Genomic DNA, 61,179 nt, shown 5'->3' with positions numbered 1-61,179 from the left:
GGAATGACTGTCAAATCTGCAAAATAATCTTAAGACTGAATCAAGGCCAAATTCCATAAATGCCTGCACCAGCTACATTGACACGTGGCACGCTACCCAGAAGTCAGCCTTGCTCTCTATGTTGTTTCTGTAAGAGACAACCCTGAGTGGATGATGCCAAAATGACACTGATAAAGCTCATGACGGGAAAGTCAATGGATCCTACCATGAGTTGCTTAGGGTCGGAGGGCAGCCTACACAGAGACTTGCTTGGGGGATGGGTGAGGCAAAGCCCCTCCCAGGCTATGCCACCACTGATTAATGGATTCATTTACTGTTCCTTTGGTTGTCTACTTTAACAAAGTAGATCATTATTTCGGCCACTTCTCTGTTGTTGGTTCTTTTCCGTTATTTGTTTCACCACCGACTGCCTCTTTTATCCCAAAGAAAAAAAAAACGTCAAGGCCTTGGGCTGGTTCACTTCCTGCACGCCACATATGCGTAGTGGCGCCACACATGGTAGTTGCCTCAGCCACTAGCGTCAGCGACTCTCCTTGTCACTGGTCATTTTACCCTCACTCTCCTATAGTAATTCATCACGGGCGTCGTGAATGAGACTCTCACCTGATCCATTGGGTGACTCTCTTTTCATCTTGTATTTTTTTATCGTAGATCCGTTGACTCGTGAGTGAAGAGAGGGTGACCAAGAAGAAGAGAGGCCATTGCGATGAGTCGATGTATAACTAAAAGAAAGAAAACGCAAAGTACTTCAGTTAACTGGATCATTGTGGATGAACACACACACACACACACACACACACACACACACACAACTTCAACTCCACCATCGGCCCGCCAAAAACTGAGAAAGAAAATGCAAAGTAATCAGCTGCTGTATTGTTCTGTATGGATGGTGGGGACACACATACAACCTGGGCCTGGGCGAACAGTCGGACTCCAAGCCACGCCACTCGTCTGTCACCTCCTGCGGGGCGAAGACGACAAAATAAACAAATGAATAAAATCAAATAAAAAAAATAGAAAGAAAGTGTAACTATCATTGCCAGACAATGTGTGTGTGTGTGTGTGTGTGTGTGTGTGTGTGTGTGTGTATTTACCTAGTTGTGATATACAGCAAGTGAGCTACGCTCGTATGATCCCGTCTCTGAGTCTCAATTGGTCAAACTTCACTTTAAACTCGTTTATGTTTCTGGATTGAACAGCATCTCTGTTTAGGCTGTTCCACTGGTTGATGCATCTATTGGGGAAGCTGTATTTATTTACATATTTCAAGCATCTTGTCTTTCTCTGCTTCCTTTTGTGTCCTCTGGTTGCTCTCCCATACCATACAAACAGCTCCTCTCTATTGATTTTACCTATTCCTTTCATGACCCTGAAAACTGCAATCATATCACTTCTCTCTCTCTTCTTTCTTTTAGGAATGGTAATACCAACTTTTCCAATCATTCTTGGTACGTTAAGCCCGCCAAGCTAGGGACCATCTTGGTGGCTGCTTTCTGGATTCTTTCGATCTTGTGTATGTGCTTCTTTGTGTGTGGGGACCATCTTACTGCTGCATATTCCGGTCTTGGACGAATCATAGCTACTATCAGTTTCGTCATCATCTTTTCATCCATAAAGTGAAATGCCATTCTTATATTCGTCAACAACTTATGTTTCTCCAACAATCATGTTAATGTATTTTTCTGGTGACAGATTGCCCTGGATCAACACTCCCAGGTGTTTTTCCCCTTTTGCCTTTTGAATATTTTCCCTTCCCATCGAATAGTCCCATGTCGGCCTTTTAGTACTGGTGCCCACTTCTAATACCTTGCATTTCTTTGCATTAAATTTAATTTCCCACTCTTAGCTCCATTCATAAATTCTGTCGAGATCATCCTGCAGCCTTTTGCAGTCCTCCTCTGTTTTCATTTCTTTCATAATTTTTTGCATCATCTGCAAACAGGCTGCCATGACTGTTTGTCCCTTCCACCACCCCGTTGATGTAAATCAGAAACATTCATGGTGCCAGTACTCAGCCCTGTGGAACTCCACTTGTTACCGCCCTCCACGCTGACATGCTGGCTTTTATTACAGTCGTCAGCTGTCGGTCTTTTAGGAAGTTTCTCGCCCACTACAGGAGTTCCCCTTATAGGCCTCCTATCCTATATGACCTAACTTCCAAAACAGCCGCTTGTGAGGTACCTTGTCGAAGACTTTCTCTAGAACAGCGATTCTTAACCTGGGGGTCGTGACCCCCTGGGGTGTCGTTTGGGGTTTCTCGAGGGGTCCGGCCGGTTTGAGAGAAAATAATTTATTTCATGTATGTGAAGTTGTCAGCTGCTGAAAACATCAACCACAATCAGTCAGTCGGCCAGATCATATCTACGGGGGGGGGGGGGTAATGTGGTTCCCTCCTGCTGTGATTCCCAAGGCGCTTTGCGTTCCAGTTCCATACAACGAGGGGAAGAAGTAAGTTGTTTCGAGGGATATTGGATTTTATTCGTATGGTGTAAGCTTTTCTGCATGCCATGCCGTATCTACAACTTCTTTAATGAACTGTAAGTGTGTTTGTAAGTGTAAAGACCTTTACAATCTGTAATAAGCTGCTACGCTGCCCACAACTCGAACTCTTTCACGAGGAGGGTATCAGTAGGCTACATCTCTCCTACCGAAATTGACCTCTCTTTCGGCCACTCCTCTGAGTTTCTGTTGGAGCAGCGAATAGCGTTTTTTTTTTTTTTTTCCATTAGTTTCCTTTTTCTTATTTGTATTACCCTTATGCTGTCTCCTCTGCTTTAAAAAAAAGAATAAAAAATAAAATAAATTAGCCAACGAAGTAGTCAAGTGAAATACTTTACAATTTTACTGCATACACTAGCTTATAATTTTGAAGTTAGGAAGACCAAGTTATTATTTTGCACTTGAGGATACTAGGCTATTATTTAGCATTTAGGAACAGTGGGCTATTGTTTTGCATTTAGGAATACTAGGCTATTATTATACATTTCGGAACGCTAGGGTGTTATTTTGCATTTAGAAATACTTGACTATTATTTTGCATGTAGGAAAACTAGGAAATTATTTTGTAGTGACTTTGTTTTCTTAAGAGATAATAATATACCTCGTGAACAATTTTATTTATCAACGATGCGTTTTTAATTGATACTGTGTTATATTGGCTATCATCTGGCTCAATTTATAAGTTTTTATAAGTGGAAAAAGCTTGATGGTCTGTACTACGCTACTAATAAACCAATGAAGTGGTAAAGTGAAATACGTTACAACATTGATATTGTATAATACGATATTGTTTTGTATTTAGGGATGTTCAGCTAATAATATTTTCTAGTGACAAATTAAGGATCCATCCACAGCCTCTCCCACTTCTATTTCCTTCCCATCTTCCTGTTTTGCTTGCTGGTTTCTTATATTCTCCTCGTATCCACGAGTTTCAGAAATGATTTTTTTTTTCTTTGCATATACACTGCTGTTTCTTGTTCGCAGTATGTCTACCAAGAAGCGTACATACAATGAAGCATTTCTCCAGCTGGGTTTCACAAGTCTCGTTCAGAACTCTGTGATCAAGCCACAATGCGTTGTTTGCACCAAGGATTTGAGTCATGAAAGTATGAAGCCAAGCAAACTGAAGGTTCATTTTGAGTCTTGCCATAGTCAACTGGTGGACAAAAACTTGGACTACTTCAAGTGAAATGAAGCTGCTCTGGAGGCCAGTCGCATCGATCCCACTGGTCGCTTCGCTCATCAGAATAAAGCAGCGCTGGAGGCTTCATACAGAATTGCTCTAAAAATCGCGCAGACCAAGAAGCCTCATACCATTGGTGAAAATCTGATTAAGCCTTGCATTCTGGAATCAACGAAGGTGATTTTTGGAGAACAGCAGGCACACAAGTTGAGGGCAATTTCCCTTTCGAATGATACAATCAAAAGTGGGATCTTGGACATGAGTGAGGATATTCTCCTGCAAGTGGTGAGTGCTGTGAAGAGTAATCTTGTTTATTCCTTGCAGCTGGATGAGTCGACAGATGTTGCCTCATGTTCCCAACTTATTGTTTATGTTCGCTACCTTGAAAAGGAAGTTATGAAAGAGGAGTACTTGTTCTCTGAGCCAGTGCCCACAACAACTTGTGGAGAGGATATTTTCAAAATCCTAGAAGCCTTTCTCCTTAAACATGGGCTGAGTTGGGAAACACTTGTCAGTCTGTGTACAGATGGGGCTCCTTCCATGATTGGTTACAAATCCGGCTTCAAAGCCTTCGTGAAGAATGTCGCTCCGCATGTCTCCTTCACTCATTGCATGATTCATCTTTATGCTTTGGCGATGAAGACTCTCCCACCAGGAGTTCAAGAAGTGCTCACAGACGTTGTGAAGATTGTCAACCATATCCGAGGGAGCGCAACAACTTCAAGGATTTTTAAAGTGCTTTGTGAAGAAATTGCCTCTGACTTCTCTGTTCTCCTGTTTCACACGGAGGTACGTTTGCTCTCACGTGGCAAAGTTCTGAATCGCGTGCTGCAACTTCGAGAGGAAATAACGATGCTGTTGCAACAAGGTCGTACCTCTAAAGAAAATCTTCTTCATGAGATGATGCAAGATGACTGTGCGGTGGTGGTAAAACTGGCAGTATTGAATACCGAGGAAAAATAAAGTTGTTAATTAGATCGCAACGCACTGGTTTTCAGTTACTAATTTATCATCGCTGTCAGTTAAGGGTCCAATCTCTCTCTCTCTCTCTCTCTCTCTCTCTCTCTCTCTCTCTCTCTCTCTCTCTCTCTCTCTCTCTCTCTCTCTCTCTCTCTCACACACACACACACACACTCACTCTTCTCTCTCTCTCTCTCTCTCTCTCTCTCTCTCTCTCTCTCTCTCTCTCTCTCTCTCTCTCTCTCTCCTCTCTCTCTCTCTCTCTCTCTCTCTCTCTCTCTCTCTCTCTCTCTCTCTCACACACACACACACACACCACTTCTCTCTCTCTCTCTCTCTATCTCTCTCTCTCTCTCTCTCTCTCTCTCTCTCTCTCTCTCTCTCCCGGCACCTCCACACGGCACCCCCCCCCTCCACCTCAAGCACCGTTCACCAACCCTTCCATAGATATGTCAGACTCCCGCTCTCCACTCGCCTTTATGTACTTTTATTTTTCTTTAATGAATTTGCTTTCAAATGTATCTGTTGTATGTTTTCAGCCTTACCGCTGCCAAACCTTAATGCGTAAACAGTATATTATTATAAATATTATTATTATAATTATTAAACACACACACACACACACACACACACACACACACACACACACACACACACACACAGCCTGAAGTCTGGCAGTACAGAGCTTTAACCGACTAAACTATTGGTTTGTCTTTTTTTGTTTTTGTTTTTTTTACAGCAGAGGAGTCAGCTCAAGGCCATAAGAAAGGAAACAAACGTGAAAAAAAAGCCCGCTACTCACTGCTCCTAAAAAGAGTTAGAGGAGTGGCCGAAAGATAGGTCAATTTCGGGAGGAGAGGTGTCCTGATACATTCCTCTTGAAAGAGTTCAAGTCGTAGGCAGGAGGAAATACAGATGAAGGAAGATTGCTCCAGAGTTTACCAGTGTGAGGGATGAAAAAGTGAAGATGCTGGTTAACTCTTGGGTAAGGATTTGAACAGCAAAGAGGTGAGCTTGAGTAGAAAGTCGTGTGTGGCGATGTCGCGGGAGGGGGGTGGGGGGGCAGGCATGCAGTTAGCAAGTTGAGAAGAGCAGTCAGCATGAACATATCGATAGAAGATAGAAAGAGAGGCAACGTGGCGGTGAAATTTAAGAGGTAGAAGACTATCAGTAAGAAGAGAAGTGCTGATGAGATGAAGAGCCTTAGACTCCACTCTATCCAAGAGAGCTGTGTGAGTGGAGGCCCCCCCACACATGAGATGCATACTCCATACGAGGGCGGACAAGGCCCCTGTAAATGGATAGCAACTGTGCGGGGGAGAAGAACTGGCGGAGACGGTACAGAACGCCCAGCCTCGAGGAAGCTGATTTAGTAAGAAAAGAGATATGAAGTTTCCAGTTGAGATTTTGAGTTAAGGATAGACCGGGGATGTTTAATGTTGAAGAAGGTGATAGCTGAGTGTTGTCAAAGAGTAGAAGATAGTTGTTTAGAAACTGTGTCGAGTGGATAGGTGGAGAAACTGTTTTTTTGAGGCACTGAAGGACACGAGGTTCTTCTTGCCCCAATCGGAAATAATAGTAAGGTCTAAGGCTAAGCGTTCTGCCGCCTCCAGCCTGGAATCATTTAGTTCCTGTTGGGTGGGTCTTCTATTAAAATAATTTGAGTAATGCAGAGTAGAGTCATCGGCGTAGGAACGGATCGGACAGTTCGTTTTGGAAAGAAGATCATCAATGAACAACAGAAAGAGTGATAGAGAGGACAGAACACTGCGGAACACCACTAATAATAGATTTAGGGGAAGAACAGTGACCGTCTACCACAGCAGAAATAGAACGGTCAAAGAGGAAACTTGGGATAAAGGTAGAGAGAGAAGGATAGAAACCGTAGGAGGGTAGTTTGGAAAGCAAAGATATGTGCCAGACTCTATCAAAAGGCTTTTGATATGTCCAGCGCAATAGTAAAGGTCTCACCGAAACGGCTAAGAGAGGATGACCAAGAGTCAGTTAGGAAGTCAAGGAGATCACCAGTAGAACGCCCCCTGCGGAACCCATACTGGCGATCAGATAGAAGATCAGAAGTGGAAAGGTGCTTTTGAATCTTCCGGTTAAAGATTGATTCAAAACCTTTAGATAGACAAGAAAGCAAAGCTACAGGACGGTAGATTGAGGGATTGGAACGGTCACCCTTCTTAGGCACACGCTGTATGAAGGCATACTTCCAGCAGGAAGGAAAGGTAGATGTTGACAGGCAGAGGCGAAAGAGTTTGACCAGGCAGGGTGTCAGCACGGAAGCACAGTTTTTAAGGACAATAGGAGACACTCCATCAGGTCCATAAGCCTTCTGAGGATTGAGGCCAGAGAGGGCATAGAAAACATCATTCTTAAGAATCTTAATAACAGGCATAAAGAAGTCAGAGGGGGGATGAGTAAGAGGAATATGCGCAGAATCGCCCAGAGTGGAGTTTTTAGAGAAAGTTTGAGAGAATAGCTCAGCCTTAGAGATAGATGAGACGGCGGTGCTGCCGTCAGGACTAAGAAGAGGAGGGGAAGATGAAAAAGTGAAGTTGGAGGAGATGTTTTTGGCTAGATGCCAGAAGTCACGGGAAGAATTAGAAAAAGCAAGGTTTTGGCATTTTCTATCAATGAAGGGAGTTTTTGGTAAGTCGGAGAATAGATTTGGCACGATTCCAGGCAGAAATGTAAAGATCATGGTTGGCGGGAGTTCGAAGGTTCTGGTACCTTTTGTGAGCTGCCTCTCTATCTTCGACAGCACGATAACAAGCGCGATTAAACCAAGGCTTTTTAGCATGAGGAGTAGAGAAAGTACGTGAAATGTGTGCCTCCATTCCAGAGACAATCACCTCTGTGATGCGCTGGGCACACACAGAGGGGTCTCTATCCTGGAAGCAGTAATCATTCCACGGGAAATCGGAAAAGTACATCCTCAGGTCGTCCCACCGTGCTGAAGCAAAATGCCAGAAGCATCGCCTCTTCGGTGGGTCCAGAGGGTGTACAGGATACATAAATAAGGTTGTGACAGGAGGAGCCCAACGGAGAAAACAGTTTGACAGAGTAAACAGAAGGGTTAGAGGTAAGGAAAAGGTCTAGTGTGTTGGGCCGGTGTCCAAGACGGTCGGGAATACGTGTAGGGTGCTGAACCAACTGCTCTAGGTCACTGAGGAGAGTAAAGTTGTAGGCTTGTTCACCAGGCTGGTCAGTGAAAGAGGATGAAAGCCAAAGCTGGTGGTGAACATTGAACTCTCCCAAGATGGAGATTTCAGCGAAAGGAGAGTGGGTCAAGATGTGCTCCACTTTAGAGTTCAAGTAGTCAAAGAATTTTACATAGTAGAGTTAGGTAAGAGATAAACAGCACAGATGTATTTAGTAATAGAATGACAATGAAGTCTTAGCTAGATGGTGGAAAATTCTGAAGAGTCAAGGTCGTGGGCACGAGAGCAAGTGATGTCGTTGCGCACGTAGGCACAACATCCAGCTTTGGATTGAAATTTAGGATAGAGATAGTAGGAGGGAACAGAATAGAGATTGCTGTCAGTAGCCTTAGAAACCTGTGTTTCGATGAGGAAGAAAAGGTGAGGTTTAGAGGAGGAGAGATGGTGTTCCATAGAATGAAAATTAGAATGAAAACCGCAAATGTTGCAGAAATTGATAAGAAATAGGTTCGAGGAGTTATCGAGACACCTCTTCAGTCGGCAGCCAGAAGGGGAGCTCTCCCTGGGGGAATTTGCAGTCTCCCCCGCCCCCCCCCCCCCAGGCAGGGACTCCGAGGCATTGTTTTGGTACCCCATTTTGAATTTTGAATTTTGGGAAAATGTGTGCATGTTGTGCGAATGTAGTGTGGTGTGCATAGAGAGAGGATATGTCTTTAGAGAGCATGCTGAACTACTCTCTGGTGTTGATGAGACAAAAGGGAAACGGTTAGTGAGAACATGGGAAGGGTCTTTGAAGGGCTTCAGCGACCTCCTCACTTCCCATATATACCTCACCGGGAGTGGCTTGCGCCTGTTCGGTAGGTGTCTCCCTACCTACTCCAGTCGAGCGTGTGTGTGTTTGTGTGTGTGTGTGTGTGTGTGTGTGTGTGAGAGAGAGAGAGAGAGAGAGAGAGAGAGAGAGAGAGAGTGTGTGTGTGTGTGTGTGTGTGTGTGTGTGTGTGTGTGTGTGATGGGTGTTCGTGAGAGAGAGAGAGAGAGAGAGAGAGAGAGAGAGGGAGAGAGAGAGAGAGAGAATATTGGTAACAACAACAATATAAAATAATATAATGATAATGATCAAAGTAATAATAATAATAATAATAATAATAATAATAATAATAGTAATAATAATAATAATAATAATAATAATAATAATAATAATAATATATGTAATACCGATAACATTAAAAATGGTAATACATCATCAGAGAGAGAGAGAGAGAGAGCACTAGCAAAGAAAAATAAAAAATATTAACTCACCGAGTAGTAGATAAGGGAAAAAATGCATGCAAATGTTATTTATTTTTTGTGTATGTGATTGTGTGTGTGTGTGTGTGTGTGTGTGTGTGTGTGTGTGTGTGAGTGTGTGTGAATTAGTAAAGTGTTGGATCCAATAAAACATAAAATTTACCTTGAAGATGATGAAGACGCCTCGAGCGCGATGACGAGGAACACTGCAAAAGAGAGAGAGAGAGAGAGAGAGAGAGAGAGAGAGAGAGAGAGAGAGAGAGAGAGAGAGAGAGAGAGAATGTTAGTCTTGTCCTAACATGTTCCCCTCGTCCCCTTTCCGTCCTCCAGCCTGAACACTTTTCCTATGATCTACGTCAGTGGTTCTTAACCTTTATACCAGAGGTGGGCGCGGTACTGAAAAATCAGTAGTGTGGTTGCGGTAGTGCGGTACTTTTTCCGGAGTAATGCGGTTATGGTCCCATTTTTTTCTTTCCCAGTGCGGTACGCGGTGTGCGACGCTGCGGTAGCGGTAGTCAGCATTTAAAAAAAAATACTTCAGTGCCTATCCTGGCTATCCAAACAAAGGAAACATGCTTAACATAGTACAATTGCCATATTTTACAATAGATTTTCCCAAAATAAAAGCAATAATAAATCAAACAGCTACAAATGCACGTTTGGAATCAGTTTATTTAGTATTTATCATATTTTTTTATATAATAGAAAAAATACTTTCAGTTTCCTCAGACCTCAGCACTCCTCCCTTATATAAGAGGAGCGATGTATGGCACATGTTCCCTGGAAATTAACTAATAACTTGATACAAAAAATAAAGGAGGACTGGGGGAGGGAGAGAGGGAGGTAAGGGAGGAGGAAGGGGGGGACAGGGGAGTAGAGGACGGTAAGGGGAGGAGCGGGAGGGAAAGGAATGGGGAGGAGGGGGTGGGGCAGAGAAGGACGGGGAGGGGGAGGGAAAGATATCTGTTTGGGAGATGTCATTTTTTTTTGTGGTCAATACTGCAACTTTCCGAGGGAGGAGGGAGGGGACAGGGAAGTGGGAAGAGGAGAGATCAGCGTCATGTGAGAGAGGAGGAAGTGGGGGGTGAGAAGGAAGGAAGGAAGGAAGGAAGAGTGGTGCGACCTTAAATAACAGCTGCAGTAGCCAGGGAGGAAAGGTAGGGAGGATATGAGGGAGTGAAAGGGAAGGGGAGGCGGATAGGAAGGGGAGGAATTCTCCGGTGTTTGAGCGAAAACGAAAGATTACTAATATAGGACAGTCATGACGGGATCAGTGTGAAACATTATTCAAACCGTCAAACATAATAAGACAAAACATATAAACTGGTAACAGCGAGACATCGACCGTGGGGAAGCTCTAAGCACTGGCATCTCAGGCCTCAGCGTAGCAAGCACGAGGTGTTTCCCTCTACGCCCCCCTTGCATCTATGATTAGCATTTCCTCCCAGATTATAAAGAAAAATAAATTAAAAAATGCGTTTTTAGTCTTTTTATTGAGTATGAATTACCTAGTCATTAGTGAGATACTTGACACTGCTTCTTAGCTACTAGATCTTGAATGCGTGGTTGAATGCCAGAGAGTGCACAGCTAAGTCCCCTTCAACGTACAGCCTGTTTCTGTATTTGGTGTTGACAGCAACGAGTGTGGAAAACGAAGCTTTACAAAGATACGTGGATCCGAACATAGTTAGATTCCGAAGAGCCTGAGGTGAGATCAGAGAGTAAACAGGAAGTACTTGACCCAGAACGTCTCAAGATCCAGATCTTTGAAGTCTTTCTTAGCTGTAGAGTTTAACTTTAACTCAAGAAACCTCTCTTGCACTTCATCCGAAACATGAGCTACTTCACATTGAAATGGGTTCCTGATTAATTTCCAGGTTTCACATTTTTCATCTATATCTGGGAAGTATCTGATGAATTATGTTTTTAAGTTAGTCAGATGAGTGATTATTTGTTTCTTAAACTCAGAATCAAGGTTACCGTGTTTGAGAGCAGAATCCAAGTTACTAAAACTGGCTGTATTGCCCTGCGAATTCGACACTTCCAGGGGTCGAGTTTGGCCATGAAGGTTGGAATGGTGTGGTGGTGCATGATGATGCTGATGTTTTTCCTTTGTAGTTTAGGGTTGAGAACATTTAACACTTCGGAAATGTCCACCAAGTAAGCTGGAGATAGCTGAAAGTCTTCAGACAGGACCTTGTAATTGAGATCTGCCTTCTGCTGCGAATATAGAAATATTGCTACTTCTTCAATAGACTATAGACAATAGACTATAGACTATAGATTAAAGTTAATTAGAGAAATTCCTAGTTTTTTTCCAAGGGTTCGTGCCCCCCCTGGAAATTACTGACGCCCCCTTAGAGGGGCGCGCCCCCAGGTTAAGAACCACTGCTCTACGTGGTTCATTTATTGATACATTAAGCTACCTTTCTTCCTCTGCGGTCGGGTAGCTTATAGCAGCGTTCCTTTCCCTGAGCTCAGCGGCCATCACTGAGGTACAGACGGCCCAGTATGCCGCCGGCCCGTCTCCCTTCAACCGCGGAGGGGCTATGATCAAACGCGGACGATACACAACAATCGTGGAAGACTTGGGATTGAAAGGGTGGTCGACCCCATCCTTTTGCTACTTTAATTAGTCAAAGGCAGGCCTATAAGAAGTATTACGCATTCTTTCTTTTGCTAACCGCTTTCCTAAACAATTTTAAGGTGGCATAAGCCTTCTGAGATATGAAACATACCATAAAAAGATCTCCGAGATAACAGCAGTCTCTTGTGGAGAGGGATGGCATCCACAGACCTTGATGCCAGCGAAACGCTTTCAGCAGGGAGGTGACCGAAGGAAGGAAGGATGAAAGCAAGAAAGAAGGAAGGAGGAAGGAACTGAAATGGAGCTAGTGAAGGGAGGAATGAATGAAGGGAAGGAGGGAAGGACTCAAGGGAGTGAAAGTAGGGAAGGAAGGAAGAAAGGGAAGAGAGGAGCGCAAGGAGAAAATGAAGGAAGGAAGGGAATGTAGGGAGTAGGGAGTGAAGTAGGGATGAATTAAGTGGAAGGAGGGAAGGAAGGAAGAAGGAGGAAGAAAAGGATTAAGTGATAAATTAAGGAAAGAACTATCTGCTTTGGCGACGTGTGGTAGCTTGTGAGGGAATAGTTTTCAGTTGCCGCCAATAACAAAATATCACTAATTTGTTTTCATTTCCAGTTTCAACCATGAATGTTTTGTCCTGTTTACAAACATCAGCTTATCCACTACTTGCATGTGATTGGTTAAACGTCAGTGAATCCTTGCCTGGAGCATCACCGGGTAGCATGACTAAAAATTTAATGTCTCTCAGACACTGGGCCAACGGAAGGCCGAAGGGAAGAAGCTGACGCTTCGTGCATCGCCCACACGCAACTCCCTTGAACTGATTGTGGCAGGAGCACCCTTCAAGACATTCTAAGAGAGAGTTTTGAGCATACAGCCCCAGGCCAGTATTTATGGGGGAGGGTTGGGCGTGAAGGCCCCCGAAATATTACTTGTTTTAAGATGGATGTTTGCCTGACTTGTACCTGACCCTTTACTGCTGGATAAGTTGAAAGGCATGGCTAAGCCTTGTAAGTGACCCTTCACTGCTTGATGGACTTGGCAAAGTCTCGTGCTCTCTGTTCCTAATGACCCCGCCCACTGATACACCCGTGCCCCCTTGATGCCACCGATGCCTCCGTGAAGGCCTAACCCTGGCTACGTAACCCTGGCCACGCGCCCTGACGGCACCGCGGGCCAAGAGACGCTGCTGTCCAAGGACGAGACTCACACAGACACAGGAGCGGCACCAGACCCCTGCCAGCCATCGCTGCCCGGCTCGTCAGCACACTCTGAAAGACAAAAAAATGACACTTTATTTTCCTTCCTACAGTCAACGGCTGACCTTTTCTGGAGAGGAGGTGGTGAGAAAAAGCTGAGATCTCCTCTACATTACTCCCTGCCTGCCCCCCCCCCCCTTCCCTCCCCACTCCTTTGTCCTCCTCACCCTATTCTCCTATTCCCTCCTCCCTTCCTCTCTTTGTCATTGGTAGTTTCTTCCACCTTTCCTCTCCCTTCCATTCCAACCATCCCTACCTCTCCCCCTCCCTTCCGCTTCCACTCCTCCCCCTTGCCCGAACACTCCCGACGTCTTTGTTCACCATGTTGGTTGACCATTGAAGCAACATCTAATAAATAGACCTTGCGTTGAAGCAACTATTTCGTCCCTTGGTTATCAGCTTCTCAGTATTGGGTTGCACGAGGCGACGGGGTCTCGCCCAAGGAGGGTTTGATACACGATCTGCTTGCTCTTGTCTACGACGATAGTGCCTATAGTGTGTTGTTGTTTTCAAGAGCTGACATATCAGTTTTATCTCTTGTTAAGCTTGAGTGTTTAGCCATAAAATTATAGGAAAATATGAAGGTGAAGGTGGGTGCATACGCTATAGCTGCGCGTGGCTGCGATGCTCATCTCCGAACCGTTGGTCCTCTGAGCTTGTGGTAGGAAAAAAAACATTACCCTGGGACAGGGGCCAACGTGAAATCTGGGATTGTCACAGGTCACCTTCCCGAGGTTTCCCCAGGTACCCAGTTCTCGACCGGCCCGAAAGGGAGGATGAACAACTGGGTGAACTGCACGCGACCGCCTGGGCCGGGATTCGAACCTAGGTTCACGGAGTCTTAGCGAGACACTCTAACCACTGCTCCACGGAAGCGAGGAATTGCATTTAAACAGTGGCAGCGATCAAGAGGTGAGTTCGATAGAGTAATGTATAGAGAAAAGACGAAAGAAACTAAGAGGCAAGTTGCAGTAGCAAAGAATCAAGCTTGGGAGACGAGGAGTGAGGACTTTATCACAGCAGAAGGAAGCCAGAAGATGTCCAGAGTAGCTAAGCAGATGAGTGTGAGAAAAGACGAAAAGGAAGTACAAGAAGCAAAGTACAGAGTTAAAGGACGAAAATGAAGTAACCAAAGTAGTGGAGAGGGAAGTGAGGTAAAAAAAAAGAGAGAATATTTTGAAAGACTGCTGCATGTAGAAAATAGCATTGAACTGGAGGAGATTGAAATGGTGGAAGGCCCAGTTGAGCATGTAGAAGAGAAAGACGTAGGAAGAGTAGTGAAGATGATGAAAGATGGCAAGGCAGCAGGTCTATCGGGTGTAAATAGTGACAAGGTGAGGCTAGCTGGAGGGACAGCCATCGGGAAACTAATTGGAGTTTTTGGAAATATTCTGGAGGAGGAGAAAAGTCCAGAAGAATGGAAGGATATTTTTTCCTTAGCACTGTTTACATGCGCCTCCGTGGTCATCGTGTCAGGCTATCACTCCGCGGGGCTGTGTTTAAATCCCGGCCAGGGCAGTCGGTGTGCAGCTCACCCAGCTGTTCTTCCTCTCTTTCGGTTGGTCGATAAATGGGTACCTGGGAAAACTTGGGGAAGGTAACCTGTGATAATCTTGGATTACACTTTGGCTCGTGTTCCAGGGTGATTGGCTGTTACCTACCACGGGCTTAAAGGGCCAAAGGATCGGAGATGAGCACTGCAGCCACGCGCAGTTATAGCATATGCACCCACCTTTTGTTATTACTGTTTACAGGTAAAGGAGAAGCATTGCTGTGTGGCGTGTACAGAACTTTGAGGGTCTCAGAGCATGGGGACATGGGATGATGATGTGGGAGGTGCGGTGTGGACGGCTTAGAGAAGCATCAAGATTAATGACTGACAAATTGGCTTCATGGCTGGAGAGCCAACTACTGATGGAATCTTCACGAGACAGCTGCAGGAGAAGCATAAGGCGAAGAAGCAGGGGCTGTATCATATGTACGTGTGTGGATCTGGGTGAGGCATTTGACAAGAGTTCAAGAGAAGCGATTAGACGGTCATTACGAAGACATAATGCACCAGAGAGGCTTGTAATGAGAGTGATGGCACTGTACGGAGGGTCAGGATCAAGGGTGCGAGTAGCTGAGCTGGAGGAACCTCAGATACTCCTGAGATAGATAGAGAGCATCAGGCCTCAGCCTCATCCCTCTTTTGTTTATTGCAGTGATGGAGGAAGCCACCAAGGAGTGCAAACAGGGATCCATGGGAGATGCTGCGTGAAGATGACTGAATCTTAACAGCTGAGACAAAGGAGGAAGTTGAGAGAAAGTTTATGCTTTGGAAGCAAGCACTGGAGAGAAGAGGTTAGAGGGTGAATATGGCCAAGGCAAAGATGGTGGTAACAGGCAAAAAAAATAGAGCAAAATGCACCAGTAAGAAGGTTTCCCTGTGGAGTGTGTGGAGGTGGAGTGTGAGTAAATTATATTGTTTTCACGAGATGTGACAAGCGGTGCCACAAAAGATGTTCGGGACTGATAGACTTGAATGGATGGCTATTTCGTGTGCTGTCCAGCGTGTGTAAAAGGAGTCAGTGGAGGGGAGCCGCCAGAAGAGGAAAAGACAAACTATGGAGGCGGATGGTGGTGTAATAAACGAAGTGAGGGGTGGGGTGGAGGGAGCAGGGAGAACACAGGCAGCAACAGCATGAAGGGAGTGGAGAGAGATAGCAGTCCCTGTCCTGGAGGCACGGCTGAGAGAGAGAGAGAGAGAGAGAGAGAGAGAGAGAGAGAGAGAGAGAGAGAGAGAGAGAGAGTAGGTAGATAGATAGTGGCAGTGTAGTGTTAATAGACAGATCGATAGTGGCAGTGTAGTGTTCGTTGACAGATACTTGCAGTGTAATGTTTGTTGATAGATAGTGGCAGTGTAGTGTTCGTTGATAGATAGATAGTGGCAGTGTAGTGTTCGTTGATAGTGGCAGTGTAGTGTTCGTTGATAGATAGATAGTGGCAGTGTAGTGTTCGTTGATAGATAGATAGTGGCAGTGTAGTGTTCGTTGATAGATAGATAGTGGCAGTGTAGTGTTCGTTGATAGATAGATAGTGGCAGTGTAGTGTTCGTTGATAGTGGCAGTGTAGTGTTCGTTGATAGATAGTGGCAGTGTAGTGTTCGTTGATAGATAGATAGTGGCAGTGTAGTGTTCGTTGATAGATAGATAGTGGCAGTGTAGTGTTCGTTGATAGATAGATAGTGGCAGTGTAGTGTTCGTTGATAGATAGATAGTGGCAGTGTAGTGTTCGTTGACAGATACTTGCAGTGTAATGTTCGTTGATAGATAGTGGCAGTGTAGTGTTCGTTGATAGATAGATAGCGGCAGTGTAGTGTTCGTTGATAGATAGTGGCAGTGTAGTGTTCGTTGATAGATAGATAGTGGCAGTGTAGTGTTCGTTGATAGATAGTGGCAGTGTAGTGTTCGTTGGTAGATAGTGGCAGTGTAGTGTTCGTTGGTAGATAGTGGCAGTGTAGTGTTCGTTGATAGATAGTGGCAGTGTAGTGTTCGTAGCTAGATAGATAGTGGCAGTGTAGTGTTCGTAGCTAGATAGATAGTGGCAGTGTAGTGTTCGTAGCTAGATAGATAGTGGCAGTGTAATGTTCGTAGCTAGATAGTGGCAGTGTAGTGTTCGTAGCTAGATAGTGGCAGTGTAGTGTTCGTTGATAGATAGATAGTGGCAGTGTAGTGTTCGTAGCTAGATAGTGGCAGTGTAGTGTTAATAGATAGATAGTGGCAGTGTAGTGTTCGTAGCTAGATAGATAGTGTCAGTGTAGTGTTCGTAGCTAGATAGTGGCAGTGTAGTGTTCGTAGCTAGATAGTGGCAGTGTAGTGTTCGTTGATAGATAGATAGTGGCAGTGTAGTGTTCGTAGCTAGATAATGGCAGTGTAGTGTTAATAGATAGAGAGTGGCAGTGTAGTGTTCGTAGCTAGATAGATAGTGGCAGTGTAGTGTTCGTAGATAGATAGTGGCAGTGTAGTGTTCGTAGCTAGATAGTGGCAGTGTAGTGTTCGTAGCTAGATAGATAGTGGCAGTGTAGTGTTCGTAGCTAGATAGATAGTGGCAGTGTAGTGTTCGTAGCTAGATAGATAGTGGCAGTGTAGTGTTCGTAGCTAGATGGTGGCAGTGTAGTGTTCGTAGCTAGATGAATGGTGGCAGTGTAGTGTTCGTAGCTAGATGGTGGCGGTGTGGTGTTAATAGATAGATAGTGGCAGTGTAGTGTTCGTAGCTAGATAGATAGTGGCAGTGTAGTGTTCGTAGCTAGATAGATAGTGGCAGTGTAGTGTTCGTAGCTAGATAGTGGCAGTGTAGTGTTCGTAGCTAGATGGTGTGTAGTGTTAATAGATAGATGGTGGCAGTGTAGTGTTCGTAGATAGATAGATGGTGGCGGTGTGGTGTTAATAGATAGATGGTGGCGGTGTAGTGTTCGTAGCTAGATAGTGGCAGTGTAGTGTTAATAGATAGATAGTGGCAGTGTAGTGTTCGTAGCTAGATAGTGGCAGTGTAGTGTTAATAGATAGATAGTGGCAGTGTAGTGTTCGTTGATAGATAGTGGCAGTGTAGTGTTCGTAGCTAGATAGTGGCAGTGTAGTGTTAATAGATAGATAGTGGCAGTGTAGTGTTCGTAGCTAGATAGTGGCAGTGTAGTGTTAATAGATAGATAGTGGCAGTGTAGTGTTAATAGATAGATAGTGGCAGTGTAGTGTTAATAGATAGATAGTGGCAGTGTAGTGTTAATAGATAGATAGTGGCAGTGTAGTGTTAATAGATAGATAGTGGCAGTGTAGTGTTAATAGATAGATAGTGGCAGTGTAGTGTTCGTAGCTAGATAGTGGCAGTGTAGTGTTAATAGATAGATAGTGGCAGTGTAGTGTACGTAGCTAGATAGTGGCAGTGTAGTGTTCGTAGCTAGATAGTGGCAGTGTAGTGTTCGTTGATAGATAGTGGCAGTGTAGTGTTCGTAGCTAGATAGTGGCAGTGTAGTGTTAATAGATAGATAGTGGCAGTGTAGTGTTAATAGATAGATAGTGGCAGTGTAGTGTTAATAGATAGATAGTGGCAGTGTAGTGTTAATAGATAGATAGTGGCAGTGTAGTGTTAATAGATAGATAGTGGCAGTGTAGTGTTCGTAGCTAGATAGTGGCAGTGTAGTGTTAATAGATAGATAGTGGCAGTGTAGTGTTCGTAGCTAGATAGTGGCAGTGTAGTGTTAATAGATAGATAGTGGCAGTGTAGTGTTCGTTGATAGATAGTGGCAGTGTAGTGTTCGTTGATAGATAGTGGCAGTGTAGTGTTCGTTGATAGATAGTGGCAGTGTAGTGTTCGTAGCTAGATAGTGGCAGTGTAGTGTTCGTTGATAGATAGTGGCAGTGTAGTGTTCGTTGATAGATAGTGGCAGTGTAGTGTTCGTTGATAGATAGTGGCAGTGTAGTGTTCGTAGCTAGATAGTGGCAGTGTAGTGTTCGTAGCTAGATAGATAGTGGCAGTGTAGTGTTCGTAGCTAGATAGTGGCAGTGTAGTGTTAATAGATAGATAGTGGCAGTGTAGTGTTCGTAGCTAGATAGATAGTGGTAGTGTAGTGTTCGTAGCTAGATAGATAGTGGCAGTATAGTGTTCGTAGCTAGATAGTGGCAGTGTAGTGTTCGTAGCTAGATAGTGGCAGTGTAGTGTTAATAGATAGATAGTGGCAGTGTAGTGTTCGTAGATAGATAGATAGTGGCAGTGTAGTGTTAATAGATAGATAGTGGCAGTGTAGTGTTCGTAGCTAGATAGTGGCAGTGTAGTGTTAATAGATAGATAGTGGCAGTGTAGTGTTCGTAGCTAGATAGTGGCAGTGTAGTGTTAATAGATAGATAGTGGCAGTGTAGTGTTAATAGATAGATAGTGGCAGTGTAGTGTTAATAGATAGATAGTGGCAGTGTAGTGTTCGTAGCTAGATAGTGGCAGTGTAGTGTTAATAGATAGATAGTGGCAGTGTAGTGTTAATAGATAGATAGTGGCAGTGTAGTGTTCGTAGCTAGATAGTGGCAGTGTAGTGTTAATAGATAGATAGTGGCAGTGTAGTGTTCGTATAGTGTCAGTGTAGTGTTCGTAGATAGATAGATAGTGGCAGTGTAGTGTTCGTTGTTAGATAGATAGTGGCAGTGTAGTGTTAATATATATATAGTGGCAGTGTAGTGTTAATAGATAGATAGTGGCAGTGTAGTGTTCGTAGATAGATAGATAGTGGCAGTGTAGTGTTCGTAGATAGATAGATAGTGGCAGTGTAGTGTTCGTTGTTAGATAGATAGTGGCAGTGTAGTGTTCGTTGATAGATAGTGGCAGTGTAGTGTTAATAGAGAGATAGATAGTGGCAGTGTAGTGTTCGTTGATAGATAGATAGTGGCAGTGTAGTGTTCGTAGCTAGATAGATAGTGGCAGTGTAGTGTTCGTAGCTAGATAGATAGTGGCAGTGTAGTGTTCGTAGCTAGATAGTGGCAGTGTAGTGTTCGTAGCTAGATAGTGGCAGTGTAGTGTTCGTAGCTAGATAGATAGTGGCAGTGTAGTGTTCGTAGCTAGATAGTGGCAGTGTAGTGTTAATAGATAGATAGTGGCAGTGTAGTGTTCGTAGCTAGATAGATAGTGGCAGTGTAGTGTTCGTAGCTAGATAGTGGCAGTGTAGTGTTAATAGATGAATGGTGGTGTAGTGTTCGTAGCTAGATAGATAGTGGTAGTGTAGTGTTCGTAGCTAGATAGTGGCAGTGTAGTGTTAATAGATAGATAGTGGCAGTGTAGTGTTCGTAGCTAGATAGATAGTGGCAGTGTAGTGTTAATAGATAGATAGTGGCAGTGTAGTGTTCGTAGCTAGATAGTGGCAGTGTAGTGTTCGTTGTTAGATAGATAGTGGCAGTGTAGTGTTAATAGAAAGATAGTGGCAGTGTAGTGTTCGTAGCTAGATAGATAGTGGCAGTGTAGTGTTCGTTGTTAGATAGATAGTAGCAGTGTAGTGTTCGTAGCTAGATAGATAGTGGCAGTGTAGTGTTCGTTGATAGATAGTGGCAGTGTAGTGTTCGTAGCTAGATAGTGGCAGTGTAGTGTTAATAGATAGATAGTGGCAGTGTAGTGTTAATAGATAGATAGTAGCAGTGTAGTGTTCGTAGCTAGATAGATAGTGGCAGTGTAGTGTTCGTTGATAGATAGTGGCAGTGTAGTGTTCGTAGCTAGATAGTGGCAGTGTAGTGTTAATAGATAGATTGTGGCAGTGTAGTGTTAATAGATAGATAGTGGCAGTGTAGTGTTCGTAGCTAGATAGTGGCAGTGTAGTGTTAATAGATAGATAGTGGCAGTGTAGTGTTAATAGATAGATAGTGGCAGTGTAGTGTTCGTAGCTAGATAGTGGCAGTGTAGTGTTAATAGATAGATAGTGGCAGTGTAGTGTTAATAGATAGATAGTGGCAGTGTAGTGTTCGTAGCTAGATAGTAGCAGTGTAGTGTTCGTAGCTAGATAGATAGTGGCAGTGTAGTGTTAATAGATAGATAGTGGCAGTGTAGTGTTCGTAGCTAGATAGTAGCAGTGTAGTGTTCGTAGCTAGATAGATAGTGGCAGTGTAGTGTTCGTTGATAGATAGTGGCAGTGTAGTGTTCGTAGCTAGATAGTAGCAGTGTAGTGTTCGTAGCTAGATAGATAGTGGCAGTGTAGTGTTCGTTGATAGATAGTGGCAGTGTAGTGTTCGTTGATAGATAGTGGCAGTGTAGTGTTCGTAGCTAGATAGATAGTGGCAGTGTAGTGTTCGTTGATAGATAGTGGCAGTGTAGTGTTCGTTGATAGATAGTGGAAGTGTAGTGTTCGTTGATAGATAGTGGCAGTGTAGTGTTCGTTGATAGATAGTGGAAGTGTAGTGTTCGTTGATAGATAGTGGCAGTGTAGTGTTCGTTGATAGATAGTGGAAGTGTAGTGTTCGTTGATAGATAGTGGCAGTGTAGTGTTCGTTGATAGATAGTGGAAGTGTAGTGTTCGTTGATAGATAGTGGAAGTGTAGTGTTCGTAGATAAACAATGGCACCTTTCCTCTTGACTGGAAGAGAGGGCTGGTCGTTCCTATCTGGAAAGGGAAAGGTGACCATCACGACTGGAAGAACTACTGTGGCATTACGTGGTTCCTCAGTGTGCCATGCAAGGTGCTTGCTCACATATTCCTCATGAGGATTTGCAACCAGCAGCTAAAACTGCAGAGACCTGATATGTCTGGTATGTCGACAACTGGTGGTATTCTTGCGCTTCGAGTACTGGTGGAGCGCCGACGTGAGTTTCGACAGGGGATGCTTGCAGTCTATTTCGATCTCAAGAAGGCGTTTGATTCAGTGCATCGTGAGGCACTAAGAACTTCCGTAATTTCGTAGGATTGCTGCAGTGACAGCTAGTCTACCGTGTGTGTGTGTTTGTGTTATATATATATATATATATATATATATATATATATATATATATATATATATATATATATATATATATATATATGTGTGTGTGTGTGTTAATTACACACACACACACACACACACACACACACACACACACACACACACACACACACTTTCGGAAAGATTCGACCTGGTTGACCACACCACTGTCATCACCAAGGCCATAAACATCGGCCTTTCCTCCCACCTGACATCTTGGCTGGCGGATTTCCTGACGCACCGGCACCAAGCTGTGCGTCACCAGGGTTGCACCTCCACCCTCCAGCCCCTCTCTGCTGGGGTGCCACGGGGGACACGCATGGGCCTCTTTGTTTCGTTATTCTAATTAATAATGCACTGTTAGACCCTCCTCATCGCTGGAAGTACGTGGATGATTCTACAGTGGGCATCTCCATCAAGAACACAGCCTCTGACTACACGCCCCTACAACACATTCTGGACCGACTGCAGAGCTGGACGCAAGATAACCACGTCACCATCAACACCAACGAGACGATGGTGATGCATTTTCACACCTCCACCACTGTAATCCCACCGCCAGCCCTGGAGGTTGGCCCTCACCAGCTGCAGGTGGTTGAATCCACCAGACTACTTGGAGTCACCCTGAAGAAGAGAAATAGTGATATGAAAAGCGTAATATCTGAGTTGAAAAGAAAGCATTTCGTGAGCGAAGACAGCTTAGGAATACTAGAAAAAATGTGTTGGCGATGTGAAAGATTTGCTGAAGCGGCTGGTTCCAAAACATACAAATAATTAATATGTGACATCTCCTTATACCCATGAACTGAGAACCTTTGCGCTTACTTTACACTTTTATTCTCCGCAGGCTTACCGTTACGTGAGAAAAGTGTATGACACCTGCCTACCACATCCTAAAACAGTTCAGCGATGGTGTCAGTGTGTAGATGGTAAACTAGGATTTACAGAAGCTGCATTTTCAGCATTAAGGTTGAGAGCTGATGCGTCAGAAAAGAAAGGAAAGCCTGTGTTGTGCTCATTAGTTATGGATGAAATGGTTACCAGGCAACAAGTGGAGTGGGACGGAAAGAGACACCTTGGCTATATAGACATGGGTACCGAACTGGACGACGATAGTCTTCCAGTAGCTAAGGAGGAACTTGTGTTCATGGTTGTCTCTCTCAATGATGGATGGAAGTTGCCAGTTGGATACTTATTGATTGCAGGACTTGGTGCCAGTGAGAGGGGAAATTTAGTGAAGCAGTGCTTAGAACGACTTCATTCAGTGGGTGCTACTGTTAAATCGCTAACCTGTGATGGTGCATCAACAAATCTATTCATGATAAAACATTTTGGGTGCAATTTTGCATGTGATACTGTAGAGTCAGCTTTTCCTCACCCTGTAACACAGGCACCAGTCTGCATACTCCTGGATCCTTGTCACGTGTTAAAGCTTATAAGAAATTGTCTGCGAGAGAAAAAAATACTGCTTGATATGAACGGTAACCTTGTGAAATGGGAGTATATTGAGCAGTTGCACAAACTTCAAGAACATGAAGAACTGCATTTAGGGAATAAATTGAGAGTTGCACATATAAGATGGTACAGGAAGAAAATGAATGTTAAATTAGCTGCACAGCTGCTCAGTGAATCAGTAGCACAGTCTCTTAGATTCTGTATTGATGAACAAATCAGTGAATTTGGAGGTTGTGAAGGCACAATTGATTTCATTACGGTTTTCAACACATTGTTTGACATCATGAATGCTAGAAATCTTCACGCAACTGGCTACAAGTGTCCCATGAAACATAATAATGCTGATAAAATAAAAGATTTTCTGATATCAGCAGAAACATATATTAGATCACTTGCGTTCCCTGATGGGCACCTCGTTATATCATTTAATAGGAAGCAGGCTTTCTTGGTTTTCTCTTCTGTATAAGAAGCCTACAGTATCTATATGAAACCTTAATTGCTACTCCAGAACCCATCCTTAAGTTTTTGATGACATACAATTAAGTCAGAACCATATTGAGTTGCTATTTAGACTGATAAGAGGCATGGGAGGTTGGAATAATAAAGTAATCCATCAGTAAGGCAGTTTTCTTCTGCATATAAGAAATTGCTCGTTCACAATGATTTACAAGATACTGTTCGAGGCAACTGCTTACCACCGGAGTCTGTTCCAATATTAAATGTGTCCAGCAGGTGTGTAAAGAACACTGTAAATAATTCTTCTCTTCAGATAATCAATAATTCAGTCCTTAAAAGACAAATACTAGATGATGCCGGTAATCAGGAGGTAGAGGAATATATATATATATATATATATATATATATATATATATATATATATATATATATATATATATATATATATATATATATATATATATATATATATATATATATATATATATATATATATATATATATATATATATATATATATATATATATATATATATATATATATATATATATATATATATATATATATATATATATATATATATATATATATATATATATATATATATATATATATATATATATATATATATCTCTCGCAATGTGTAAATAAAATTGTGGCATATATTGGAGGATTTGTTGCATACAAATTGATGAGGTCATTATACTGTGAACCATGCATTTCCGGTCTAAGCTTAGATAAGGGCGATGCAAGCCACCTTCACTCACTAGTTAAAGTAAAGGATAGAGGGAACTTGGTATATCCTTCTGATGGTGTTATTGATATTTGAATCACTTCAGAAAAACTGTTCAGAGAAAGAGTGTCAAGCAACAATTTAGGGCAGGGGGCTAGTATTCTCCAAGGTGAACTCAATAGATTATATGACTGGGCGGATAAATGGCAGATGGAGTTCAATGTAGGGAAGTGCAGTATTCTGAGTGTAGGGAGGAACAACCCCTCACATAACTATTGCTTAAATGACACTCTCATAAGGAGGTCTGGGTGCGAGAGGGATTTAGGGGTCTTAGTGAGCTCTGATCTCCGTCCAAGGGCACAATGCATTCAAGCTAGAAATCGAGCTAATAGGGTACTGGGATTTATTTCAAGGAGCGTAAGCAACAGAAGCCCCGAAGTCTTCCTCAAACTATATTTAGCATTAGTTAGACCTCATCTTGACTATGCGGTTCAGTTCTGGTCACCTTACTATAGAATGGATATCAAAATGTTAGAATCGGTGCAGAGGAGGATGACTAAGATGATTCAGGGGTTGAGAAACTTGCCATACGAGGAAAGACTCAAACAGTTAAACTTGCATTCTCTAGAAACGCGAAGGGTGCGTGGAGACATGATCGAGGTTTATAAATGGATGAAGGGCTTTAATAAGGGAGACATTCATAAGGTTTTGTTGGTAAGAGAACCGGGTAGGACACGAAGTAACGGGTTTAAACTGGATAAATTCAGATTCAACAGGGACATAGGCAAAAATTGGTTTACTAACAGGGTGGTGGATGAGTGGAATAGGCTTAGCAGTCATGTGGTGAGTGCCAATACAATTGTCACATTAAAAAATAGACTAGATAAATTCATGGACAGCGATGTTAGGTGGGGTTAGATACACGGGAGCTTAGGGTCAAAGGAGCTGCCTCGTACAGGCCTACCGGCCTCTTGCAGACTCCTGCGTTCTTATGTTCTTATGTAAGTTAGTTATTTCAGTGCTGGATTATTGCAACCAAAAAAACATATTCCCCACCATAACTAATCACATGTATGACACAGACCCTCAGGAAAACTACCTGCATCTGTTAGTTAAGGCAGTTGCTGAGACATATTTGCAGGTTCGGTTTAAGTATGATGCTACACAGATAAATAATAAATTAGCAAGTAATGTTAAGGTAAGGAGCCGTCAGTTGTACACCAAACTTATTAATTTCAGTGGCCAATAAATACAAACCAAACCTACTTCCAATTTATCTTGTTAAATTTAGGATGGATGATTGTATAATAGTGTACTTATAATTATGTACTTTACAATTAACTAATAAATCAGGTATTATTAGTTGTTTTATGAATATTTATTATCCACAAAAGATATAAAATCAGGGTTTAGGTTACTTGAAAAATGGTCGTTAATGCATGTACGTATATTTGTATTTCTAGTATGTAGCTCATCGCACTGAAAATACTTATTTTCACGCATGAGTACTTGTTTTAATACAACTAAATATTAATTTGAAAAGTACTTAGGAAACAATAAAAATGTCTTAGTCTACAAGCAAGAAAAAAGTTGTAGTACCTTAACAGATAGCGAAACAATTGATAAAAACATTTAATAAAGCTGCTGATACTAAGGGTTGGCGCGGCCATCCTGCCAGTCCTGGGCGTTGGCCAGCGCGGACAAACTGGCTTCACTTTCCTGGGACACCTCACCCAGCTCGCTCCGTCTCCTCCTAATCCTACCTCCATGGAATCTGCCCACCCTTCTGGACCGATACCAGACAAACCTAACGAAATTCGGCAAGTCCCTCCTCCACAACCCCCGCCATAGAGACCTACTCCCACCCGCCTTCCCTCCCCCCACTAGACCCACAATATTCTCGTCCCGGTCAAAACACGCGCGATACCGACGCTTGTGAGGGCCATTAACACCTCCATGATCACACGACCCCTCCACCCCTACACACACACACACACACACACACACACATCACGCTTCCCCACTTCCCCCATTACTCATCACATGAAACTCATTGTATTGTATTTTGTGTATTTTCAGCCTTATGGCTGCCTACAACTGAATAAACCAATTATTATTATTATTATTATTATTATTATTATTATTATTATTATTATTATTATGGGGAGGTGGTGGCTGAGTCGACAGTGTGACGGCGCCGCGTTCAGGACGACGCGAGTTTAATCCCCGCCCGATGCCACCAAGCTGGGATTTTTCAGCCGCCGCCGAGTGGCTTAAAAACTACCCCCATGCTGTCCAGAAGACCACCTATCAACCCGGACTCTAGATTCTAGGATTAAAGATGAGTTCCGAGATTACAGCATGAGCCAATGCAAGATGGCGCCACTATAAACACTGGTCTGCGCCACAACGGGCTGGGCCATACCATCAGGCCCCTCCAAAAACAAGCCTACCCGCGCCACTGGCGAAGATGTAAAAAAAATAAAAAAATAAATAAGTAAATATATTTAAAAATATTATTACATATATATATATATATATATATATATATATATATATATATATATATATATATATATATATATATATATATATATATATATATATATATATTGCAATGCTGAATTATCATCCTACGAGGGTTTTTTTTTTTTACGTCTTGGCCTATCGCGCCGGTAGGCTTCTTCCCGGTGGATCCTGATGGTCGGTCCAAGGCTTCTTCCCGGTGGGTCCTGATGGTCGGCCCAGTCCGTTCTGGCGCAGGCGAGTATTTTATAGTGGCGCCATCTTGCACTGGCTCATGCTGCCCTCCCGGAGCTCATCTTTAATCCTAGAATCTAGAGTCCGGGTTGATAGGTGGTCTTCTGGACAGCATGTGGGTAGTTTTAATCCACTCGGCGGCGGCTGAAAAATCCCAGCTTGGTGGCACCGGTCGGGGATTGAACTCGCGTCCTCCTGAACGCGGGGCCGTCTTGCTATCTGTTCAGCCACCGCCTACCAATACTGACAATAATCTGGTTAATCTCCTTAGCTACCCATTTGGCATCGCTATACCACGTCCAGCGGATCAGCTCTGGTTTATGGTAATAGTGACCCTGGCATTGGCGTGTTCTCTTGGTTTTGTGAAGTATTATTTTTCTTGGGAGAACTTGAAGGCCCCTCCCCGACCAACCCGAATCTGGGGCTGCTCTGACTGTTAGCCGTGGGCAGGGACGGAGGACCCTGAGAGAATATATCCCCGGCCACCCAAAAGGATATGAACATTGACAGAAGGAGAGAGAGAGAGAGAGAGAGAGAGAGAGAGAGAGAGAGAGAGAGAGAGAGAGAGAGAGAGAGAGAGAGAGGCGGCTCGGTGAACTTGAGGCCTCTGCACTCCTCATCCAGATAGACCGGCCCCTACTCTATAATATCCAGGCAGGTCAGAGAGGGTGTTTTTGAGTGTTCACATAATGCAGAAGGGACTAAAAGAGGGAAACATGCCGAGTCTTTGCTACCCAGGCTACTGAGAAAGGGTGTCGGGAGATTTCCATAGAACTCGGGACGTTACAAAAAGCGATAAGTGTTTTGCGAAGAACGCGATCCTAACTGCGCAGTTCAAGAAGCATTGAAGAGTTACGACAGTGGTAGGAGCGATTAAAGGCAGGAAATGTCTTTAGGATAATGTGCCGCAATCATCCTATCTACGCCGCTCAGAAACTGTGTTGAGGCGGAGCACCGGAAGGAAGCTAACCGTGATAAATGGCTGTTATCAAACACGGTCTGAAACTCCTACCACCACACCAGCACCGGCACCACCGGCACAGCCCTACATTCTTTATACAGACATACACAATAGTTCCATGTTCTGTTCCTTAGTGGAGGAGGTGTGGCCGGAAGAAAGTTAGAGACCTGTCGTCATTCATTCCTACTTGACCCTCATCCCCCTAAAACCTCCACAGAAGTAAAACATCCATCCAGCTGTAAGTCAAGGACAGGTCAAGGACAGGATGAGGAAGATGGAGGCGGGAGGAGGGGAAGTGTGCCGAAGTCTTGAGCCACTACCACAATTATGACGTGAGTGTTTATACGTACTTCATTTTGCCCTTCGGAGCGAGTCGTGTGCGTCATTTCTCAGCCTTTGGAGTGGTTTTATTGAGCAGCTGCCCCAAGATCAACTACCGCTTCCCGACGACAGGAGAGAGAAAACAAGAGGAGATGTCTCCTTGACCTCCTCCATATCCGACTCCTTTACGTAATCAATTCTCGTATAAAAAAAAAAATGCTGCACCGCCAGGCCAGTGCTCCCACTTTTTTTTATATACTTTATAACACCCAATTTACGAATCTCTTTGTATAAAAAGTACGTAAAAATGTAGGCTACGCATTTTTTACGTAATTTTCAAGGACTTTAAACGTAGTTTTTTTTCTAAAAAAAATACGTAAAAAGGACGTTGTAAAGGACGCGATAAAGTACTTGCTTTTCTGCGTACTTTTTTACGCCCATTTTACGTATAGTCAGGCGGATATGTGAAAAAAAATCTCAAATAATTGTTCAAATTAGGTTAAAAGCATCAACTTGGCAGAACTTTAGTTTGGACCCTTGTGGAGATTTTCATATATGGGGCCATCAAGAACTCTGCCCAGGAAGTAAATGACAGCCATTTTTCCATATGGCCACAACAACAACAACAACAACAAAAAAAAAAATATATATATATATATATATATATATATATATATATATATATATATATATATATATATATATATATATACCTGCACCATACCTTCAGTATTACCTGATTTAAATGGATTAATACTTCCATATTTATAAATTGTTTATTGGAGTAATAAAATGTATCCAAAAGAATTGTTCATTACTATTTTTATGTTGAAAACACAAAAAAATATAATAATTTTTAGCCAGTTGGAATACTACCGTCTACCGGTACTATCTTTATGTGAGTTTATTTTTGACACCTGAGGTTTCTGAAATACTATTCAGTATCCTTATATTAACCAGTATTTATTTCAGCAGTGCCTTTATAGACAGTACAGATCATGGACTCTCATTCGGACTTTATTTCAGCACGTTCTGTCGGATTGCCCACCACCACAGTCATTCGAGTACTGCATCTATTCTAACGTATCTATTCTGAGCAACATAGTTCTTACATCGTTACGTTATTCTCACTCGTAAGTCCTATCAAATAGTTAATTGATTTATCTACAATACTATATTATTCAACTGACTATCTTGATAACCTTTGTTTCATAATCTCTCAATATTTATTTTCTATGTTCAGGATTTTATCTCTAGCTAACACTTTTTTCTGTGTTAGACATAAACATTCTTGTGCTGTATCATCAATATATTCGCAACACGGAAAGTATTTTTGATCACGTTCCGCTTTGTACAGTCCTAACAGTATGTACCAATAACTAATAATTATCTTATGTTTCCAATTTCAAGTTGTAATTAAAATTACCATTTCTTTTATTTCCAGGTATCAGAAGATGTTGCTTAGTGCAGTAACTTGGTGATGGTTAAAACTGGTTTAACTAAAGGTGCTGGGAAGATGGCCATTAAAAAGCACCAGATTGCAACGTCCCACATCCCTGGGCTATTTCAAGGCGCTCAGCTAACAGACTGGAACAAATGCATCATTTGCCAAACAGTCAAGGACGAGAATTTCCAATGTCCAGCAGAATCAAGACGTACTGATCAAGGGGCCGGGTACATTACTTTCTCAGAAAACCTAGCCCGCTTTCATGAACTAGATAGTATTCCAGTGGCGCTAGATATTCGACGACTTGATGAGGGCAATGGTGTTAAGGCTACCCTCTAAGAGCGACAGGCAAAATGGCACAAGTCTTGCTGTATCAAGTTCAGCACAACCAAGTTGCGACGAGCTGAAAAAAGAATGTCCAGACCGTAAAACAACTTCAACTAAGTTCACCCGAATGAATATTAAAGAGGGGCAACAAAAAGGAAAGAGAATTCTATTCTTTTTCTGTGACCTGCCATTATCAGCATCAGGTGCACTTCACAGAGCATCAACCTTTCGCCTAGATGCACGTGTTCTTAAGTGCGCATTAGATCTTCAAGATGAGAGACTTATTGCTAAGCTTAGCGCAGGAGACATGGTTGTACAAGATGCACTGTACCATTCTCGTTGTTTGGCTGCACTGTACAAGAAACCTTCCACTGCTGAACATGCTGAAGGCCAACAGGGAGAAGACGAAACTACTAACATCACTCATGGACTTGTCCTAGCTGAGCTGATTACATACATTGAGGAAGCCAAGAAAGATGAAGCTGTCTCACCAGTGTTTAAGTTAGCAGATCTTTATCGACTTTATTCCACGAGACTGGAAAAGCTAGTCGTCTCACAGAGCAGCCGTGTGAAATCGACACATCTAAAAAACAGAATCCTTGCCAACTTTCCAGATCTTAGAGCCTATAAAGAGGGACCAGATGTCCTGGTAGCCTTCGACGAAGACATAGGCAGTGCTGTCTCCAAGGTATGTGAGAAACAATATGATGAAGCAATAACTCTTGTAAGGGCAGCACAGATTGTCCGTCGGGACATGCTAGAAAAGAACGCTTCATTCAGGGGTTCATTTGACATAGAATGACAGGAACAGTCTGTGCCACAGACACTGCTGGCCTCAGTGGCCATAATCAACGAGGGTCCAAGCATAAAGTCCTTCTGGTGCTGTCCTCAGTCAAGCAAGCCTCATTGTGGCACAGTTGCTTCAGTTCAACAGCTCTGTTCGTCGTCGAAGTGGAAGCAGTGGATTACGTCACAACAAGGCAAAAATAACACCACTGCCTATCTATGTTGGTGTAGCAATCCATGAGAAAACACGCAAGCGAAAACTTGTGCACAAACTGTTTGAACTTTGAATGTCTCATATGATCGTGTTATGGAAATACCCACAGAACAAGGAAACCGTGCCTGTAAACGGTACAAGCAGAAAAAGACAGTCTGCCCTCACAAACTTCGACTAGGGTCAAACACCAAAGGAGCCATTGAAAACTTTGACCACAATCCCGGGTCTACTACAGCCACATATTCCTTTCATGTAACTGGAATCTCCTTGTTCCAGCATGACAAAGAACAATCCAGGAATAGTTCGCCATGATTTATACCCACTTGAAGAGTCAGCTTCCAAGAAAGTATCAGACCTACCAGACTCCTACACTAGTGTACCAGTAACACTTGCTTGTGCTGAATGCACTTCTGAACGAGCAGAAGTTTGAATTTTTTGTGCAATTTTGTTTTCAACAATGACACATTGGCGTGAATAACTCTGTTAGTACATAACTTACTTTCATATTGAATATTTCATAAATCTGAAAGCGTTTTATCCACTTTAAACATGTTATGCTGAAGAAATGACCCTGACTTAAATCATATATATGTTTTACTGGCGGCCATATTGGAAAATGGCTGCCGCCGACTGTCTGGTGCCGGATCCAAAGAGAAGCTTGCTTACCGACATCGGTATTGTTACCGAGCGTTTGCCCGGACGACATCGCTAAATTCAGATCCAAGAAGGAGACTTACGATATCGCTCGGGCCTTGCTACTGCAGAAAGCCAACTGATTGGGTAAGCGCAACGATGATGTCATCAGACTCGACAGCCAATCACAGCAATTCTTTGAAAAAATTCAGCCAATCATACGGCTGCCCCACTCAGCTGTGGCGGCCAACATTGCCGGATTGTCGTACTCAGCCGCTTATATTTCCGCCTTCCTACCCCAAAACGGTCTTCAGGGCTGCAATAATGAAACTCATTTATAGTTATCGTTAAAAGAGTTAGATCCTGATATTTCTTGGCAATAGTTAGGCAACTTAGGCGTCAGAAACCGGTAAATACTATGCTCTGAGTACGATAACCCTCACCTTACACACGGCAGGAAAGTTCTTTTACCCAGAAAAAGGTTGAACCACTGACGAAATTGCGGCGGCCGAGGTTCAGTGAGTCTGAGCTGCTGACAATGGTTGAGGAGGTGGAGAAGAGAGAGGCAGTCATCATCGGGAAACATGACTACGGGGTATAACGGGAGAAGCAGCAGCCTATAGCTGGCAGCAAGTCGTCCTCAGCCTCTTATGTTTGCCGATTTCCGACACAGAAACTCTCTCCTGGGCCCCGATAACTGGATTCATATATTGTTATAGTCATAATGATTAATTATATTAGTGCTTCTGGGCAATAGTTAAGGGTCAGAAACCGGTAAATACGACAATCTGACAATGGTGCTTAGAGATGACAGATTTTCTTGTGACACTTTCTGTACCGGGGTGGAGGTAAGCAGCAGCGAGGCAGCGCTTGTTGATATTTTAGTCGTGTGCAGTGTGTACAGATCATCATTTTATAAACGAATTTGCTCTGTGTATTCTGAAACTTATATTTAATGCTAAAAAATCATAAATAAGTTTATCATGATGAACTTCCCTACATTTACGAGTGATCTGGGGCTCTCGTTAAGTTAACCACGCTGTGACGTCATAGTTTAGCTACTTGGATGCCATTAACGAATGTTTACATCGGTATCTCAGTTATCGAGATCGCTAACGCTTCTTGGATCCAGCGCCTGGGCAGAGTTCGAGATGGCCCCATATCTGAAAATCTGTATAAGGGTCTAGTCTAACATCCTGCCAAATGTGCATGCCGTGCACAAGACGTGATAGCAAGGCTTGAAACTGTTATGTTAGCATGAACCAGAAACGCGTGCCGTATGCCATGCACAAGACGTGATAGCAAGGCTTGAAACTGTTATGTTAGCATGAACCAGGAATGCGTGCTCTATGCCGTGTACAAGACGTGATATCAAGGTTCAGAACTGTTTATGTTTGCTTTTGCCTTAGACATCTACGAAAGCCTTTGACTGAGTCAGGAACAAAGTCTTACAGTACTTAAGATACTCGATATGTTCACCAAACAACCCACCACAACCTTTCAAAGAACTAACTCTATTTATTCCTCGATAACACACAACACAGCTGTCCCCTTCTACATTAGACATTATTGGTCTCTCTTTAACTTTAAATCTTAACTGGTTATATAATTTAGCATTTCTTGAAAAATCAGCTTCCTTGACGGTAAGCGTTCTGTATCGTCTCCAGCTGTTATTTTTACCCTCACAGATGCTAACCGTACCTTGTCCTCTCCTTTAATGGACTAAGCATCCCATGTGTGAGGGTGCTCCACACATCTCTTTTAGCAGAGAGGAGAGTCAAAGGCTGTTCGTGTTGTCAGCTCCCTTCCTCTTAAATGACCGTCTTCTGCTTCTTAAGTTCCACCGCAGTTGTTGCCTCTCACTAAATCTTCTATCCATAGTTCCATCCCATTTGTTATTCAATTGCGCCTCCGTGGTGTAGTGTTTAGCGCGATTAGCTACGAATCCGGGTTCGAATCCCAGTCCGGGCAGTCGGCCTGCAGCCCACCCAGCTGTTCATCCTCCCTTTCGGGCTGGTCGGTCCATGGGTGGGTTCCCGAGGAAGGTACACTGTGGCAATTCAGATATCACGCTGGCCCTGTGCCAATGCGACGGAGATGAGCACCACGGCCAGGCGCAGCTATAGCGTATGCCCTCAACATTATCTTCCTTGTGCAACCCCACTGCAAGCGACTTTCTACCCTCTTTCACCCAATTCCATTCTGTCCAAAGTAATTATGCAAGAGTTAACCATTATCTTCATTCTTTTCGACTCTTCCCTTGTAAACGACAGAGCATCCTTCCTTTGTCAGTATTTCCTCCTCTATGATTTGAACACTATCAAGACGGGAAGCATAAAGACTCCTCTTTATCCAAAACTGATCCTTCTATTTTTCTACCCTCACTGTCCTCTGTATGCGAGGGCTTTTTTGTCACTTTTTTTCGACCTTCACTATTTTGTAAGAAACACAACTAATGGGGCGTGGTCTGTACACAAACAAGACCAACAACGGTAATGGTGGCGTGGCCTGTACACAAACAAGACCAACAACAGTAATGGGGCGTGGTCTGTACACAAACAAGACCAACAACGGTAATGGGGCGTGGCCTGTACACAAACAAGACCAACAACAGTAATGGGGGCGTGGCCTGTACACATACATGGACAACAACGGTAATGGGGCGTGGCCTGTACACATACATGGACAACAACGGTAATGGGGGCGTGGCCTGTACACATACATGGACAACAACGGTAATGGGGCGTGGCCTGTACACAAACAAGACCAACAATGGTGATGGGGCGTGGCCTGTACACAAACAAGACCAACAACGGTAATGGGGGCGTGGGCTGTACACAAACAAGACCAACAACGGTAATGGGGCGTGGCCTGTACACAAACAAGACCAACAACGGTAATGGGGGCGTGGCCTGTACACAAACAAGACCAACAACGGTAATGGGGCGTGGCCTGTACACAAACAAGACCAACAACAGTAATGGGGGCGTGGCCTGTACACAAACAAGACCAACAACGGTAATGGGGCGTGGCCTGTACACAAACAAGACCAACAACAGTAATGGGGGCGTGGCCTGTACACAAACAAGAACAACAACGGTAATGGGGCGTGGCCTGTATACATACATGGACAACAATGGTAATGGGGCGTGGCCTGTACACAAACAAGACCAACAACGGTAATGGGGGCGTGGCCTGTACACAAACAAGACCAACAACGGTAATGGGGCGTGGCCTGTACACAAACAAGAACAACAACGGTAATGGGGCATGGCCTGTACACAAACAAGAACAACAACGGTAATGGGGCGTGGCCTGTACACAAACAAGAACAACAACGGTAATGGGGCGTGGCCTGTACACAAACAAGAACAACAACAGGAACAGATGTTTACCTTGCGGCTCTGCAGGACTCGGCCTTTGCCTTTGGGGCGTGGCAGGAGGAGTGTGGATGGGCGCACGTCGACTTCGGTGTCCTGCAGAAAGGCGACTACGTGGCAGGGCCGTCCCGGGAGACCATGCACCAGCAGATGTCATAGTTATCTGATGTTCGGTTATCACACACACACACACACACACACACACACACACACACACACACACGTACACTTTACAAATATTAAAAGGAAACATGGAAAAAATAATTCAGATTCGTCAGTAAAATTCACCTCCTTCAGGAAAAAAACGAGATTAATTATGACAGAGAGAGAGAGAGAGAGAGAGAGAGAGAGAGAGAGAGAGAGAGAGAGAGAGAGAGAGAGAGAGAGACTTAACACGCAACGAGCAAATTAAATTCAAGACGCGTTTCCGACAAAACTGGGCGAAAGAGTGACTCTGGTCTCCGAACAGCCACGGTATATTTGCCTTTGTTATGCATTGTGTTTGTGTGTGTGTGTGTGTGTGTGTGTGTGTGTGTGTGTGTGTGTACGAAAGGGTCAACGGAAAACGATATCTTCAGAGGAAAGGAAAACTAAAGAAAACAGCACAGAAATTGGTCGTAGTAGTAGTAGTAGTAGTAGTAGTAGTAGTAGTAGCAGTAGTGATAGTAGGGATAGTAGTAGTAGTAGTAGTAGTAGTAGTAGTGGTAGTAGTAGTAGTAGTAGTAGTAGTAGTAGTAGTAGTAGTAGTAGAAGTAGTAGTGATAGTAGTAGTAGTAGTAGAAGTGATAGTAGTAGTAGTAGTAGTAGAAGTAGTAGAAGTAGTAGTGATAGTAGTAGTAGTAGAAGTGATAGTAGTAGTAGTAGTAGTAGTGACCATGCCGCAGAAACTTTTAGAGGAAGTGGCGTCATTGTGACAAAAGACGGACAACGACACTTAGATGCAGTGATCGGGACAGAGGTATATAAGGAGTACGTAGGAGACAAAGTAGCTGAATGGGTGAAGGAAATAGAAGCTTTGTCTGCCATTGCCAAGACTGAGCCACACGCTGCCTATTCAACGTACAGCCACGGCATCCAACATCGGTGGACCTTCCTGATGCGCACCATCCCCGGCATCAGTCCACTCCTCCGACCACTGGAAAATGCCGTCAAGAATGTATTCTTGCCGGCGCTGGTGAAATATCATGCTTTGGGGGAGGAGGAGAGGGATATGCTAGCACTTCCCCCAAGACTGGGTGGGATGGGGATCGCCAACCCTGAGAAGCTGGCAGATAAGGAGAACCAAAACTCCATCAGCCTTACCAGGTCACTCATCAACAGGATCATCGCTCAGGAGGCAGAGGGCGAGATAGACCAAACAGAAATAAGAGATATTAAAAGAAAAATCTCAGAAGAAAGGCAACAGGCCCAAAAAGGCGAGCTGGACCGTCTTACACACCACCTGTCCACAGAAATGGGTAGAAAAATACACACAGCACAGGAGGCAGGCGCCTCTAACTGGCTAACGTCATTACCAATCAGAGCAAAGGGCTTCAGCCTCAACAAACAAGAATTTGTCGACCCCATTGCTCTGAGATATGGCTGTCCGATTGAGGGACTGCCTGATCTCTGTGCATGTGGATCACCAAATGATGTCACCCACACCATGACATGTAAAAAAGAAGGCTTCGTCTGTATTCGACACGATGAAGTGAGGGATCTGACAGCCAGCATGCTCGGGGAGGTATGCCAAGGCGTCACTACCGAGCCGGCACTGGTTCCCCTGGACGGCGAACACCTTCGGTACAGGACAGCCAATACCTCACAGGAGGCACGGGTTGATGTAAGTGCCCGCGGATTCTGGGTGCGTGGACAGCGGGCGTTCATGGACATCCGCATATTCGACCCGATGGCTGCCTGTCACCGTGAGCTGCCCCTGCAAGCCGCCCACCACAGGAACGAGCAGGAGAAGACAAGGGCATACGGTGAAAGAATCCAACATGTGGATCAGGGCAGCTTCACCCCCCTCGTCTTCACCACATCCGGCGGGATGGGTCCCAGGGCCCAATGATTCTACGCACGCCTCGCGGAACTAATCTCAGAAAAGAAGCATCAGCCAAGGAGCCACGTTGTCGCCTGGATGAGGTGTCGCCTCTCGTTCTCCCTGCTCAGGTCGGCCATCTTATGTCTCAGGGGCACCAGACACTCTGGCCCAAAAGCCACCAACATCTCTAATATGGACTATGAAGCCACAGTGGTGGAGAGTGACATTAGGGTGGGTCGGGAGTGACTTGAGTAGGGAAGGAAAGGGGGACCTAGACGTAATAGATGATAGATAGGTGATTTAGTGTCAGGTAGTATTAGCGATATGGTTGGATGCCACAGTCATTAGCGAACAGAGTTGGGGCTAATGACCTCCAAACTATGGAGCCCTCCATGATTATGTGTCGGGAAAATAAACATGGGTGGAGGTATCATTTATGTAGTAATAGTAGTAGTAGTAGTAGTAGTAGTAGTAGTAGTAGTAGTAGTAGTAGTAGTAGTAGTAGTAGTAGGATTATTATTATTATTATTAGTAGTAGTAGTAGTAGTAGTAGTAGTAGTAGTAGTAGTAGTAGTAGTAGTAGTAATAGTAGTAGTAGTAGTGATAGTAGTAGTAGTAGTAATAGTGATAATAAAAAGAGGAGCTGGACCGTCTAACACGCCACCTGTCCACAGAAACGGGTAGGAAAATCCACACAGCACAGGAGGCAGGCGCCTCTAACTGGCAAACGTCACTACCAATCAGATCAAAAGGCTTCAGCCTTAACAAACAAGAATTTGTCGACGCCGTTGTTCTGAGATATGACTGGCCGATTGAAGGGCTGCCGGATCTCTGTGCATGTGGATCACCAAATGATGTCACTCACACCATGACAAGTAAAAAATGAGGCTTCGTCTGTATTCGACACGATGAGGTGAGGGATCTGACAGCCAACATGCTCGGGGAGGTATGCCAAGACGTCACTACCGAGCCGGCACTGCTTCCCCTGGACGGCGAACACCTTCGGTACAGGACGGCCAATACCTCACATGAGGCACGGGTTGATGTAAGTGCTCGCTAATTCTGGGTGCGCGGACAGCGGGCGTTCATGGATATCCGCATATTCGACCAGATGGCTGCCTGTCACCGTGAGCTGCCCCTGGAAGCCGTCCACCACAGGAACGAGCAGAAGACAAGGCATACGATGAAAAAATCCAACATGTGGATCAGGGCAGCTTCACCCCCCTCGTCTTCACCACATCCGGCGGGATGGGTCCCAAGGCCCGATGCTTCTACGCACGACTCGCGGAACTGATATCAGAAAAGAAGCATCAGCCAAGGAGCCACGTTGTAGCCAGGATGAGGTGTCACCTCTCGTTCTCCCTGCTCAGGTCGGCCATCCTTTGTCTCGGGGGCACAAGACACTCTGGCCCAAAAGGCACCAACATCTCCAATATGGTCTAAGTGGCCATAGTGGTGGAGACTGACATTAGGGTGGGTCGGGAGTGACATGAGTAGGGAAGGAAAAGGTAATCTAGACGTAATAGATGATAGGGTGTTATGTATAGATTTAATGCTAAGTAGTATTAGTGATATGGTTGGATGCCACAGTCATTAGCGAACAGAGTTCGGGCTAATGACCTCCAAGCTATGGAGCCCTCCATGATTATGTGTCGGAAAAATAAACATGGGTGGAGGTATCATTTATGATGTGATAGTAGTAGTAGTAGTAGTAGTAGTAGTAGTAGTAGTGACAGTAGTAGTTGTAGTAGTAGTAGTAGCAGTAGTAGTAGTAGTAGTAGTAGTAGTGATAGTAGTAGTAGTAGTAGTAGTAGAAGTGATAGTAGTAGTAGTAGTAGTACTGATAGTAGTAGTAGTAGTAATATGATTAGTATAAGTAGTAGTACTAGTAGTAGTATAGTAGTAGTAGTAGTAGTAGTAGTAGTAGAAGTGACCGTATAGTATAAAATTTCTCAACATTTTTGTAAGAATAAAATATGGTTACACTACTAACTTTACCATTAGCAACAGCAAGCTCTGCCTCATCTTCCCTTATACATCACTGCTGACTCCAGCGCAAAAGAAACTAACAAAGAGGAACAAATATTACGACAAAAGTCCCTCACGTCTCCTCCCTTCCCCTCAATATTTCCTTAGAGCCCCCCCTGCGTGCCGTGACCTTACGAGTTTTGACTCCCACAGCCGAAACAAATGGACAGAGCAAAACAGAGGAACCAAAAAAGAAAAAAAGAATTCGTATTATCTCTTCAGACTTATTCTCTGCCCCTCTCTTTCTCCCTTATCTTCTGTCGCTATATTAAAGCAAATGTTCATCTCAACGCCGAGACTACTGCAGAGGGAATGGCATAAGAACTGAACAGTAGAACATGGAGGAAGGAATAAGAAATTATTCAACCCTTCTGACTTTTTTTTTTTTTTTTTTTTTACCGGCGCTATAGGGAGAAGTATTATGGACGCAAGATAATGAAAAAAAAGAACAAAAGAACAAAGCAAAAAATAACAAAATAGAATAAGAAAACAAAACAACAAAAAATAACAAAAAACAACAAATATCACAATAACAAACCAATATAAAAAATTAACAAATAAAATGAAAAGTAACAAATAACAAAACAAAAATTATTCGGAGGGTGACGTGAATATAAAAATAGGGAAGGTATAATCAACGTACAACAACAACAACAACAACAACAACAACAACAACAACAACAACAACAACAACAAAAATCAGTGTCCTCAGTGCTGTAAACAATAGAAAAATGTATTACGAACGAGAAATAACAAAAAAAAAACGGTCTTCTGAACGTGAGACACCTAAATAAGAATAAGGAAATAAATTATGGACGTGCTAAGAAGAGAGAGAGAGAGAGAGAGAGAGAGAGAGAGAGAGAGAGAGAGAGAGAGAGAGAGAGAGAGAGAGAGAGAGAGAGAGAGAGAGAGAGAGAGAGAGAGAGAGAGAGAGAGTAAAGAAAACACAAGAGTTAATCAGAAAATGGAGGAGGAGGAGAAGACGGAGGAGGAAGGTGAGGAGGAAGAGGAATACATAGGAATACATAGGAAGAACAGACACCAGAAGACCTATCGGTCTATGGCGAGGGTGTCTGTTTACTATCGTTACTACTAGTAATCCACTTGTGGTAGGACAGGACAGAATAGATGAAGGCTCCTCCCCACCCACCTCTCCCTCCGGCAACGTGCCGGCAGGAAATAGTTAGAAGAGAGCACCATGTACCTTTAAGGAAGAAAGGGACATGGAAATTTTTACAGTAAAGAGAGAAATAAGAGGAAATTACTACCCTTAACTTACACTACTGGTAACCTAAGCTGTGGGGGAAAATGGCTTCATTACATAAGAACATAAGAACATAGAAACACAGGGAGACTGGAAGAGGCCGAGTGGCCTACACAGGGCAGCCCCAGAATCCCCCCTTATACTCACGATGGGTGAGGTGTAGTTTCAGGGGCACAGGTGGAGGCTTGATCCTCGTGTTACCGGCGGTACTATGCACGCACCAGTACCCTGTCACCTTACTGCACCCACACCTCACTCCACCTGTCATGCGGACATTAACTGTTGCTTTACTCTATTGTTAACTTACGCTACTTGCAATCTAGGTTGTGGGGGAGAATAATATGGATTTAGGTTGAGGTCTTGCTGCAATCTGTCTGAAAACATGCGAAGAAGGATCAGTATAATCTTATATCCCAGAATAATTATCCAATGAAGACTTGAAGCTATTGATACTCTGTGCGCTATCTACTGACGGTGGGAGTCTATTCCAGTGATCGACGACTCTATTATTGAAAAAACTTCTGCGCACCAATTTGTTACATCGGTTTCCCTTTAACTTCATACCGTTGCTGCGTGTTATTGTGTTGGTGTCTCATACCGTTGCTGCGTGTTATTGTGTTGGTGTCTCTCTGAAATAGACTATCTTGGTTAATGTTGTCGAATCCATTAAGGATTTTGAACACTTCAATTAAGTCCCCTCTTATCCTTTCGCTTTTTTAGGGAAAACATATCTAAACGCTTTAAACGCTCGTCATATGGCAAGTTTCGGAGCGCTGGAATTTGTTTGGTTGTTCGTCGCTGTATCTTTTCTAGCAAAACTTGATCTTTGATATAGTTCGATGACCAGAATTGAACGGCGTATTCTAGGTGTGGGCTTACAAATGCTAAATATAATATCTTCATAAGTTCGGGTGATTTATAATCAAAGTTTCTTGAGATTAATCCTAACATCATATTGGCTTTTTTACTCGCTGCAGAACATTGATCGCTCATTTTAAGAGTGTTACTGATAATGACACCAAGATCTTTTTCTTGTTTTACTTCGCTAAGCTCATGTCCTTGAATCTGATATTTAAAGTTAGGATTTTTTTCACTTATGTGCATTACTTTACATTTATCTACGTTAAAACTTATTTGCCTTTTTTCGCTCCAGTCGGCAAGTCTTATTAAGTCTGATTGAATATTCTCGCAACTTTGACTGTTCATTACCGTACCTCCTAATTTGGTGTCGTCGGCGAATTTGGCTACTTTTGATAGGATATCAGTTTCTAAGTCGTTCACGTAAATTATGAATAGTGTTGGCCCCAGGACCGAACCTTGGGGCACGCCACTGGTGACGGGTTGCCAATCCGATGCTTCACCATTAAGAACTGCACGTTGCTCTCTGTCGGTGAGCCAGTCATGAATCCACGCACATAGATGGTCGTTAATACCGTGGGAACGCAGTTTAGAAATAAGCCTAACGTGAAGAACTTTATCAAACGCTTTCTGAAAATCTAAGTAAATTACGTCATATGGGCTTCCGGCGTCCCAACTTGTATAAACATCGTTGAAAAAGGTTAATAGGTTGGTAAGGCAAGACCGATTACTACGAAATCCATGCTGACTATCAGTTATCAAATAATTTATTTCAAGGAAAGTGATCATTTTATCCCTGATTATTTTTTCGAATAGTTTAATTAGGACAGACGTAAGGCTGATGGGACGATAATTACTGGCTTGTTTTTTATCTCCTTTTTTAAAGATAGGGGTAATATTGGCCTTTTTCCACTCGAGAGGCACACTGGCCTGTGCTAATGACTTGTTGAATATTAATGTTATGGGTAATTCTAACTGTTGACTACATTCTCTCAACACGCGAGGAGATAAATTGTCGGGGCCCGGAGATTTATTTGGATCTATTTTCTGCAGGTACGCACGCACTTCGCTGATATCAATTTCGGTCAATGCAAGCTTATGTTCTTCAGGCCCTTGAAAAATTTTCTTCGGGGCTGGAATCGATGTCATGTTTTCTTTTGTAAATACGCTACTAAAGGTTGAATTTAGGACCGACGCCATGTCTTTATCATCACTAATCGTATTGCCACTAAATAGTAGTGGGCCGATATTATTTTTAACAGTTTTTTTGTTTCTTATGTAACTGTAAAATAATCTGGGATTTTTCTTAGCATCGAGTGATATTTTCATCTGATATTCGCGTTTCTGTTTTCTGATTTTCCTTTCGCACTCTCTCTTGACATTAATGTAATTAGTATGATCCTGTGAATTATGTGACAGTTTATATATCTTATATAGTTTTCTTTTTTCGACGATGATTTTTTGTAGGTAATGATTCATCCACAGCGGTTTTTGATTATCAGTCCTTCGTGGCTTGAGTGGAATGAATTTATTTACACTCGCTGTGATTTGTGCAGTAAAACGATTATGCATTTCTTGAACGCTGACGTTGTTCAGCAAATGATTCCAATTTACTGAAGCCAGATCTCTTTTTAGGTCCATAAAATTTGCTTTACTATAATTAGGTATTAAGAGTGAGTTTGCTCGTGCTTTTGTTTCAATATTCAAAGTACATCTTATTATGTTGTGGTCGCTGCTTGCAAATGGCTCGCCTACCTCACAGGCAGTTATGAGATGACTATCGGTCGCGAAGATTAAATCAAGAATATTATTTCCGCGTGTCGGCATGGTAACAGTTTGATTAAGAAATTACTTTTGTGCAAAGTTAATTAATCTCTCGCCTTCTCTGTCGCCAGAAAGTGTATTCCAGTTAACGGAGGGGTTATTGAAGTCACCGCATATAATTGCATTTATATTTCTGATAACTCTATTTATCTCTGCGTAGAGATTTCCATCAATGTCTTCATTTGATTTAGGAGGTCGGTAAATTACGCCCAGAACATACTTTTAATTATTGATCGTTGCTTGTACATACAATGAATCATAAGCCTCTGTTTCGGCTACGTTTAGCTGAATGACTTCTAAATTATTTTTCGCATATATTATTACACCTCCTCCTTTTTTTGTGTAAACGACACTTAGCAAACGCATTGTAACCATTTATAGCTACTTCACCTAAGTGACGGAGACGGAGGAGGAGATGGGGGAGGAGGTGGAGAAGGAGGAGGAGGAGGAGGAGGAGGAGGAGGAGGAGGAGGAAGAGGAGGAGGAGGAGATGGAGACACACAAAGGAACACAAAGGAAGAACAAACAACAGCAGACCTGCTGGTCCTTACGAGGTTGTTTGTGACAAGCTACACTAACTATCTAATCAAAGGTGGAAGATGAAGGACAGCAAAGGCGAAGGCTCCTCCCCACCCCCTCATCCCTCCAGCCAAAGCTGGCAGGAAAGGAAAAAGAATCGTGCAGCATGGAAAAACTGCATGGAATTTATGTAGGAAAGAGGAAAGAACTACCATTACTGCTACCACTAACCGGGCGATAAAAGCGGACAAGGACACCAGTATTCGAAAGAACTTAACGTTATTGCGACTATGAGTAATATCTTAGTTGCTAGTTGGATTCAAAACACTTGTCTAATCTATTCTTGAAGGCCGTAACTGTTGTACTATCAACGACATCACAGGGTAGAGAGTTCCAAACATTAACAACTCGATTGAAGAAGAAGTGTTTAGCTTCGTGCGACGAGAATCTTTTACCACTTATCTTCAAATTGTGATTTCTTCTTGTCCTATTTGATCGATCAATTGTAAAGTAATCTTCCGCATTAATATCACTGAATCCTTTAAACATTTGAAACACTTCTATTAGATCGCCTCGCATTCTTCGTTTTGATAGGCTGAATAAATTTACTTCTTTAAGCCTTTGTTCATATGACAAATTTCTCAACCTAGGAATCATCTTTGTTACTCTTCGTTGGACCCGTTCCAACTTTTCTATGTCTTTTCTGTTGTAGGGAGACCAAAACTGTACACAGTACTCTAGACGGGGTCGAACCAACGAATTATGCAGTTTTAATATTACTTTTTCCGATTTATTATTAAAGACTCGTCCGATGAAGCCAACCAATTTGTTTGCAGTTTTAACTACCTCTGAACAATGCTGACCGGGCTTTAAATCGCTTGATATAGTGATTCCAAGATCCTTTTCTTTACTTACTGCAGAAAGTTGTTGGCCAATCATTACGTACCGAACGCGATTGTTATTTTTTCCGATGTGCAACACTTTACATTTGTCAACGTTAAATTTCATTTGCCATTGATTGGCCCAACGTGCAAGTCAATCTAGATCTGATTGTAAAGCTTCTTCGTCGAGTGTCGCAGTCACTTTACTAGCAATTTTTGTGTCATCAGCAAATTTTGATACTTTGCAAGTGAGCCCATCATCGATATCATTAACATGAATTAAGAAGAGCATGGGGCCAAGCACTGATCCTTGAGGTACGCCGCTTTTGACATCGAGCCAGTTGGATGTAACACCGTTTAGAACTACTCTCTGTTTCCGCTCAGAGAGCCAGTCCGCAAGCCAATCGTGAATGTTACCCGAGATACCGTGCGCCAGTAGTTTGCTGAGCAATCGTTGGTGGGGGACCTTGTCAAATGCCTTTTGAAAATCCAGATATATGAAATCTACTGATCTGCTTTCATCGAACACCTCAAAAATATAGTGAAAAAAATCAAGTAAGTTAGTCAAACACGAACGTTTACTAAGGAAGCCATGTTGCGAATTATTTATTATATTATTTTCTTCGAAGAATTTCACCATATTGTTGCGAATGATAGTCTCCATTAACTTACAAACAATAGATGTCAGGCTAATTGGTCGATAGTTTCCTGGATGAGACTTGTCCCCCTTTTTGAAAATTGGTGTGACATTTGCAAGTTTCCAATCCGACGGAACTTTTCCAGCTATTAAAGATTTATTGAATATGATGGAGAGCGGTTTACAAATTTGATGTTTGATTTCTTTTAAGACCCTAGGGGTAATTTTGTCTGGACCAGGAGCTTTGCTTACTTTAATCTTTTCAATTGTGCGTAAAATGTCACTTTCTACGATGAGCACGCCACTTAACATCTTTTCGGCCCTTCTAACCTCCGGCGGTTGAGGTGATAAACAATCTTCGTCGGTAAATACGGATGCGAAAAAGTTATTTAGGATTGTAGCCATTTCATTTTCATCGTTCGTGTGGTTACTATTTTCATTAGCAAGCGGTCCGATACCACAAGTGAGTGACTTTTTATTATTTACATAGCTAAAAAAATCTTTAGGATTAGATTTACTTGTTTCCGCTATATATTCTTCAAGATTTTTCTTGCTTCGTTTTATTAATGTCTGGGTTTCGCGGCGAATTCTGTCCAATTCTAGTTTGTCAGCCTCGCTCTGAGTTGATATGTATCTACTGTATACGCATTTTTTAAGAGATAGGCTATTTTGAATTTCGTTATTCCACCATTTGGTTTTCTTCTTAGAAGCTGAACGTCTGTTACGATAGGGAACGCATATGCTTATGGGATTGTTCAATATTGTGGTGAAGGCCCCCCAAGATTTATCAATATCTGTTTCCGCCGTTATTTCAGTCCAGTCAGAATTATTTAGAATTGATCGGAGTCTTACGAAATTCGCTCTCTGATAATCAGGCACCTTTTCTTTACTAGGAGTTACTTTACTTTCTTTCATATTGATGCTGAATGTGATTGTTCGGTGATCGCTAGAACTAAAAATTGGACCAACATTTACTTCGTTAACTAGATCAGCTGTCGTTGAAAAGATAAGGTCAAGTATATTATTTTCCCGAGTCGGTTTTTGAACGTGTTGATGTAAATCACTTTCTAGTAAATTTGTGTACAGGTCGAGCCCTGTATGACAGTTCAACGGTTCACCCCATCTTTTCACTGGCAAGTTAAAGTCCCCAACAATTACTGCCTCCCAACTGCTACTTGTTTGTAATTATAATTCACTTAATGCGTGGTCGATAGCAAGAGTCTGCCTTGGCGGTCTGTAGATAAGTCCAATTACTATTTTACGAGATTTATTTTTAATTTCAATGAAGACCGTGTCTACATTGGTTATAATATCTGTTTTCACGGATACTGGATGGAGAGAGTTGTGGATATAAAAGATAACGCCTCCACCCTGTCTGTTCTCTCTTTCATGACTAAAGATGGTATAACCCGGTAATCTATATTCCGCAATGAAATCTCTATTAGAAGTGTCTATCCAAGATTCTGTGACTCCGATGATGTGATAATGATTTGTAGCTGCGAGGACTTCTAAGTCTTCAAATTTGTTACGTAGGCTACGAGCGTTTACATAGCAAGCTTTAATGTGATTCGAGTCGGGAGTTTTGCGGGTTGAGTGCACCCTTACGGTGGAGCTGCTGGTGTTCTCGCCTCCGCGTTTTTTGGCTTTCGAAGAGCCACTTGGTCACAGAGCAGCCTCCCGAAACGGGCTGCTCCAACAGGGTTTAAGTGAATGCCATCAGCAAGGAACAAGTCTGAATCGTAGTAAAAATTGTTCCACAAGTGAACGAACTGGACGTTTTCTTGTGAGCAAAGGGACTGAAGTCTGTTGCTTGTGCTGAAGGCCTTATTGTAAAAGCTAGATTCTGCACCGACCCTCGGGAGGATTCCTGAGATTATGATGTTACTGGCATCCGTTTTACGTTTATACTGCTTGATCATGCGGCGGTATTTCTCAAGCAGTTCCTCAGAAAGGGTTGTCTTTACGTCATTTGTCCCCGCGTGAATGACAAAGAGGGTGTTTCGGTCGGCATTTCTCGTGACATCATCGCACGCTGCGGTGATGTCGTCCAGTCTGGCACCTGGATAGCAGTAACGTTTTCTGCGGCCGTTTGATGAACGACCACAGAACTCAACCAGCTGGCCACGCACCATGGAGTCCCCAGCTAGGCGAGTCTCGAACTCATCCTCCATGGTGTCTGCCAGCACCTGGAACCTATTGAAGGTAGTGGGGGTCAGTAAGTCCTTGGTTGCCTGCTTCGGTTTGGCTCCATTCCTTACAGGTTGGAACCCGACATCCTGTGAAGCAGGTAGAGAAGCGTTAAGTGGGGCAGGCTGGAAGTTGTCCTGTGAGGCAGGCTGGGAGTTAGCCTGTGAAGCAGGCTGGGGGTTAGCCTGTGAGGCAGGCTGGGGGTCAGCCTGTGAGGCAGGCTGGCGGTTGTTCTGTGAGGCAGGCCGGGGGTTAGCCTGTGAGGCAGGCTGGGGGTTAGCCTGTGAGGCAGGCTGGGGGTTAGCCTGTGAGGCAGGCTGGGGGTTATCCTGTGAGGCAGGCTGGGAGTCAACCTGTGAGGCAGGTAACACGTCCTCCCGTGAAGCAGGAGGGTCGTCTGGAGAGGGCACAGTCTCGGTGGAGGGCCTCTCCACCATCGATGGTGGAGTCACTGCCACATTAGTTAAAACAAATTCCTGAAGGGCTACAAATTTCTTTTCAAGATCATTGTGCTTGACTTTCCATTCAGTCACAGCCTTCTGAAGATGTAATCTTTGAACGCAGAGGCGGCAAGTTTTACTCAGCTGGAAGAACTGAGCTGCAAAACGTCCGGGACAGACGTCACACTTAAGGTTCGAAGGCATTGTTAGAAATTTAAGCGAGTTAACAGTTTGGGCAAATTTTAAAAGCGCTTTCGAAATAACTTAAATTGTGACCATAAATTGAATTGTATAAAAATTGTGCATGGAAATTAGATACTGCTGTGTTAGATGCCTCCAATACTGGGAGTTCGCTCCCACAGGGTCTTGAAAACGCCTCAAAGACCAATCGCTTGTCCTGAGCCTCGGTCACGAGAGAGACTTTCACAACCTGGCGCTTTTCAGCTATTGTCCTCGAAGTTTTGTCCCATAGAACGGGGCCGGCGTAGTCACACAGAGCAGAGCTGGCAAGGGAGGAGAGGAACCAGCAATTCGTTCCCACTTTCCGAAACGTCTAACCCAACTCTGCGACCCTTTCGAGGCCTCGCCAGTGGCACCTGTCACCAGGTGTTCTCCACCAACTCTAGAGAGTATCAGACCCCCTTCCTGAGAGACCAAAAGACTGAAATATTCCTTGAGTATAAGAAAAACCCTCAGAAACTCCACCTAGAAGCCGGGAGATACAACCTCAAATGGCCCACGGAAGACATCTCTTTCAGGAGAAAACAAGAACCAGCTGTTATGCTGTTATGTTTTGGGTAGGCGGTGGCCGAACTGGTAGCGTACTGGACTCACATTCGCCGCGTGATGGACGACGCGGGTTCGAATCCTCACGCTACCACTCGGATTTTTCAGTCACCGCCGAGTGGCTTAAAACTACCCACATGCTGTCCTGAAGACCACCCATAAACCCGGACTCTAGAGGAAGCCGTCCAAGCGAATCAAGAACGAGTTCCGGGGGGCAGCATGAGCCAATGCAAGATGGCGCCACCATAAACACTCGCCTGCACCAGAACGGGCTGGGCCGACCATCAGGCCCCACCTGGAAGAAGCCTTGGGCCGACCATCAGGCCCCACCGGGAAGATGCCTACCGGCGCAATAGGCAACAACGTAAAAAAAAAAAAAAAATGCAGAATAGGGATGGGAGTACCGTCGATAGAGGGGAGGGACGGGGAGCTCACACCGACAACTGGTTCCCAGGGAGACTTTTTAGTGTAGAGGTCGCCACACTCCTCTACACCGCAGGCCTAAATAATTAGGCACGGTACAGCTGACTAGGACCCTGGAACTCCAGCCATTGTCTCATAAAGAGATCCTCTGCCTGCAGTCCAATCCACCACTGCTGCTGCCCAGAGGCTTCACCGTGACCCTGGCACGGGAGACAGATCAGGTATTACACCTTGTCCAAGGGTGACCTGAGACTATACAGGGCAGGGACGTCTAGTTCCCTGAGGTGAAAACAATTCACCCGCATACCAGATAGGAGGAGGATAAATCAGAGAGAAAGAAAGACGGGAAAACTCAAACCCTAAGGAAGGGCAAGGAAGGGAAAGGAAGAGAAGGGAAGGTTAAGGAAGGAAAGAGAAGGGTAAGGAAGGGAAGGGAGGGAAGGGTAAGGAGGGGAAGGGAGGGGTAGGGAAAGGAAGAGGAAGGAATGTTTGGAAAGAAAAGGGTGAGGAAGGGAAGAGAAGGGTAAGGAAGGGAAGGGAAGGGAAGGGAAGGAAGAGGAAGGAAGTCTAGTGAAGGAAAAAGGAGGGTAAGTTAGGGAAGGGGAGGGAGGGAAGGCTTAGGAGAGGGAAAAGAAGGGAAGGCAAAGGGAGAGATGGGTAAGGAAGGAAAGGGAAAAAAATACCTCTGGAAATATTGGGTTCTAATGAGTGCTTTTTCAGGTTCATGGTACAGATGAAGGGTCAGACTACCACCAGGGTCATAAAACTACCCCTGGAGATACCGGGTTCTAAGGAGTGTTTTTTTTCCAGGTCCTACGCACAAATGAAGGGTCAGACTACCACCAGGGTCATAAAACTACCCCTGGAAATATCGGGTTCTAATGAGTGTTTTTTTTCAGGTTCTACGCACAGATGAAGGGTCAAGCTACCACCAGGGTAATAAAACTACCCCTGGAGATATTGGGTTCTAATGAGCGTTTTTTTTTCAGCTTCAGGGTACAGAAGAAGGGTCAGACTACCACCAGGGTCATAAAACTGCCCCTTGAAATATCGGGTTCTAATGAGTGTTTTTTTCAGGTTCATGGAGCAGATGAAGGGTCAGACTACCAACAGAGTCATAATACTGCCCCTGGAAATATCAGGTTCTAATGAGTGTTTTTTCAGGTTCATGGTACAGAAGAAGGGTCAGACTACCACCAGGGTCATAAAACTACCACAGGGAATGTCGGGTTTTAATGAGTGGTTTTTTTTCTGGTTCATGGTACAGACGAAGGGTCAGACTACCACCAGGGTCATAAAACTACCCCTGGAAATGTCGGGTTCTAATGAGTGTTTTTTCAGGTTCATGGTACAGAAGAAGGGTCAGACTACCACCAGGGTCATAAAACTACCCCTGGAAATCCCCGCACCTCCTTGGAAAGCCTTGCCGTATACGTATGCCTTGGGCGTTGTGGCGTTTATGAATACGAGCCATTATTCCCCGCCAGTCCCCCATCCTCGCTCAAACAGTAACCCAGCGCTGCAGAACAGTGACCCTTCGCCGCTAAGGACATTAGCCCCTTGATTGCGGATTTTCTACAAGAAGACATCACCAAGCTACAGGAGTAGAGGAAAAATTGGCTGCTACAATTCAATGAAGAAAAATGTGAAGCCCGGCACCTTGGAGAGGATGTCCAGCATACCAATACCACATGGGAAACACTCCACTATCCACCACATAGGCAAAGGAAGACCTGGGACTAATATGTTACAAGGCTACCAGTGAAGGACAAATCTGTGCCAATCGCAGCGGACGGGTTTAGACCAAAATGGTAAGAGTCCAAGGGTTAGGGGAATCGTATGGCAATTTAGCTCCTCTAGTGACACCGCAGTCGTCTTACGGTGATAAAGCTTGTCTTCACGCGACCAAGGAGTGATAGATGTTGCACGTGTTCGAGAAAGGGCGCGCCGCTTTCCAATATACGACGCATTTCCTGTTCCCTCGTGCGTGCGTGGCATTTACAACAAAGGATGATAGATATTTTGCGCATACGTTTTGGTCCGAAAAAAGGGGGCGCCACATTCCTACGACGCATTTCCTGACTTGTGTGGATCTGCTGTCGTGGCATTGACAACCGTCTCGATAGTCTTTACTGGTGTAGTCTATAATGTTAAGAGGTTTTATGGATACTGATTCTTTCAAACTCATTTATTTGCCATCAGTGCATCCTTACTTGTTGTAGTGGTCTGTTGCATGGGGCGGGGCATTTATAAGTGGTCTCCGAAGTCTACTCATCCTGCAAAACCAAATCTAAGGGCGAGGTCACACAACGGTCGTTTTGCTCGCCGTCTCCACTGTTTTGGGATTACAAACAATTATCGCCACCAGATTTTGTACAGTTGAAAACACTTAAATATGCGGTACAGTTATTGAAGTAGAAATGCAAAGTTTTGGAGCTTTCCTATTAAAGAAGAATCACTTAGGTTACAGGACATAACCTTGTCAGGACAAAAAGGTCTGTGGAGTCTGAATGTCTATGTAAATCTATGTAAAAAATCTCTCTCTCTCTCTCTCTCTCTCTCTCTCTCTCTCTCTCTCTCACACACACACACACACACACACACACACACACACACACACACACTCACACACACACACACACACACACACACAGGTCAGTTACTAATCCTTCCCAAATACTTGTCAGGCAGGACGTTTGATTTACTAAGATATAGGTATGATTATTTTCGTGATATATTCAGTAAAAAAAAAAAAGATTGCTACGAAGGTTTCAAAATCCTCCCTTCTTAAATTCACTTATATATTTCTCTCTCTCTCTCTCTCTCTCTGTACTGTAGATCTTGCTGTGCTGTGTGCCGTGTGCTATTTCGCGTCGTGCTGCGTACTGCTTATTGTCAACCGAGTTAGCTGCCCGCAGAGGTGTGCTGTTTGCTGTGCGACCACGTGCTTCATTGGACAGGATTAAGTATTGCCCTTATTTTTACTACCTCTCTCCGCCTGTATCTACCCTCTCGCAGTAGCGCCCTGTAAAACATATATACACCTATACACAAAACACAGTGTTACACTCTTTCCGCCACATTCTTTATATATTTCCAGATTCCACTCCGACGCCGCTTCCTACGCAGGTGTTCAGACCTACCTGACCTGACTTGACCAGATTATTCCCCAGAGACCAGTAATCCTCCCTCCCTCCCTCGCGTTTCGCTCCTCCTCTTCTCTCGCCTCCCCTCTCCATTGCCCCTCCCCCTCTCTCTCTCATTACTACCCCCACTTGCCCTCTCTGTCTCTCCTTCCTCACTCCTGATCTCGTTCCCACCCTCTCTCTCCCCCTTTCCTTCGCCCTCTTCCTCCCTCCATCCCTATCTCCCTCGCCTTCCCATCTCTCTCTCTCTCTCTCTCTCTCTCTCTCTCTCTCTCTCTCTCTCTCTCTCTCTCTCTCTCTCTCTCTCTCTCTCTCTCTCTCTCTCTCCTTCCTCACTCCCTACCTCGTTCCCACCCCCTCTCTCTCCCTCCCTTTCCTTCGCCCTCTTCCTCCCTCCATCCCCATCTCCCTCCTACGCCTTCCCATCTCTCTCTCTCTCTCTCTCTCTCACTTATTCTCGCTTATTCACGCACGCGTCCCTCTGCCCTACGAAAAAGAAAAAGCAAAGCAAATATATAGATACCTCCTCCTTACCAAGATGGCGCTAAAGAAATGTTCGACTTGCACAGGAAACTTCTCTGGTCATTTCTTCTCAGGACGATCGACCGTCTGCAAGATCTGCCTGTTGACTCAGCAGATGGAAACGAGACTCCTTCAACAGGACGAAAGGCTAACGGCTGGCGAGAAGAAGATCACCGAACTAACAAGTACTGTTGATACCTTGCAGGAGTTTATCCAGTCCAACATCGTCGCCCCTCCTGCAATTGACGCCTCATCACCCTCCTCACCTGCACTCGATGCCCAGCCACCTTCCGAAGAAGGCACGTCACAGGGAACCGGTAGAGCTGACGCTGAATGCTTCACCCCCGTGAGAGGAGGAGCCAGACCCGCCCCTAGAGCCATTTATCCTACTCATTGCTACAACAGATTTGCCATACTGGAGGAGGAGGACGAGGAACAGAGCACCTTCTTGGTCGGTGACTCTATGATTCGCCATCAGGTGGTTGAATTCTGTGGCAGAGTCCCCCGTCGTATGCGTAACTACTGTTATCCTGGAGCTGGTGTTGACGACATCACAGCTGCCCTGGACGAGGTCTCCGCTGAGGCCTCTAATGACTCACTCTTTGTTCTCCACACAGGTACAAACGACGTCACCACGACCCGGTCTGAGGAACTGCTGGACAAGTACCGTAGGCTCATCCAGCGGTATAAGACTAAATCCCCTAATATTTTGATTTCAGGAATTCTACCACGGACATGGGATGAGGGCGACTTCTACAGTAAGGCCTTCAGCCTCAACAACCGCCTGCAGACTCTCTGCGGAGAGCTTGACGTCGAATTCTTTAACGCCTGGAACGATTTCTACGGCCAGAGTAGACTTTTCCAAAGGGACGGCATACACCTGTCCCCATCAGGGCAGCCAGTTTTGGAAGGCTCATAAACAACGCCTTACGTACCGCCCGAACAACAAAAAACGACTCTCAGCCACGTCCTTCCATCCCGCCCGTGTAAATAGACACCTCACACCGCAACAGACTCGTAACATTGAACCCTCCAGTAACTCTATTACCAAGCTTCAAGATAACCTAAGAGTCCTTAGTTTCAATGCGCGTAGCCTAAGAAACAAATTTGATGAACTGCGATGTCTTGCTCTGACAGAAAACTTTGACGTAATTGCTATAACCGAAACATTTATCGACACCACTAATATTGATTTAAGTTCCGAATATAACATAGATGGCTACAGATTCTTCAACAATGATCGTGTAAACCGTAGAGGGGTGGTGTCGCCCTTTTGTCAAAAGCTACTTGCAACCTACTGACAAAACACCAAGAAACAGTAACGTTGAACATTTGTGCGTGCGAGTAAACATTGCAAAAGTCAATTTAAATATATCTGTCACTTACAGGCCTCCGGGGCAATCACTTGATGGCGATCTTGAAATGTACAGCGTCTTAAGGCAGTCACTTAATAACAGCGACTCACTGATACTAGAGACTTTAACCTCCCCATATCGACTGGGCGACACTGTCGGGTACAGAAGGTGAGTCCCATAGAATGATCGAATTTCTAGAGGAAAATTATCTAAGCCAAATGGTTTCTGAACCAACTCGACAAAATAACATACTTGACCTTGTTATAGCGACCCAAGATAACCTAGTCAGTAATGTCACGGTAGGAGAACACCTCGGTTCCTGCGATCATAAACTAGTGCGCGTTGACATTAGAGCTCAAACATCGGTGACTGAAAATAAAGTTAAGGTGCCCAATTTCAAAAGAGCCAACTTCGTAGAAATCCGACGAAAACTAATAGATATGCAACTATCAGATGACGGCAATGCAGAGGACGCCTGGCTAAACTTTAAAAATCACTTACTCACTCAGCAGGACACATTTGTCCCCTTGTGCGAGAAGCGAATTAACACTAATAAAGTCCACCTTGGTTTAATAGCGAAATTAAACACTCAGTCAAGGAGAAAATTGTCTTACAGGTTAAAGAAAGACCAAAGCACGCCCGAAAACATTAGACTTTACAATGATGCAAGGCGACGAGTAAAAGATTAGTGCATCAGGCAAAGCGTAGATATGAAGAAAATATTGCAGCCAACTGTAAAAATAATCCGAAATCCTTCTTCAGTTACATAAACAACAGAAAGGCGATCAGAAGTGGAATTGGACCTTTAATAAACAGCGACGGTGCACTAGTGACTGACAGCCAACACGTTGCAAACCTATTAAATAATTACTTTTCCTCGGTGTTTAATAATAACAGTCCTCCCACCACCACCACCAACACCAGTACTAATGTAAATCCTGAGCATGCATTGTCTAACTTTGAAATAAAACCCGATGAAGTCCTTAAAGCCCTCAAATCACTTAAAACAAATAAAAGTCCTGGACCTGATAAAGTATATCCAACTCTGCTGAAAGAAACAAAGAGCGAAATACTCTCCTCCCTCACAACCGTATTCAATATGTCCTTGCGACAAGGCATTGTCCCTTCAGATTGGAAAAAGGCTAACGTGACACCGATTTTTAAGAAAGGAGACAAAAAGTACCAGGTAATTACAGGCCCATTAGTCTAACTTCGGTTGTAGGTAAGCTACTTGAGGGCATAATTAGAGACAAAATTGTGAGTTACCTTGAAAGCCACTCATTAATTGGGGACTCACAACATGGCTTCCGAAACAAAAGATCCTGCCTATCAAATCTATTAACCTTTTATAACGACCTCTTCACTGTTTATGACGTAACCAAATCACTGGACGTAGTCTATCTTGATTTCAGAAAGCGTTTGATAAAGTCCCGCATCATAAATTACTTTACAAATTAAAACAAATAGGTATTGACGGTCAGGTAAACCAATGGATCGCGAATTGGTTGAGCAACAGACAACAAAGAGTAGTGATTGACGGATTTAACTCAGAGTGGGCGCCTGTCACTAGTGGCGTCCCTCAGGGCTCGGTTCTTGGCCCAGTGCTCTTCATTATTTACATCAACGACGTGGATGTTGGACTCAATAACCGCATTAGTAAATTTGCAGACGACACAAAGATTGGTAACTCGGTTCTCACTGACGAAGACAGGCAAAGCCTCCAAGAGGATTTGCACAAAATTTCAGCTTGGTCGGATAGATGGGAGATGCCCTTTAACGTAGACAAGTGCCAGGTCCTTCAAGTTGGAACGAGGAATAAAAGTTTGATTACGAAATGCGCGGCGTTAAACTCAAAAGCGTTCAATGCGTCAAGGACTTGGGGTCAAAATCGCGTCAAACCTCAAATTCTCACAGCAATGCATCGATGCAGCAAATAAAGCGAACAGAATGTTGGGCTTCATTAAAAGAAACTTTTATTTAAGAATAAAGATGTAATACTCCCGCTCTACAACAGTTTAGTCAGACCCCACTTGGAATATGCGGTACAGTTTTGGTCTCCTCACCATGCAAAGGATATTGCTAAATTAGAAGGTGTTCAGCGTCGGGCAACGAAAATTATCCCTTCCTTGCGCAACAAATCCTACGAAGAAAGGCTTTCTACCCTTAACATGTTCTCTCTTGAGAAACGTCGCCTCCGAGGAAAACTGATCGAATGTTTTAAAATACTTAATGGTTTCACGAATGTAGACAGATCAACATTGTTTATGATCGATGACACTTTGCGCACGAGGAACAATGGCGTAAAACTCAGATGTAGACAAGTAAATTCAGACTGCACCAAATTTTTCTTCACCAACGTTGTAGTGCGAGAATGGAATAAGCTCCCATCATCAGTGGTCCAGTGTAACACGATTGACTCCTTCAAAAATAAGCTCGACCGTCACTTCCTTCAACTTAATATCAACTAGAGTAGAAATGCAACGTTTTGGAGTCTTCTGATTAATGTAAAATCACTTAGGTTTAAGGACAGACCACCAAGTCTGGACCATGGGGTCTGTGTGGTCTGATTTTCTATGTAAATCTATGTAAATCTCTCTCTCTCTCTCTCTCTCTCTCTCTCCCCCCGTCGAAGGGAGTCACCTTGTCGTCGTGACGGGGCTTGAAGCTGGGTCGGCGGCATCACCTACCGTGGTGGCTTGTCTACCTCGATAGGGCTCGATGTCCGCTGACCTCGTGGACCAAGTGCTTCCCCCTCATCACCGGCAGTGGAGGCCTCTTGGTGATGTTGCCTGTGCCCGCCCTTTTACAACCTAGGGCAGGGCTATAGTCTCTCCACGTGTTTGCCGTGCGTGGCGTCCCGTATACTCCCCGTGCCCTCTCATCTGGGAGTTGAGTCCACCGCGGGGCAGGGTGTAGTTCTCCTCGGTGGGCAACACGCTCCTTTGGTGGGAGGGTTGGGGTAAGACGGGCGGTTCAGTGTGGCCCCACTGAATCAATCGGCTGGTCATGTGATGGCTAGGGTCAAGTGGTCACTGCCGGGTGAGCGATTGCAAAGGTCCCGCGGCCGCTGTTAAACACCTGGCAGTGGGTGCGTATACTTCTCCATTACCCATGGGGCTGTTGGGTGCGGTCGGGCCCCAACACCCAGCCTCCCCTTGGGCTCCGTGGTGGGTGGGGGTGTGGGGAAGTGAAAGAGTTTTTGTCTCGTATGGGTGAACCTGCTTTGCCCCGGCCTGCTTCCCTGCCTGACCTCCGACCGTCCCCTGACTCCTCCTCTCGGCCTTCCCTCATCGCCACCCTGGAGCCGTTCCAGGCTCCGAGTGGCACTAAACGGGCATCTGTCCCCTCTTCCTTGATCCCTTGACCCAGTGGCTCCCGCACCAAGAGCCGCAAGCAGGGATCAAAGAATGAGCCGGTCTCGCAGGGTTCTCAAGTTGAAGTCCTGCCCGGTCTGTTTGAACCTATATCTTACGAGAAATACATCACCGTCAAGTCCCTAGATGGCTGATCTGTCAATGATCCCGACATTTTTTAAGTCCACCGTGCACTGATCAAGACTTGCGGCAGAGAGCCGAAGATACTTCCACAGGGAGATGGCAGTCTTTTGGTGGAAGTCTCCTCTCCTGAAGAGAATGAACGACTTCGTGCCCTCACCTCAGTCCCCGGGGCTGCAGTATCATGTGCTCCCCATGCTACCTTGAACCAGTCGCGCGGCGTGTTGTTTTCAAGAAATCTCCTTCGTTACTCGGAAGAGCGCCTAGTAAAGGAACTAGAGGAGTATGACGTTGTTACAGTGAGACGTGTCTATAGGAAAGATGGTGGAGCGCTGACACCCACACCCACACTGTTCATAACTTTTAATCGGTTGGAGTTCCCCAGAACAGTCAAATTGGCTTGGTTAAATCTCAACGTGAAGCCATTTATGCCAAACCCCAGGCGATGTTTCCATTGCCAGTCATTTGGTCACGTGACTCGAACATGCCGCCGCGTCCAGAACGGTCTCCCTAAGGTATGCGTCACGTGCGGCAGGGATGACCATGGTGAAGAGTGCCCCGGCCCTGTTCGGTGCTATCATTGTGCCGAGCCCCATGCAGCTTCATCGAAAGAGTGTGACCGATTCAGATTCGAGAGGGAGGTGCTTACCATCCGTAATAAAGAGAAGGTGTCTTTCGCAGAACCAAAGCGACTCGCCCTTACCAGGCTCTCTAGTCCTGGTACGACCTTTGCCTCAGTCCTCCAGTCACACGCTCAACGCCGTCTCAAAGTCTCCCAGGATGTGCCGTGCCATGCAGCTCCCGTCCTGTCAGTGTCGACGCCTTCATCTGAGGCCACACCGAATCGTGCCCTGCCCCTACCTGAATCACAAAAACAGAAACGTTCACGCAGTGAGGAGTCTCTCGATGAGACTCCTCCTACCAAGCTGCAACCTCCGGCGCCAGTAACGCTTAACCTTAGACCTTGCTATCATTTCCAAATGGGGCAGAAGGAACCTTGTGTCCTTCAATGCCTCAAAAACTTAATTTCTCCACCTATCAACTCGACACAATCTTCCAAACACCTATCCCCTATTCTTCGACAACACTCAGCTGTCACCTTCTTCAACACTAAACATCCTCGGTCTATCCTTAACTCAAAATCTCAACTGGAAACTTCATATCTCCTCTCTCACTAAATCAGCTTCCTCGGGGTTGGGCGTTCTGTGTCGTCTCCGCCAGTTCTTCTCCCCCGCGCAGTTGCTATCCATATACAGGGGCCTTGTCCGCCCTCGTATGGAGTATGCATCTCATGTGTGGGGGGGCTTCACCCATACAGCTCTTCTGAACAGAGTGGAGGCTAAGGCTCTTCGTCTCATTAGCTCTCCTCCTCCTACTGATAGTCTTCTACCTCTTAAATTCCGCCGCGATGTTGCCTCTCTTTCTATCTTCAATCGATATTTCCACGTTGACTGCTCTTCTGAACTTGCTAACTGCATGCCTCCCCCACTCCCGCGGCCCCGCTGCACACGACTTTCTACTCATGCTCATCCCTATACTGTCCAAACCCCTTATGCAAGAGTTAACCAGCATCTTCACTCTTTCATCCCTCACGCTGGTAAACTCTGGAACAATCTTCCTTCATTTGTATTTCCTCCTGCCTACGACTTGAACTCTTTCAAGAGGAGGGTCTCAGGACACCTCTCCTCCCGTATTTGACCTTGCTTTTGGCCACCTCTTCTGATTCTTTTATGGGAGCAGCGATTAGCGGGCTTTTTTTATTATTGTTTTTTTTTGTGTGCCCTTGAGCTGCCTCCTGGGAAGAGTTGCTCAGTCTTATTGCCCGTTATTCCCCAGTATGTATTTGCATCCAGGAGTTCATGGTTGGAGAAAGTACTCCTTCTGGGCCTCCTGGCCACCACATTTTATATTCTCATCCTCTGCAAGACCAAGGGCATCGAGGTGGCACTGCCATACTAGTCCGCCATGATGTCCCCTTCTCACGCTTAAGATTGTCATCTCCCTTCCAGGCTGTCGGCATCCGGCTCTTTCTCCTCCGACAGTACACAGTTTGTAGCCTATACCTCCCTCCAAGCGCTCATGTAGAGAGGAGGGACCTTGACAGTTTGCTTGCTGATCTTCCTGCCCCTTTCCTTCTACTAGGCGACGTCAATGGCCGTCATCCACTTTGGGGAGACCGCACTTCAAACCCTCGAGGTGTGATGTTGGCATCTTTGGTAGAGGATGAGGAATTGGGAGTTTTTAATTCTGGAGATATGACGCACTTCCATAGTCAAACGGGTATTTTTACGGCTATTGATGTGTCTTTGTGTTCTTTTAATATTATTTTAGATTTCAACTGGAAGGTTTTACCGAACTTACATGGAAGTGACCACTTCCCTATTGTCTTATCGTCAGCCAAGGGCGAACCACGCACTCGCCTCCCATGCTGGCGTATAGATAGAGCAGACTGGCAACTCTTCATGCAGCTGAGTTCCACTGCACGGTCTGTAGATGACTTCAGCAGCATTGACGAAGCGGTGGCATAATTTACTACCTTACTGCACTCGGCAGCCATAATAGCAATCCCCAAGACGTCTGGCCACTTTCCCAGACGTCCAGTGCCTTGGCCCTGTCGAAGGGGAGTCACCTTGTCGTGGTGACGGAGCTTGAAGCGAGGTCGGCGGCACCACCTACCGTGGTGGCTTACCCACCTCGATAGGGCTCGATGTCCGTTGGCCTCGTGGACCAAGTGCTCCCCCCTCATCACCGGTAGAGGAGGCCTACTGGTGATGTTACCTTCTCCCGCCCTGCCCTTTTACCACCCAGGGCAGGGCTACTGTCTCCCCACGTGTTTGCCGTGCGTGGCGTCCCGTATACTCCCCGTGCCCTTTCATCTGGGGGTTGAGTCCATCGCGGGGGAAGGTGTAGTTCCCCTCGGTGGGCAACACGCTCCTTTGGTGGGAGGGTTGGGGTAAGACGGGTGGTTCAGCGTGGCCCCACTGAATCAATCGGCTGGTCATGCGATGGCTAGGGTCAAGTGGTCATTGCCGGGTGGGCGGTCGCAACGGTCCCGCGGCCGCCGTTAAACACCTGGCAGTGGATGCGTATACTTCCCCATTACCCCTGGGGCTGTTGGGTGCGGTTTGGCCCCAACATTCAGCCTCCCCTTGTTGGGCTCCGTGGTGGGTGGGGGTGTGGGGGAGTGAAACACCTCCCCTGTGTATGGGTAAGTTTCACTTGCCTCGGCCTGCCTCTCTCCCTGACGTCCGCCTGTCCCCGATTACCCCTACACGGTCCTCTCTCGTCGCCACCTTGGAGCCTTTCACCGTTCCTGGTGGTGCCGCTGGAAAGTCCCTACCTCCTAGAGGGGCTGACCAAAACAAGTCCGTGCGACACAAAAGTCCACGTGTGTCTGACAAGTCTGCCTCCCATTCCGGGAGTAACTCTGATGTGCATCCCTCTTCCAAGCTGGACGCACTTCAGATGGTGAATATCGATCCATCGTTTTCCTACCGTGCCTTGCACTCCTTACTCAAGCCATTTGGCACAGTCCTTCGTATCCGTCTCATTTATGATGGAGACTTCAAGTCAGACATATGCTATGTGACCTTTGCTTCCAGCGCTGAAGCCCAGTCGGCGTGTGATGCTGTTGCGACTCTGCCTATCGCAGGTGCTGGATTTCAAGCGAAACTTCTCAGCTTTTCCAATATTTCTGACAGTGACATGGACTATGTCCCGAACCTCTTCGAAGACGCTTTGTTAGAGCCAACTCTCAGGGACAGCCAGGTCCCTCACCCTCGTTGGTTTTTTGCATACTATAGGAATGGGCGTGGCAACTTCATTCATGCTGCTAGGTACCTCGCCAAAGAAATTGGCACGATCCCTGAGGGGAATCTGAAAAAGTATGGGAAGGGAGTGTTAGTCAGGG

The 61,179-nt window shown here is 44.6% G+C and overlaps 1 long non-coding RNA gene across 1 annotated transcript; it reads right to left on the bottom strand.

The window, feature by feature from the left end:
• Positions 1–602: 602 nt before the first annotated feature.
• LOC126982576 (uncharacterized) lies at positions 603–35,017 on the bottom strand. The gene is made up of 4 exons (XR_007735251.1): positions 34,898–35,017; positions 12,898–12,958; positions 9,266–9,308; positions 603–722 (listed from the first exon to the last, which is right to left on the bottom strand). It is a non-coding gene; the product is annotated as an uncharacterized LOC126982576 (long non-coding RNA).
• Between the last annotated feature and the right edge of the window lie 26,162 nt (positions 35,018–61,179).

Source organism: Eriocheir sinensis, chromosome 5 (genome assembly GCF_024679095.1).
Source record: "Eriocheir sinensis breed Jianghai 21 chromosome 5, ASM2467909v1, whole genome shotgun sequence".
Classification (NCBI taxonomy): Eukaryota; Metazoa; Arthropoda; class Malacostraca; order Decapoda; family Varunidae; genus Eriocheir; species Eriocheir sinensis.
The sequence above is the reverse complement of the archived record's forward strand: the minus strand, read 5'-3'. Positions and strand labels throughout refer to the sequence as shown.